At 37.9% G+C, this 68,116-nt stretch overlaps 3 protein-coding genes and 1 long non-coding RNA gene across 4 annotated transcripts; 3 read left to right on the forward strand and 1 right to left on the reverse strand.

Annotated features, from left to right (window-relative positions):
- Nucleotides 1-5,123: 5,123 nt before the first annotated feature.
- Nucleotides 5,124-12,233, forward strand: LOC133730340 (superoxide dismutase [Cu-Zn], chloroplastic). Its single transcript, XM_062157954.1, has 8 exons — nucleotides 5,124-5,500; nucleotides 6,045-6,106; nucleotides 6,184-6,223; nucleotides 6,355-6,450; nucleotides 6,540-6,571; nucleotides 6,761-6,836; nucleotides 7,029-7,082; nucleotides 12,028-12,233. The coding sequence occupies exons 1-8, from the start codon at nucleotides 5,218-5,220 to the stop codon at nucleotides 12,051-12,053; spliced, it is 669 nt and encodes a 222-aa protein (XP_062013938.1). The 5' UTR covers nucleotides 5,124-5,217; the 3' UTR covers nucleotides 12,054-12,233.
- A 14,331-nt stretch (nucleotides 12,234-26,564) lies between these two features.
- Nucleotides 26,565-29,369, forward strand: LOC133728075 (uncharacterized). The gene is made up of 2 exons (XR_009855602.1): nucleotides 26,565-26,861; nucleotides 29,088-29,369. It is a non-coding gene; the product is annotated as an uncharacterized LOC133728075 (long non-coding RNA).
- Nucleotides 29,370-52,597: 23,228 nt separating this feature from the next.
- Nucleotides 52,598-53,931, forward strand: LOC133733350 (zinc finger protein ZAT5). Its single transcript, XM_062160985.1, has one exon. The coding sequence runs from the start codon at nucleotides 52,786-52,788 to the stop codon at nucleotides 53,734-53,736; it is 951 nt and encodes a 316-aa protein (XP_062016969.1). The 5' UTR covers nucleotides 52,598-52,785; the 3' UTR covers nucleotides 53,737-53,931.
- Nucleotides 53,932-64,139: 10,208 nt separating this feature from the next.
- Nucleotides 64,140-67,427, reverse strand: LOC133734299 (large ribosomal subunit protein bL9c). Its single transcript, XM_062161919.1, has 6 exons — nucleotides 67,216-67,427; nucleotides 66,913-67,040; nucleotides 65,724-65,769; nucleotides 65,116-65,213; nucleotides 64,989-65,036; nucleotides 64,140-64,570 (listed from the first exon to the last, which is right to left on the reverse strand). Exons 1-6 carry the CDS (start codon nucleotides 67,351-67,353, stop codon nucleotides 64,450-64,452), a joined length of 579 nt encoding a protein of 192 aa, XP_062017903.1. The 5' UTR covers nucleotides 67,354-67,427; the 3' UTR covers nucleotides 64,140-64,449.
- Nucleotides 67,428-68,116: the final 689 nt, after the last annotated feature.

Below are 68,116 nucleotides of genomic sequence, written 5' to 3' on the forward strand. Positions count from 1 at the left end.
CAACGCATTAACCACAATGGAAGTTTGATCAATTTAAGCCAAGAACACAAGTTAGAACGCTAATCAAGAATGCAAGCTCATTAATTGTTAATTTACCTAAGGAATTATAGGTTTTCCACTTTAATTATTAAGACCTAGAACGCTAGTATCTTAATATGGATTCAATTACATGCTCATCAATCAAAGTATCCATCTTAATATCAATTAACAAATAAAAGATGGGATTGAAGCACGAAATTAACAGACATGCATAACATATAAGAAATCGCAATTTATCACTTTGAAAACCTAAAACATGCTTCATAGTATTCGAAAACTACATATCTAAAATCAACACTTCATCCAATCATGAAATCGCAAATCATCAAACAATAAAAAGAATCGAAATCGTTTAGGATTAGAAACCGAAATTGTTTTACAAAGCAAAACTGAAAACAAAATAAGGTGTTCATGGTTACACTTTTGAATCCTTCAAGAATGTAAGAAGCTTCAAAGGTGGTGGAATGGATGAGGATCACAACAAGGATACTTGAATAGAGATGGAGATGCTTCACGGTCTTGAACTTTGTGATGCTTCACGATCTTCAAGGAGATGAAGCTACCGAAATATTGAGATCGAGGAGAAGGGGACGAGTTTGTGTGTTTTGATTCTGAATTTTGTGGTGTGTATAACATCTTCACAAACCTCCCTATATATAATGCACGGCATAGCTTAGGTATCAAGGTCAAAATCTACTTACATGATGTCATTCAACCAATCAAAATATTCCTTGACAAATATAGAACAATCTTGAATCTTCATGAATATCTTCTTTGCCGAAATAATCTTGTATCTTCCCCCAATTTGGTCTTCATTCAACTCGTAATGAATCAAGAAACCTGAATCAATATATATTCTCTTTATTTTCTTTTCCATAATTCACACAAAGTAGATATTCTCCAAAACTCTCCCTTTTTGATGCATTGCATAAATCTTCTAGTATTCTTTTAATTCTCACGGCAAAAAGCAATAATTATGGGACATTGACTCCTCTAAGACTGAAGGATGATTCTAGAGATTCATGTGCAGGTCACATGCTTCAATCTTTGGGCCAGGCTTCATCAATTGGACATTTCGAAGTCCATCTTTAAATGTGATGCCATTCTTTAACATTCTAGAACATTCTTGAACAATCTTGAGTCATCTTGAAGCCACATGATCTCCTAGCTGTCCCAGGTATCCTAGTATCATCAGGACTCTTAATGAAAGCAGGTTTCCTAGTCCAACTGGGACTCTTTCATTTCTCATTTCTGATCATCATTTTTCTGAGCTTACTTCTAGTTGACTTAGGATTCCTACTTCAACTGAGATTCATTTTCCTAGTAGAACTGGGAAAACTTCATTTCTCCATTTCTGCGCATATCACTCCTTGCCTTCCATTTCTTGACTCAAAAGTACCTAAAAATGAAAACTAAGTTAGAAATGATACTATTAAGAGAATAACTAAGTAAAATATAGAGAGAAATGTATTAAAAACATAACAAATATTTCTCTCATCAAGGATAAATTGCATTTTCTCAGATTATTGGACTTTCTTATCTCAGTTCCAGATCCCATGGCATCTTTCCAGTACATTCTCCTGCATTTTTTCCTTCTCTCTTCACATGCCAACTTGTTGTTTATGCGCGATTCAGTAACTTTTTATAGGGACAATAGGGATGAGGTGGAGGTGTTGTTAGGATGTTCTTGGAGGGTGAGATACACCAATTTTAGTACCAGGAATTACAACATAGTTCACTCGATAAGGGGAAATTCGTACCTCGTTCAAGTATACAACTATATGATGTATGATGAAGAGGCTGGCCAACCTGTCCGACGAGTGTACGATAACACAACAATAGGTGTTCTGTTCTATATGTGCAATGTCATTAAGCACATCAACGATTGAGTTAGAGCTGGAGAGGCTCCTTACACTGATACCGAGGTTGAGTTGCTTCTTGAGCATACCTTCCCTGGCGAGATGCGCCTTTTGTTTGATTTGTTTTTTTTGGGACAAAAAGCTGGGAATCAATTTGGCTAACACCCTGAGGCCTGACTGATCGGGTAGTTTCTTTTTCATTATCCCATTTCACATATTTTAGTTACATTATCCCATTTCATTCAATTAACTATTTTCACTTAGCATTCATGCATTCACTACTCATTTTAGTTACATTATCTTGTCATACATTTAACTGTTTTCACTTAACATTCATTTACTTTAACTGTTTTCATTTAGCATTCATTCACTTGCATCATGCTTATTTTAGCAGCAAGGGTGAGAAGTATCTCACCTTGCTGCTCTTGAGGCATATTAATTCACATATTGCTCAACCATCAGCTCTCTCTCTCCCCCTCTTGCTCTCTCTCTCTTCCTCTGTCTCTCTATCCTCCCTCTCTCGCTCCTTCCCTCTTTCTCTCTCTTCCCCCTTTTGCTCTCTCTCTCTCTCTCTCTCCCTCCCTCTCTTCCTCTCTCTCTCTGAGCAAACAATATTGAGTCCAAGTGGGGTTAATTAGTCCAGGCTATCACCCTTGATTTCTCTGGCTACCATTGCTTGGAACATTTAACCCTCGTCCCCTCTCTCTCTCTCAGGTAACCTCCACCTACATGGCACCGTGATCCTTGTCGGTGAGTTGAATGTATCTAAGGATTGAAATTTGTTCTGTTTTTTGTTTACTTGTTGACAAATTGTTATATTTGCTCCCATGCCTGGGGCGGATCTAGCTAGGTATATATAGGGGTGGGAGGACTCAAGCCCTCTCCAGACTTTTGGGTTAAAAAACTATATATATGATATATATTTTTTGTTTGTATGTATGAGTTTGACGAAACCCACCCGAACTCTCGAATTATCGAAGTCAAACTCCTCTCTGGCTCTCTCATTCTCTCCGTCCATCACAAACTCTCATTCTTTGTCTTCTTCTTCTTCTTCTTCCCAAAAAGGCCTAAATTCAATAGTTGAACTCTTGAACTCTCAGGTTCTTATCTCCCCGCTCCTGCATTCCCACACTAGTGCATAATTGTACTAAAAAAAAACTTTGGGCTTCGCCCAAAGAAACACATGAATACGTAGCCCACCCCATTTTCAGATCCTAAATCAGCCACTGGTGATAACCCTGCTTAAAGGGAAGTGCCATCTCCAATGTGTAGTTTGGAAACTCCTATCCAAATGTTCCTTCGTAAAACGATTGTATCAAGTGAAATGACTTTCCATATAACCCATATCAAGAAAACCACAACGCGAGACATAGTAGTTCAGAACTTTGTCATTGCAGCGGTGGCCCTAGGCAGTCCCCCATTTTTGTCCTCTTGGCACATGATTTCATTGAAGTTTCCTGCCATCATCCACGGTCTGGGGCATTGTTGTGCAACTAGGGTTTCAATAAATTGCCACGTTCTGTCTCTACCGTCTCTAGCAACAACGCGATAAATCATGGTAAACCTCCATTGGTCGGTCCCAAGCTTCCCTATTACTGCATCAATATGATTTGCAAAATATGTATGAAGATCCACATGAGTTTCTTTACTCCAAAAGAGAGCCACTCCTCAACTTTGTCCTCATGAGGCACACAGAAGCCTCCCTTGAAACCTGACATGCCTCGCAAGGAATCAATCAGACCTTTCTTTGCTAAGGTTTTAGAGAGAAAAATAAGGCTCGGTTTCTTAGCCTGCACCATATCGATGAGAGCACGCTAGGTTTCAAAATTAACAATTCCCTTGCAGTTCCAAACAAGGACATTGCCTTGTAACATTCTAGGTGATCGATTGTTGCCGGACAGATTCACAGACTTTAGTGGTTGCAGAGAGAAGCTGCGCACATAAGGACGACGACCTTAGGCCTCGTTTGGTTCACGGAAGGGAAATCAATTCCCTTGTCTTTCCCGTTGGGAAAGGAAACTAAAGTTCCTGTCAGATTTCCTTTCCTGTGTTTGATAAAGCAGGGAAAGCATACAGGAAAGACCATTTGATTTCTCTTCCGATGTTTGGTTGATGCAGGAAAGGAATGTAAAAATATATCAATGTTTCAATAATACCCTTCTATTTTAAAATAAAAACAACCTAGAATGAATTTTCAACACTACCAAGGGTACTCAAGCAATTAATGCTGGGGTATTATTGTCCAAAATTATTGCAATTAATGGTGGGAAATGGGATGGGAAACTCAATCCCATGAAGTTTGAGTGGAATGAGTTTACCCCCAACTTTCCCCTATGTTAGGAAAGTATTTCCGGATTTTGTGGTTACCAAACAAAGGAAAGGAATAACTTTCCTTTCCCAAGTCCTCAAATCCGCGAAACAAACAAGGCCTTAGGGTTTCAACAATAACAACAAGGTTACAAATTAACCTTGTATAACATAGTATAGTATAGATAGATAGATAATAGATAATACTTTTTTTTTTTTTTTTTTTTTTTTTTTTTTTTTAAGGAAGCGGAAATAGGACTAACTCCACGTCCTACCCCGAAATTTTATTAAGAAAAATAATAAGGTTACAAATGAGCTGGCGGACCAAACCAAACCAAGCTCAAGAGAAAGAGAACAAAAGCAAAAGGAAGCGGGGGACTAGACCAAGACCGCATCCGATACAAACAAAGTAATAAATAAGACAAAAATTAACAGGCAATACAAATTGGGACTCAAACCAAGAGTCCAAACAAAGTAACTAAGAAAACCGAGAGAGCATTGAGAACAGAGATGCACACCAATTTTTTGCAGAAAATGGTCAGTTTTAAATCTACCTTGAAAAGCTTGCCATGCAACTAGACTCTTTCTGGGCTGAATAGCTTTATGCCATATGAGTTTACCCCAGTTTACAACCGCGCCAGGAGGAGCCAGAGAAGCATAAGCCTCTTTTGCATTCAATGACCCTGAAGCAGTACTAGACCAAATTGCCGTGTCTGACATTGCCTCCATAGGAAACTCAATACCAAGAATTTGATCAGCCGCATCCGGAAAAGTAGATGAAAAAAGAGGTGGTAAAACCCAGTGCTTATCAAAGATAATAGATAATACTTGCATGGTAAGAGTACAAAAGTAGTAAAATATATAAAGAAAAAAAAGAGTTAATCTTCCACAATCATTTTACACCGTTGACCCCAGATAAACCCCTGCTCAGTGGGGCAAACCCCAAAAAATACACACACAAATTCTCACACTCAGATTATCATCATCTTCATTTCCACTTCTCCACCAACCAATGCAAGCAGCACTGGCGGCCATGGCAGCCCACTCTGTGATACTCTCAGTCTACTCATCCCCCACTCTCTTCGCCTCAATTCAAACCCCTAACCCCCACCCAACTCTCCACTCCTCCTTCCATGGCGTCTCTCTCAAGCTCCCCATCAAATCCCAATCCATGTCTCTCGCCGCCGCCGCCCCCAAGACCCTCACCGTCGTCGCCGCCACCAAGAAGGCCGTCGCCGTTCTCAAGGGCACTTCAACCGTCGAAGGCGTCGCCACCTTGACCCAAGAAGATGACGGTTCTTTCGTCTTGCTCCTCATCATCAGTTGCTTCCTGAATGTTTAATTGCGTTGCGGAATTGAATTGATATTGCCACTGTGTTTTTTGTATTGGGTTTCTTACATGGGGTGTTGTTTGTTAATCTGAAGTTGGTTTTTGTTACAATAGCTTATCCCGTATGCTGGGTTTCAATTCATTCTCATAATATTGATGCCTATTATTGGACTAAGAAGATTGAAATGTGATATCGTGATGGAATTTTTGCCGGTTTAGAGCTGGTTTTTTTTTTTTTTTATTATGCATCGTTCAACTTAGATTAAGAGGTTGTATAACTTCATTTCTTGAGAATCTGAAACCGGGATGGTCAACTATTCCAAAATTGAATGTATATGATATAGTGGAATCCGTTGTTAATCCTTCTTTCAATTATAAGCAATTCCTTCCATTGTGAATCAGTGGTCCGAATTCCATGCTCAAATACTTCTTCTCTGTCTTGTGGATCCATTATTGGGATTCTTATGGGGAAATGACTGCTCAATCCTACTGTGTTGTATTGTTTGTAGGTCCTACAACTGTGAATGTTCGTATTACTGGACTTGCACCTGGGCCTCATGGGTTCCACTTGGTGAGTGTTTTGCTTTAGCTTTTCTCATCTTTGGATTAGAAAATTGGCTGTGACCAAGTGTTTTCTTTCTTGTGTAGCATGAGTTTGGTGACACGACAAATGGATGCATTTCCACAGGTCAGTCTGATATTTCATTTAAAGCGATATTGGTTATGTTAGTGTTTCAGTGGATGTAGTTTTTTATGATACGTTCTTAAAGTCATTGCATTCGATATGGTTCCTTATCATCTTCAATTTCTAAATATTAGGACCACATTTCAATCCTAAAAACTTGACTCATGGAGCTCCTGAGGATGAAGTCCGTCATGCGGGTGACCTGGGAAACATAATTGCTAATGCTGATGGTAAGTCATTTTCTTGTTTCTCTATATGAATTTCCATGACTTCCCGAAGCTGCTCACTCTATTGAGATATGTATGTTGTGGGGATGCAGGAGTGGCAGAGGCAACAATCATGGATAGCCAGGTAATATTTGAACCCAGATAATGATTTTCTTTAAGATTCGACTTATATGCTTGTACGTAGAGGGAATGTGCATCTTTCGTTTACATATAGGCTTTGGTATAGTGTAACATTTTTAATTTTCGTATTTGGTATTTAGCTTCAAACCTAGAGGTATATTATTAATCTGTTATTTGCTTTGGAAATGTGTAGATACCATTAACTGGTCCTAATGCTGTAATTGGAAGAGCCTTGGTGGTTCATGAACTTGAGGATGACCTTGGAAAGGGTGAGTATGTTTGTAAAGTCATTTGTGGAAGAAAGTTTTATGATTGGAATAGGAGGGTGTATGGTTGCAGTATATTTTCTCATTATGGATTAATCGTTTTGGTGGTTAATGTCAGTACATTTAACAAAAAGGTTTTGTTTCCCTCCTGCCCCCTTTTTCTATTTTTTGATCGCCATTGATGTGCATTCGTAGGTGGACATGAACTTAGTCTAAGCACTGGCAATGCAGGTGGACGATTGGCATGTGGTAAGCAAGCAGTTTTACTTTAGAATTATCTATTCTTTCTGTAGAAACCCATTTGCATTGTTTCCTGTTTGAAAAAGTTCTAGTGTTTGGTAACTTGGTTTGTTTCTTTATCTAATTGTGAGCTGTAACAACATTAATAAGTAGAAAGAAGTCAATGAGGAATAACTCTTTTTCTTATTTATTTTTGGGAAACATAGGGCAATTGTCAAATTAATATGACCCTGTTTGCATTATTAATTACCCATAACATATTCCTGATTATTATGTTTAATTCATTAGGTTGTTAATTGTTTACTAAACTGAAAGATTGTACTAATATAGAGCTAGAAAAGATTGTTGATACCAATGGTGGGTTAATAGGAACTGTCAGGCCCCATGTTTGCTCCCATGTAGTCTGGGGAACATGTTTAGCCTTCCCACTAGTGCTATCTATTTTAAAAGGTTGCGGGACTAGTGCCACGAAAAATTTCGTTTTGGGACTTAGGAAGTTGGCATAAGTTCAGGGACTAGTGCTACATTGTACTCTATATATCTGAGTCCTTTACAACTGATGAAGAAACTAAATTTATGGCAACTATATGTGTCCCAAATGTTTCTTGTAAAGAGTAGATCATTCTTTTAATTTTTTTTTTGTTTTCTGTTTTTGAGATGTAGATCCTGTTTCTGTCTTTGTTTCTCAGTTTTTTTTTATTGTTCAATAGAAACAATGTATGTTCACTCTATTACCCCTAGGAAAAATAGCACTAGCTTGACCAAAAAGAAAGAGTAAGAGCACTACTGTCACTTAAAGTGTGGTCTTGTATTATCTTATGCCTTTTGTACTCACATGACTTGATTGTCATCCAACGACTTAAAACGTAACTCACTTAAGCATTTGAATTATTTATTAGTGAATATTATTTATATTCATTTTGGGTCGGTGTTTTATTGAATTTGAATTTTGATATATGCATTACAAGTTCAGTGAATTTGGTCATGTTTTAAAACGTTTACCATCTTGATCACTTTTGTCAAATTGCATCAAATTGGGATCCTCATGTGGGCATAAGGGAATTTGGCAAAAGTAATCCATATTGTAAATGTTTGGAACACAGTCCCTTGATTGATAACAGTGACAAAGTGTGATACTTGTATTGTACTGTAAACATACCCTACTATTCTATTAGACACTAAACTATAGCCTGCTTGACTTGTGCACAGTACTTAAATATCTGTGCCTTTCTTTTCTTGCTAGGCTGGGTGACCTAGAAATTAATAAACAATAGTTGACAGAAAAAAGAAAAGAAAAGAAAGAAGTATTCAGATTTGCTTGAAGGTAATTTGAGTTTCCCCATTGTTCACTCAGTATTAAGTATCTTGTGTTAGAGGACATGTGGTAAATGAGGTATAGTCGTGCTTATAATGGGCAGCCCCCTCCCCTTTGCTTTAATGGGTCTGTTCACTAATTTGTGATTTAGTTGGCTTGCAATTACTCATATATATGAGGAAGAGAGAGTGAAACCTACTCTTCAATGTGTGCAGTAACATTCTTGATCTCAGTGACACTGCATCTAGGCATTGAGATCTCTGTGCCACATATTACTTTACATATATGACATTTACCAGTCACATCGTTAACCACATTTCTATCAACATTCGATTTAGAAACTCAACAGGCTTCAATCCGCGGGCATAAAGAAAGTTTGCCAGTGACAGAATAGATTCACACAAAACCCTTTTATGTACTGGAGAACAGAAGCGGACTTACGAGTGTGTTGACGACAGATGAAATGATAGAGAAATAAGATTTATGAGTCTCTAATCATTTAGATTTGCTGGCGTATGAGTTTTGAGTGTGTCGACAATGAGATGATAGAGAAATAAGATTTAGAGAAGTATATAATCATTTAGATTTGCTGGAGTCTTCTCGTTGCTGTAGAGTTTTTGTGTATTATAGATGTTTCAATTAAGGTGCATGTTCTTTGTATCGGGTCGTGTTTTAGTTTTCTACGGTATTCTCTGTCACTGATCCATATTTAGACTCTTTTAAGGGTTACATGAAGCCATTAATGAGGGTCATTTAATGTTGGGTTCTGGTTTGTTCTGTATTTCAACTTCTTGAGGGATTTCTGAGAAGTCTTGGTGTGATTTCAAGAACCCTTTTGTAATTCCAGAATTCCCTATATTCTCTTCCTTCCCCCTCCCCCAATCCCCACGGATTATGACTTTAAAATTCACCCTTTAAGACCTTAATAGGTTGTCCTACATCATATTTGGCAATTGGCATCAGAGCTTAGGTGTTACCATGTCACCTGCAATGGAGTACCTATTAGGGGTTTGATGACCAATTGACAACCAGATGAGTTGCCGTTGCAAGTCAGTGAAATGATGGAGGTTCTCATTGGCCAACATGAGCAATATGAGCATGACATGCCCAGCGTGATGTCTCGATTACAGGTGTTGTCAAGACCTGGCCTCAAGAGCAGCCTGAAGAGAGGATTAAAGAACTTTTATATGCTGAAAACCTTGAGACAGAATTGAGCAGAACCAAATGAGAGAACCCCATGTTGTAGAAGCTGTTGCTAGTAATGAGGAAGGACTGGAGGAAAGAGACAAAATGACATATGCATATACAACGAGGTCTGTTTTTGTGGCACCTAAGGAGGGTGATGAACTTCATTCCAGGTTTAAGGTGGCCAAGAGGATCTGTAGCAATGCCTATGCTTTGGACATTCCTTCAAACCTTGGAACCAGTTCAACCCTTGCATTGGACCTCACACCATATAACAATACCATGAGGAAAAGAATATGTAAAGTTATAAACCTTTGTGACTCCTCACTCTACCAGAAAACTACCAATTCCTACCATCCACCTCCTGCATTATGTGCAGATCTCCATACCCTGGCCTATCACCTTAATTGTACCTGGATAACCAAAAAAGATTCGATTTGGCCCAATCCTTTTCTTTATGAGCTGAACCTGAGCTTCAATTTGCCAGAGGCAAATTATACCAAGCGGGATAAAGTTAATTAATAACAGAAGCGAGCTTATGAGTTGTGAGCGTCTCGACAATGGATGAGATGATAGATAAATAAGATTTGGAGAGATAATCATTTAGATTTGCTGGAGTCTTCTTGTTGCTGTAGAGTTTTTATGTGTCTTCTAGATGGTTCACTTAAGGTGCATGTTCTTTGCATTGGGTCATGCTTTAGTTTTTCTAGGGCATCCTCTGTCTGTCAGTGATTAACATTTGGACTTTTATGGTTCCAAAAAGTCACGTCATTAATGAAGGTCATCTAATGATTAACATTTAGATTTTTTGGTTCCAGTATGTTATGTAGCACTATAAAAGGGTCACTTTGTATTGCTAGAAATCAAGGAATCAGATTGCTTATGTTTTCTTTGAAACAATATCCCTCGAGTCTCGGTTCTTGGTGTGATTCCAAGAAGTGATTCCAGTTCTTTGACCACCGCACCCATCCCCCGCACAGATGATAACTCTAAAGTTCACCCTCCAAGACCTTGAACACAGAATACCCCTGGGTTGTCCTACAACAATATGTAAGTAGATTCAGCCTCTACAAGTGATGTGATATGTAAAACAAAAAACATATCATAAAGTTTTGTATTCAATATGTGCAGTGTTTTTTTTTGTTTTTTGTTTTTTTTACCACCCATCCCCCGAACAGATGATAACTCTAGAATTCACCCTCCAAGACCTTGAACACAGAATACCCCTGGGTTCTTCTCAAACAAAAAAAAAAACCCTGGGTTGTCCTACATCAATATCTAAGTAGATACAACCTCTACAAGTGATGTGGTATGTAAATTGAGTAATGCTAAGCACCAAAAACAAAAAAGTTTTGTATTCAACATGTGCAGTGTTTTTTTTATCAGATAATGTATGTGGTATTTCATTTGTTTAACTTGGATTTGCATCCTACCTAATTTATTTTGGAGATTAAGTACTGTCATTCCACCTGCCATAACATTTGATGACTAAAAGTTAGGAAACTTTAGTGCCTCTTAGTACTACCCTCCAAATTTTCTACTTTTCAAATCCTACCTAATCAAAGATAAACTGTCCCATATATACCTTTAAGTTTTTTTTTTTAATTTTTTTTTTTATCATAAGAAAAGAAAATAAAATTGAATTTTGATAGTCTTAGGAGGTTGGAATGAGGAGTTATAGTTTCTGTAGGTGAAATCCTTTTCTCCAACCTATGGATGGGAATTCTGATTTGGCCCAACAAGTGGAAGGACATGAGTCAATTCAAAAGTTGAACTCATAAATGTGACATCATTTGCCAGGCACTCAAACAAGTCACAAGTAGATTTGAGTTCGAGGTTGTCTTAGATGCTCGTCTTTGCACAGAACTGCGTCCAACATTGGAAGAAACTAGAAAGGAACGTAGGAATGGTGTGGGCATATGATTTTCTGCTCCTTGTCTTAACTAGTTCCTAGTTCTGTGAGTGGCACTGAGGACAAAAGTACTTACACAGACAGGTTAAATGGGCTTACTGTTTGTCTTGCTCCAGGTTCTTTATTTTGGTAAGTTAATTAGTTCCCAGTTTAAAAGATTTTGAGCAAGATAAGTATAGTACATGGACACAAGCCCAGACATGGCACTTACAATTCAGAACATGCAACCTAGTTATCATGTGGGATATTTATCTGGCGTGGAAACTGGGATATAGTTTTTGATTCATGCTGGATATGTTTATTGTGTATCATACAACACCTTTTGATGGTATCATTCTGTAATACATACTGTTCAAGTGCAAGTATTAGTTTAACTTTATTTCCATGAATGACATAGTCATCTCATTTATTTCAAGTTTAACTTGAACATGTTCCTTAATACACTGCGAGAACTGCAGCATATATATAGAACTTCCAGGTGCGTTTACATGATTTCCTTAATTTCTTCAACTTCTAATTTCTTTGTAATTTTTTGTGTGCAGGTGTGGTTGGTCTGACTCCAGTGTAAGAACGACTTTTGAAAGCAGTTTGGCATGTTGAATTGGCTGCTGCTATTGCAAAAATTTCTCATATAGAGCTTTAATCTATTGAGGGTGTAATGTAATGTAGACATGGTAGTCATTACATTTATGGAATATTTTTATCTCAATAAAGTTCAGTTTCGTTGCACTGCCATCGAATTATGAAAGCAAGGGAGTTGGATCACTAATGTTTCAGCATGTCAAATGGTTGTAGGTGTTTGGATTGTTACTTAAAAATAGGAAAAGTCATGAGGCAGGTACAGAAAGCTACAATTGTATTAGTACTACTGAGAGAGAGTTGAGTTAGACGAAAGGGCCTAATTTTGAAGTTTGGCATTGAGTTCTTATTGTGGCTTAAGGGAAGGGATATGGCAGACTTCTTTTCCCCAGCTCTTCTTCTTAAACAACCACTGCAAACAAAAACCTTAGGTAACAAAAAGTAGTCAAATAGTATTTTCCAAGCTAACAGACTCCATTCAGGTGAAATATTTATCCAAAGAGATTCAAATTCAAAATTGAGGATGGAGGAATGAAATCAAGGAGGTAGGATCTTCTACACAATAGTGCACTGCAATGCATATCTTAGCAAATCACTATACTTCAGAAACTTGACTACCAAAAAGTTGGTTAACACTATGTAGCTTTCACTCGTGATATTGTTATTATCAAATAGTTGGCCAATAATTTTCCATCATGACATATGACCGTACATGATTCGATCGAGTTTCTATTGACTTGAATTGGTTTGTGAGAGTGGAGAACTTGGTAGACATGCACTGCTGACCCTTAAATTGCTATTCAATTGGATATAATCGGTACAATATGGTCATTGTTTTGGATTGCAGATTGCGAGTGACACAGCTAGTCAGTGTAGGGTTTTTCTTTTGGTCATTGTTTTTGGTCTAAACCAAAATAATTGGCCACCTCTCATTAATTCTCATTGTACAAGGATAGGATGATAGGACTTTGAAACTTCAAAGTTCAAAGTGGCATGGCAAGCTTAATTTTCAAGCACCGTGTAGTTGTGATGTTGAAGCAACTTGCTTCACCTGTTTTCAGCTGGTCTACGTCTGAGCCTCTGATCCAACCCTTGGTTACTTGACTGTGATTATTCTAACTTTCAATCATAGTTTCTGTGATATTTTGGGGCCTTAAACTAAACTAAGAGGCTACTAGGTTATAGCCAATGTTTTTAAGTCAACACTTTGCTGGTGGTGAAATTCATGCCATCATTCTGGTATGAATATCTAACAAACCACACCTACACCACACAAAACTAAAATCCTATTTTTCTTTTCAAATTTTTTCGCATAAGAACTGACTGACAGAATATTAAGACAGAAAATATATAGTCCACGGATCGATCTAGCTTATTATTAATCCATGGATCGATCTGGGGCTCATTATTAGGACTGCTACCTACCATCTAAGGTGTTTGTTTGTGGTTAGTAATTTTAGACTAAAAATAGACAGGTCACGAGGCAGGAATAGAAAGATCACAATGTAGTGACTAGAGTTGAGTTGGGAAGCAACAGCCTAATTTAAGGTTGGTGTTTGGCATAATGTCCTTATTGTCGTTGTGGTTGGACGAAATTAAAGCCTCTTTTCTTCTTCCTAGCTCTTACTGTTAGACAAAACATCAGAGATAAAAGCTTTAGATATCAAAGCTATATTAAGCAATATTCTTTCTCATGTACAATGTCACACAAGAAAATGTAAAAACAAAGTTTGGGGGTTCTGTAGTAGGAAAGAAACTTCAGACATAGGATCTTCTACAAACAAATACTTTGTTAGATGATCATTGTACTCTCAAAACTCAAACTATCGAAGAATCGACTAAGAAAATATGCCAAGTTCAGACTTATTGATGTTATCTTGTATGCGCATCATTACAACTTACATTTCCTCAACCAAAACATACAACTTTTCACTACCACTAAAACTGAAGTCGTCCTCAGTATATGTTACTTGCAGATTCTATATTCTAGTGCCATGCATTCATTACTTCACCAGTTAATTATTTGGCACCGTCAAAGCTTTTACCCATCTGTCTCTTTCAGCTGCATGAGGCTTTTAAGCTGGTAACGAGTTCTGATCCGTGACGTCTGTAAATGGTTTGATCAAACGAATGTGATAGCAGTTGCATGCTATACGTAACTGTACGTATCTGATCTTTCTCCTCTTCTTTGTGGCTAAGAATGAAGGTATTTTTTTCATGGTAATTTTAGGCCCGGACTTGAGATTTTGAGGCGAAAAATAAAAATTGGCCCACATTTTTTAGAAAAAAAAAAAAAAATAGCCAAAAAAATATTTACAAAAAAAAAATTGAAAAGAAAAATAACTACACAAAAGAAAGGGGATTCAAACTTAGGCTAGGAGTAACAATAAAGAAAAGAATGCAACTTGCCAAGTAATTCAATCTTATTGTATAGTAAAAGACTTACATTTTATTTGTTTAATAATTTTTTTTAAATATCCCCAAAAATAAAATTAGGTCTCAATAAGATAATGGGCCTGAGACGGCCGGCTCACGGGCCTCATATCAGGTCCGGCTCTGGGTAATTAACCATGGTATTTGCACCCGTGTTTTTAAAAAACTTCAAATCCTCGAAAACTCCAAATTATTGGCAATTTCGACGATTCTTTCCATTTGTTAATATGGTACTTTTGTACCAAATTATATGGTGTGCTTAGTCCGACGTCATTGACAATGTCCATGACAGGATGCATGGTGCACTAGCTTGACGACTGAGAAAGATATGGCAGTATAAAAATCAGAAGATCGATCGAGCATAGTAGATTCTCAGTGGAAGGGCCATAGATGTATGTATGTAAATAGGTCGAGCGTTTATACTCTAACTTTGATGTGATGTGTCTATAAAAGATATCTTAAAATAGCTATATAAAAAAAAAAATCTTTTAGTGGAAGGGCATGTATGTGTTTCCTTTCTGGAGAAAATTACAGTATGTGATCGAATTTGATTATAGAAGGAGCTATGGCGGTTCAAATATAGGTTGTTCCAACAATTCCCGAATTTATGATCTTATTTGTGCCCGAATTTGCGAGCTTTCTTGAATGCTCGAGTTTCAAGGCTTGAATATATAGTCGATAGAGTTCTAGACAGATTAAGTTTGCAGATTTAACATCAAAGGCTCATTCTTTTGAAAGTTTTAGAGGCGGCTTACGTGTTCCAACTTCAAGAAGGATTAAGTCGTTGATGTAGGATGGGTCGCCTAGCTATAAAAATAAATTTTCATAAAGTGCATTCTAATTTTTAAATTATTGATTAAGTATTTTCAAATTGCGAACACATTTACTTTGTTCACAGATCAAAAACCATAAAAATTGAAAAAATAAGAAGATTTAGCTAGCTCTGATGTTCATCTCATGCACGAGTGGCTCACAAATCATGTTCAAGATGATCGAGCTTCAATTCTCAGTCTACAACAGTTTCCTGCAGCGACATCTCAACTGATCAAACTAATTAACTATAGTGAGTATCAAGTCCATCCCCTACTTCAATACTTCAACTGCTTCATCATCAATTCAATTCACTTGGGCCACTTCCCTCCAACTCCATCGATCAAAACAAGAAGTTGCTTTCACTAAAGGTGTGTGTGTCTTATTCTATTGGTGCTCTCTTTGACCACTCAAATTTGAGCTAGCTTAGCTTCCTCTTTGTGTGCGTGGAAATTATGAAACCTTTATATGTTTCTACTAAAGGATATGGGTCATGACCACTAGTTGTGCCCAGAAAAAGGACAAAAGGGATTGATCTTTTCAGCTTCTCTTCATATATAAAAACAACCCTCGTATGGCAATGCAAGTTGGATTCCAAGTTCTGTCTTCATATACCCCAAATAAGACAAAAAAAAGAAAAAGAAAAAAAAGATCACATTGGACCAAAATATATTGGATAAACTAACTTGATTATCAAGTCAATAAGATCAGCATTTGCTTTTCTAAATGTAGTTTTATAGTTTCAACTAACTTATAAATCAAAGACCTAAACATATGCAATACCAAGAAAAAAAAAAAGACCCAAATATATGCTTCTTCATGAATCAGGCATGCACCTGCCTTTTAATATCTTTTTAGAGTGCATTTTTTATTTAAAATATAAGATGCTTAATATATGCCTGCAGTATTGAGAAGTTATGCCAAACTGCCAATAACTAACAATATGTACAGATAAATTAAATTTCATATGAACATCAATTTTGTCCACGTACTTACTCCAATATATATGGAATGATGAAAAAATCAATTTTATGTATTTGGCATGCATGTGGAGCAGATAACTAGTATAAAGACGAGTTTACAATTAACATCCATGTATACCATTATTCTCTTCAAATATGTATTCTTTTTGAATCAAGCCGACGGGGCGAAATAGTATATTCATCACAAGCCAGAATAGACTGTTACATACTCTTCCGCTGTCATTTAAGGACATAGACAGACAAGAAGGTAGTGGTAGTACCCACAATGGTATCTAGAAATAGACCCACTCATTATACATTTCAGATCGTAGAGATAGCGGATATCCTCCTTCGGTACTACTCCAGAGACGCTAAAGAGACATAGAGTGCATATCGGTGCTTAGTTTCCTAATACAAGGAATTATTGTAATTTAGATAAAACTGAAAAAAAAACATAGGGTTGGGCCTAGGCCCTAAACCCTAGCCCAAATAAACATTGGACTAGGGCAGAAACCCATCCCAACAATTTGCAGCCCAACATGGTAGTCCTCAAGGAAATTCGCCCCAGGCCCATCAAATCGGTTCGGGCCAGTCAGCCTGCTCCTCCCATCCCCCGTCTTACAACACTGTCCGGCAAGATCCGTTCGACCCACGTCGCCCGATCCACGTCGCTACGCTTTGCACCGCCACGCCATCCTCTTGGCGTTCCAAACCACAACGATCTGCATCACCACGTCGCCCAAGCCACACCGCCACGACCTGCATCACTACGAACCAAAACCATCCCCGATCCAGGCTACCCAAAACCCCACCGCCAGCGATCGAGATCCCTGACGCCTGCGATCCAGGAAACCCATCGATGGGGATCGTAATACCGGCCGGTACAGTCCGACCACCACCATCTGAACCATCCCAGCCGAACCAACTGAAAAGCCGGAGCACATTCCTCCGACGAAGTCACCATGGGTAGTAGTTCTCCCGTCCGGAAGCAACCCCATGACAGCGGGAGGCCAGAGGCCAGCCCAACATCCGGGCGCTGCCAGACGAGAACAATAATTTGAACGGCGTAGGCCTTAGGGTTTCTCGAGGTGAGAGAGAAACCTAGAGAGTTTTTTCAAATATATATTGTTTTTCGACTTCTAGTTTTTCCATTATTTTATTAATATGGTTGACTTATTATCCTCAAAGAAAAAAAAATATCTAAATTATGGTACACCGTACCTTAAATGGCTCTATCAATCACTTTATGAGTTGCAACTAGTGTGCCAATTAGAAGCATCACACACTACTCTACTCTACTATCTACTATTTACGTGCCTCACACGCCTGATTAATCACTTTGATTTGTTACGCCAAGAATATTATACCAAACTTCCTTTGCTTGATTTTAATGGAATCACTCCTTTGCTTCATATATACCTAATTGGAAATATCATCAACGACAGACTGATCAGCATGATCAAGATTACATAGCCAAACAATTGTTGGAATGCTTTTGAGCATAACTTAATTGCTAGAAAGTGACAATTAGGGGGTGTATTGTATATGGAATTAGTGGAACTTTTAAAGAAATCTATGGAATTTAAAAGTCTGGGTGTATTCAATATAGACTTTTAGCAGTCCATGAAAGTCTTGAGGTATTCAATTAGGATTTTTAAAGACTTCATGAATTCCACCAAAATCTAGGGGTATTCAATTAGGACTTTTAAAAATGAATAAAAGTACAGAGGTATTCAAAATATCATTCATACTTATGGAATTAGAAAATCATTGATAATCATAGACTTTGTAGTGTTAACTATATATACCAAATTCCAATAATTTTCCAGCCTCCAGACCAAAGATTTGAAAAAATCTATCAAAGTTTCCTCTTAAAAAAACAAAAGTTTCCTCTTAAAAAAAAAAAAAAAAAAAAAAAAAGGTCTATCAAAGTTCTTATCTCTACGCACGAAGAAGTTGGTCCTTCATCATCTCTCTTTCTTAATTTTTTGTCTTTTCTCTAATCTTTTATGATATCAACGTTTTTTGATACCCAACATGTTCATTGTAATTGTTGAATGTGATTTTTGTTTTTTTGTTTTTGTTTTTTTCAATTGTGATACTTCGAACCCTAATAGCAATAAAAATGATTTATGAAACCTTAAAACCCAAATATTGTGGTCTACCCCTAAGACCTTGAACAGTGTTGCTATGGCATACTAAATTTTATCTTATTAATTAATTATTCTCATTAATTTGAATTTATATTATGGTTAAAAGAAAGGTTGAACAATTGAATTTCAATTGATTGATTATAGATCAAGACAGTGACCAATATTGCTACAATATATGTTAATCGGCGAAAACAAAATTGATGAGAATAATTAACCATAAACATCAAGTGATCTATATTGTATATTTATGTTGTTGGGAGATTAGGAATGAGAACAAACTCGCTAGACAGACTAACAATTATTCATTTGAGTCAATTTCTATTAGAAGATACTTGAGCATTGAAGAGGCAACGAGTTATTATCTTGTTTTGTGTTTGTGCTGCATTTGTTTTGTTTTTATATTTTGTACATGCTAGGAAATCTGTAGAAGTCATTCATAATAAAGTATAAAGATTTTCATGAATCAATAAAAGTCTGTTGCTAAAATCAATGGTTTTAAGAAATCCATAACAATCTATCAACTTTTTAAAGAGTCTGTGGACTTTTCAAAAACAAATCCAAATACAATACACCCCCCTTAATATTGCAGTTTCACCATAGGTCCAGCCCAAATCAAGAAAGAGCTTCTGGGTAATTAATTTACATTAACTATAGTTTCATCTTCTTTTCCATTAAGTTCATTCAATTTTTTTTTTAAAGAAAAATATGTTGAGACCACAAGAAGAAAAACCCTAGTCCATAGTACGTGTCCGCGCCTCTACTCCATGATTCAATTCCCGGCCGGCGACACGTTTTTGAGACGTCGTAGCCGGATAGGTGGTCTTAATTGCGCAATTCGACGAGGCTTTCAGTTCTGGTCAAGGGTGTGGCTATAGTGGATATAGCCAGGTTCTTCTATTCTTTTCGAATCTCTGGTTCGTGGGGCAGTTGGCTTACTTACTAATTCACCATGTGATCATATAAATTGACCTGAGAAAGAAGCATATCCTTAAGATCCATAACGTACACTCATTTATTTATTTTTATGGTTCATTTTATTTTTGGTAGAAGCTAACAAGGGTAACTTCAAGTGCAAACTTCCTAGCGTGAAGTTGAAGTGAATTAAACCATCTTCTTTTGTCGGGTAAAGAAATTGAAAAACCTAATTAGAAATTTCAAGGTTTTTCTTTAATTTTATTTTTAGAACAGAACATTTTATTACTAAAAGTTAATTCTTAAAAAAAAAAAATGTACATCAATAAACCATGAAAGACTATTACATGCCTCAATGCGAACAAAATATAACAAGTGTCCAATAAAACTCACGGATATTATTTTTGCTAAAAGAAAACGCTCTGCTGGGGTTTTCTCCCCAGCGGCATTTTGGTAGCGCCGTCAAAGGCACGCAACGGTGCCTAGACACCGAGACCAACGTCGAGCAAGAGTGCGGGCGGTGAGGAAGCTAAGGCTGATCGGTGTTGTGTGAGGAGGTTGGTGGAATCGGATCTGGCCTGAAGGGTAGCTAATCCAGTGGTGGGTCGTCGTAGTGAGCGGTTGTTTGCTTCTGCTAGCGCCGCGACCTCTAATGGAGGCGAAGCGTCTGACAGCGGCGACGTCTTTGATGGTGGCAACGTTTCCGATGACGGCTATTTGGTCGACGTCGGAGGTGATGATGACAATAACTCATGTCTGGGTGCCTAGCGTATGGGTGTCCAGATCAAAAAACTGGGTCATATGGCTGGGCTACCTCTGGGTCTATTGTGGAGTCCATTTGGGCTTGAGTTCTCCAAGGATTTGGGACCCATGAGGTATTTTGGGTATCTGTTTGATCAATTGTGTTATCCGTATTATTTCGGGTGTACCGTGATTATGTGCAGGTGGATTGCTCATCTCTACATTCTATAAGAAATCTCAGTATAATATTGTTGTGAGTACCACAATTGCGTGCCTGGCGAACAGTGCTACTTGTGCTGGGATGAATATAGTTTTGATTGGTCTATCGATCTCTTGTATACCCGGATTGCAGATTCTGATGGTTTCGTCTCCAAATCTCAAGGTTGTGGCAATGGTCTCATTGTTGGTAATTATCTTGAGGAGGCTGGGAATTTACCCTCAGTTGTTTGCTAGTTTCTCTATAAGTGATTCAGAGCAGTATTTTATTGTACATGAACAACCTGTTGCTGTAATACACATTCTGGTTTGTTCTAGCTTAGCTCTAGCTTCAAGTCATTTGTGGCTTGTGTCTGCTCCCAAGATTTTTTGGGATGTCATTCTAAACGATTGTAATCGTTAAAGTTTCAATGAATTCACTTAAAAAAAAAAAAAAACCTCAATGTGAACTTGATTAACCATTAAATACGTTGCCTGATATCTAAGACTTTTGCAGATAAATGGTATTGCCTTCGATAATTCACCCAACTCAGAGTGGCGTAATACACATGATAATGTTATGATGAGTTTTAGACTTTAGTAGATGCATTATCTCAAACATTTGAAGTAATATACTGATCGATGATCAATTATTAGTCCAATTAATTTTAATCACAATTGTTTTACAATTTGGGTCCTAAAGTGAGAGGCTGCTACTAGGCTAATAGGCTTAATCAGTAGGGTATTAGCCAATTTCAAAAGTCCAAATGTGGGTGATGCGATTTATGCCGCCAATCTGGTAAAAAGAGAAACTTAACCAACTAATTAACAAACCCACACCAGCTGCACCAACAATATTGTAAACACAGTATCGATCAGCACCAAATATATAGAAACAAAGATGTACATTATATTTAAAAGGGACACAGTTGGTTGTGGTTGATTAGAGCTGTTAGACTAAAAGCAGACAAGTCATGAGGGAGGTCTAGATAATTAATTGTGATTGCAGAGTAGTAGTATGACTAATTAAGAGAGAGAGTTGAGTTGGTGAGTACAAGCCTGATGTAGGGTTGAAGTTTGGCATAATGTCCTTATTGCATGTTCTTGTGGCTGAAGGAGAACCCCGGCTAATGATATTTTTCAGATAAGATCAGGTACATAACTTATAACTTCCGTCAATCTCACCTATTCATGACATTACTAACTAAAGTTTTATACAGTAGTCGTGGATTGCGATATTACTTTTTTTTTTTTTTATGAAAAAGGAGGTACTGGGAAAGACCACAAGGAGACACACAATGGCCTTTTTTACCCGAAGTCCAGCACAGTGCCGCGCCAAAGACGCAGCGACACTCCCCCTTCGGGCATCGAGTACACCAAATAGGTGGGCTTGCCCTCCCCGCATAGTCTTTTCCATACACAAGGCTCGAACTTGAGACCTCTGCCTCAAGTCCCTCAACTTGCTTAAGGAGCACAGTCAACTTACCAACTGAACTGGACCGTACCATAGGACATATGTATTCAATTTTTATTAGAAATATGCCATTTTTGGCTTCGAAAAATTGAATACTCGATGTCATTGATTGGTATTGTTTTCGGTAGTGCAAGAAAACCGATAGGAGGACACCAAGTCCACCCCTATGCTACCTGTTGCAAGAATGTGGCGGTATAAAGTCAGGGAAGAAGAAAGAGTTTTTGTCCATTTACCCAATTTCTAAGGATTTTATTTCCCACTTACCCCATTAAGTTTTTTTTAATTCCCCCTTACCTAAAACACTCTAAGGAAGTCTTCCCTAATACCCCGTTAAGTTTTTTTGTTTATTTTTGAGACTATTTTACCCTTACCCTTTTGTTACTGAGAGAGAGAGAGAGAGAGAGAGAGAGAGAGAAACCATAGGAGACTTCGCCAGAGCCCCGTCACCGGCCGCGGGATTCCAGCCAACTTTGCTAGATTCCAGTCACCGGCCGCCGGAATCCGGTCACAGGTAGCCGCACGCCGGACTTTTCTGAAAACCTCGCCGGAGGTCCCCAAATAGGTCGCCGAAAAGGTTTATTGCCCCCTAATAGATGACCTCTATTGCCCCTCAATAGACGTCTATTGCTTCCAATAGAACTTTCGATCGCCGGAATGAGTACTAATATTCCTATAATTAGACAAATAAAACTTTGATTAAAGAAAAAAATATAAAGATTATATCAATTCAAAACGTCTATTGCCCTCCAATAGACCTCTAGTACCCCCCAATAGACATTCAATTTTTTTTTTCCTTTTGCCCCATTACTTAAAAAAAAAAAATCTGGTTTGGGCACCCAGAAAATGTTCTGGGCACCCACATCTTCTTCTCCTCCCATCGTCGACTTCGATGGTTGCAGACCTGCCTTCTTTGAGGCTTGAATTCGCCGGATTTCACCATCCTATACATTCACTGTTGTGAATATGAACCTACTCCACTTCCACTCCCCACGTGCCAATCCCCACCCGCCATCGTTCTCTCCACTTCTCACCAACACCACCACCAGCCATGCCTTCAAAAGGTCCAGCCAGCCTCGCTGAGCTTCTCGGCGACGAGGAGTCGGACTCCTTCAGAAGGTCCAGCTCGGCCGCGGAGAGTCCGAGCTTCTCGGCGAAGAGAACTGTCGGCTTGGAGTCGAGCTTGGCTGCGGAGAGCACGACGACGATGATGGTGGTAGAGCTAGGTGGCGATGGGGAGAGAGAGAGTCTGCGTCATGGGCGTTCTGTTGGGGAGAGAGAGAGAGAGAGAGATCGGGATGAGGGAGATAGATGTTGATGGCAGTCATTGTTTGGTTTGAGGGCAAAATTGTCATTTCTTGTTGAATTGTGTATGTGGAAACAAAAATCTGTTGTTGGCATGGGGTAAGTGAGATAATTTTTTCTTATTTTGGTGCTTTGGGTCAAGATTCCAAGAAGAAAATCTTATTAAAGCAAATTTATGAATTCAATATTGTTCTCCGTTTTTCGTGTTATATAATGACTTTTCAAAAAAAAAAAAAATTGTTGCTATGTTGTGAAAATAATCAGTTATGAATTAAAACAGTTTCGTGGTTGATAAATAATATTTTTTAAAAGTGCTGTCAGCACATAAAACAACTTCAGAATGTGTTTTGATCCATAACAGCTTCTAAAAACAACCTTTGGGCTGCTTATAAAATCTGCTGTCAGTGACCTATAATTTTCAATTAAAGCTGCTTTTTATTTATTTACCAAACACAATAAAATCTAAAATTTGAAACAAAAGTTGATTTTTTTTTTAAAAGCGAAGCAATCCCAAATGGAGCCTTAATGGTAGAAGTGATCGACTCTCAAGTCAATCATCTCTGGATCTAAATTGTATTGTTGTTAGAACTAGTGATATATAATCGGATGGTATATCTGTAATTATTTAGTATTTTTATAGTTGAAGTACCAAGTGATTAAGAGCACACTACCTACTCATCCCAACTGAACCGCACGAATCTAGGGTTTTGAGATCAAGTATGTGATACAGTCTTCCCATTTTATATTTTCTCAAGGATTTGCTCATAAATGGGGCTCCATGCCTCTCATTTTCATTTTCTTCTTGCTTCTCCCCCATGCTCTCCTGAATAAAACCTATTATTTCCAAGACCTTCCCTTGTTTCCATTTCTAATGTTCAATTTTACTCAGCTCTACATCGTCTTTCTCCTTTGTTTTCTCTTTTCTGATTTTGGTTGTAAAGCTTGTTCTTTGCTTTAATGGAAGTATCTGTTTGCCAAAAGAAAAAAACCCTTCCTTAACCCCCCCCCCCCCCCCCTCATTTGTTCCAATTATCCTTCACTTTGGTTCCTAGCCTCTAGACTTCTCCAAACAACAAATATATATATTCTTATAATTCGTGTGGGATTTCAATTGGTGTCGTCATGGCTGAGTATGGTTTATCTGTTAGTTTGTTTGCTTTTATGGTTTCTTCTTTGGATTTTGTTGGACTCAATCAAATGCTTATATAGGTGCCGTCCTATAGTAATTTAGACTTCTAATATTATCAGTAAAGACTCGTGAAATCAAGATTCATGTTGTGACAATGAACGATCATTTGTAGATTAAAACGCATTGTTAAGCCAGCTGGTAAAACTGAGCATTCATGTACGTAAGAGATAATATTAACATGTATACATTAATTTACTACATATTTGAAATATGAGAAGAAAATGAAGAATTTCACAAATAATCACTTAACTATGACTCATTTAACACTTTAGTCACTCAATTTTCAAATATATCACTTTGGTCACTCGACTATTACTCTGTCAACCACTTTAGTCATCAAATGAGCATTTTGTCTCATTTTAATCACTTTTACCAATCATTCTAATTCAGACTTTTCAATTTTTCATAATTGGTTGGATGAAAATACCCTTGATATTGTGGCAAATAAAGTTTTTTTTTTAATGAACAAAATTAATGGAGTGACTAAAATGAATAACAGAGTTAAAGTTGAGTGACCAAAGTGATATATTTACAAAGTGAGTGATTAAAATGTCGAACATGTAAAAGTCGAGTGACTGTTTGTGATAGTCACTATTTACCAAAGTTCAAACTTCAAACCATAACCATTGATCTAATAAGTTCATGACCATAGTTGGACATATGATTTTGAGGCTTCAGGCAAAATATAAAAATGCATTATTATGATAAAGAACAAATAGAAAAGATGGGAAAAGAAAAGAAAAAAAAAAAACTAATAGCTGCCAAGGGAAGCACATCCCACGTCTAATAAGGTAGCTTGCTCACTAAGTGAATTGTGCTTACATTATTTTTTAGTTAAGTATCTTTATATAATAGATGATCCAAAGAAATTTTTCATGCCTCGAAATAATCTTCAATTCAGGTCTGATCTTGTTCAAAGCTGCTCTAAAAAAGTAAAAAGGTCATGTTACGTACTCGATCATAAATTCATCTCTGGAGATTAAAACAATATAGTCACACTTGGGACTAAATTCTACTCCATGTAACATTCAAATCTAGATCTGTAGGAAGAAAGCACCCTTGGCAATTTGCTTTGATCCCCATCTTTACAAACACCATCCAATAATAACAACAAGGACCAAATTCATTAGAGGCATCGCATACACTACGTGCCTCACTCAACTATAACCACATAAATTGTTGCTGTGCCAAGAATCGTTTGCCCCACTATAAAATACTTATGCACTAAATTGATATGTCATGATCTAGTGGGGCTGAATTTGCACGTGTGCCCAAAGAAATTAGTTAAGTTAGGTCATATCAAGGACTGAAAAATCGAAACTTTTGGCGAAATTTCGTCGAAAATTTCGGTTTTTTAAGGGGTCGATATATCCGTAACATACCAAGCATATTTCGACCGAAATTTTGGAAATTTCCCGATATATTCGATATATTGCCGAAATTATGGATATTTCCGAAACATACCCAGTTTCTCAGAGAAACTTTCTCACGCCAACCCTCATTCTTGCAAGGTCAACTTTGACCTACCATTCTACCATGCACGTCCACCACTCTGTCCACCACTCTTCCATCAAAGTTCAATCAAGTGACAACTCATGGACACAATCTGAAGGACAATCTTCAAATGATTATGGTTATGGCCAAAGTCGAGCAATGCATGATCCCTACTATAACTACCAGCACCAAAACCCACAACCAATCCCCCCGGACCCATATGGTTGGCATGTAAGTCAATACATGCAAAACTACAGAGGGGAGGTATCATTTAATGACTATTCTTCACAATACACTCAAGACTCTACATATAGAGATGATGAAGATAGTGAAGATTTTGTACCTCATAGGTCTTCTACGTGGTTCTAAGTTACTCATGTAATTCAAGATGTAATGTATGATATGTATAAAGAATGTATATAAGGCGTGATGGCCTAGCCTCCCATTGGGTTTCCAGCCATCAAAAAAAAATTAGACGTTTATTTCAAAAAATTTCAGAGTTGTCGGCGATTCAGCATTTACCATTTTATGTTAAATTATAACAAATTACTATATAACAATTAATGTTTATTCAAGGTTTTATTTTCATATATAGTAGACAACTGATAAAACAAACATATCCAAAAGTTTCACTTAAAATTTCCATATTTTTCTTCAAATTTCCATCATTTTTCTTGATTTTATATCGAAATCGATATATCCTCGATATTTTCCTCGAAATTTCCGTTTCCGGGACCATCGAAATTTCCTCGAAACTCGATATTTTGGTCTTTGGGTCATATATATCTTACAAAAAATAGGTAGTCTTGTCACATAACTTCTGGAACATGTTATGTACGCTTATGAGCTACAAACATGAAGCATTTGTTTTGTTTTAATTTTTTTTTTTGACGATTGTAACCTGGAAACAAAGAAACAGAACAAAAGAAAAAACAGAAAGCTGAAACCCGTGAACAAGCCCTCATGGGGGAGCAGCAACAGCATCAGATTGGAGGATATGAAGCAAGGAAGGAGGTGGATTTTCAACCCAGTTCAAAGAGCTCTCGAACCGTGAAGCAAGGTGCGCAGCAGCATCAGCAGCTGCGTTTGCTTCTCTACCGGTACAAAGTTACAAACATGAAGCATTTAGAAGGTATCAATTGAATATGTAAATTGATAATAGTTGATAGTGTAGCATCTTCCTTGCAATTCCCATATGAAAATGGCAAGAGAACATTACCCAAATACCCAATATTATTAATTGTTTGCGTTACATTAATCTGTGCCACATATATGTACTTCATTACTTTTATTTGTTGAGTATCTATAACAAGAATTATAATCACCCATCTATGTAAGACGCCTTTCAAGTGAGTTTTATCTAACTAATTTAGGGCTAGTTTGGGATTGCTGTGACTTTTAAAAAAAAACTGCTGCTGCTGTGTTGTGAGAATAATCAGCTGTGAATTAAAACAGTTTCGTGTTTGGTAAATAATATTTTTAAAAGTGCTATCAGTACATAAAATAACTGCAAAGTGTGTTTTGATCTACAGCAGCTTCTAAAAGCAACCTCTGGGCTGCTTCTAAAATCTGCTGCCAGTGACCTATAACTTTCAATTAAAGCTGCTTTTTATTTATTTACCAAACACAATAAAATCTAAAATTTTGAACAAAAGCTGATTTTTTTTAAAAGCGAAGCAATCCCAAACGGGGCCTTAGTATCGAAGGAATGAAAATTAGCTCCGGTCAGTCTACTTTTTAGATATCTGTGTTATTGTGGTAGCAAGACTTTCCATCACTTGTCACTTTCATATTTTTTTTTCTAAGAAAATACATAATTTTATTAATTTATCCCTTTACTAGTAAATCTAGTTGTCTAGAGATCTCAATTGATGCACAACTAGAGAAACTAAGAATTAAGTCTCAAAGACCCAAGACCCTTTGCAGGAAAAAAAAGACTAGATTAGGGCGAAACCCACTAGAACCACCAGAAAATAGGTGCTAGACAAACTAGATTTAAGACCCAAACTCTAGCCCAATCAAAGATGGATCAGCAACCCACAAACAGACCAACAACCTCTGCGCTTGCATTGCCTTCGCACCATCCCTACCGGACAACCGTCGTCGTCGGAGCAAAGCGTTGCTGCAAAACTGTCGTTCCATTGATCTGACCAGATCATCCACATCTTCGAAACCCCTACATATGACCTGCCAATGAAACACGGAAGAAGCTCGTCCCGCTGCCCAACTCAAGAACCCAATCCAACCATTCTACCATCTCCAGACCAATTAGCGAAAACAAGACGCAGACTTCGTTGTCTGCTGCTATCGCATCCACCATCCTTGACCAAAGAACTTGAACCTTAAACCTCCCTGGTACAACACCAAGAATCTGTCAGTCCAGTGTCGAGTGACGCCGCCTAGATGCCCGTCCGGCGATAACATCCCAAGGAAGTGCCGCTGGACGGAGATTGGAGATCACAAAGAGTCTTTCGATGCGTGCGGCGCGTGGGGTTTCTAGACACTGTTTGGTTAACACAATAGTCCCTTGTCACTTTCATATTAGGCTTATTGTGGTCACTTATATGTACCTCAGAGCTATTCGGCTGAAACAATAAGTTGTAAATTTACCTATTAATACTCTACTCTTAGATGAAGAAAATGAGAAACTTATTTCAATATGTTAATTAGTATTTGAGAATTAATTATATACTAGCAGATTGACCCCCGCGATGCTGCTGGTTTGTTTTTTTCTTTTTCTAAGTTTCAGATGTAATAAATGAATATCGCAATCTAAAACATCAGCGCTAGAATATGATTTGTCTTGTTGTGAATAATAAATTAGCAACAAATGAGATACAACAAAAAATAATTTTTTTAATGATTTATGACAATTTACAAATAAAAAACAGAATTGTACGTTTTCCTTTAAAAAAATAAAAGGGTATGGCAGAATTGTAAAAAAAAAAAAAAAAAAACAAAGAAAGATATGACAGAATTGTAATTTCAGTCAAAAGCGGGACAAAACCGTCATTTTGCAGGTGAACAGTGATGAACAGTACTTAAAAACAGTGTAGGAGCTTTAGTATGCAAAATAAATGTGGTAGTGCATATGGTATGCTTAATCTGTAAGTGAGAGTGTCCTGGCAGAGCGTACAACACTACCCACCAGACTATGATCATGACTTTTGGAAAGTATTCTTGGATCATCTTTAACCAATTAATTTCAAATCGCAATACAGTTAGGTCACTGACAACCAATAAAAATTAAAAATTAGAAGAGGTGGCATGCATGGTTGGCCTCTTTTGTAGCTGTATTGTTCATTATTTTATGAGGACGTGCTTTAATTAATCTGTCACTAGAAATAATTGGTTGCAGTAGAAGATCGAAGAAGACTTGCTCGAGTGGCTCACAAGTGATCACAAAGCTAAGCTTCAATTCAATTCTCAGCAATTTCCTGCAGTGACATCTCAACTGTTATAACTAAGTGGAGTGAGTATCAAGTCCCCTCGACTTCACTACTACTACTTCGTCGACTTCGATTCAGTTCAATTCACTTGGGCCACTTTTCTCCAAGCAAGTGGAGTGATAGCTCGCACATGTTGCTATCATCAAATATAAATTGCGATAAATCTTTTTATGTATTCTATTGGTGCTTTCTAGTTTCTTTGACCACTCATATTTTGAGCTATCTTAGCTTGCTCTTTTCAAATTGCGTGCGTATAAATTATGGCACCGTTTCATGCTATTATACTTCAAGGATATTATGGGTCAACACCACTAGTTGATGATGCCCAAAAAAGGACAAGGAGTTTATGAGTTTTCACGATGAAAAGAAAGTTAGATCCATAATACTTTATTCCAACTTACAAGAGATCGATAAGAAATTTTCACATCTTGATCAAGTTAATTAATTAGATGAGCAACAAAATGTGGTTTTGGTTAACTTATGAACTAAGACAAATGATTTCTTCACATTTTTTCGCTCAATAAGTGTTAAATTTAACAGAATTAAAAGTAGAGGTACTAGTTTAAAAACGGTATCAATTTGAAGAAAAAAAATTATATATAGATTTCATTTTAGAAATTAACCATAAAATAGATTTTATAGTTAATTTTGAGTTAGATATTTTAACTTTTTTTTTTTTCATATAAAACTAAGCAGGACTAATTAATTAACGGAAAATTTCGGCATATTTTACTAATTAAGGTTATAAATCTTGTCGATTCTAATGTAAATGGGGATGAAGGGATGAACTGATGTTGCGTAATGGGTATGCATGTGGAGTATTATATATAAAAGATGAGATTACAAGTAACCACTATAGCATTATTCTCTTGATCTCTACACATATTCTTTGGTTTGTCATGATCTTTGATTTTTCAGTAAACTGATCAGTGCAGTAGGATAGGTCACAATAAAGAAAAAGAATATCTTAGTTTTCGTACACCACCTTCATGCTCACCTTCTTATCTATGGCTTTATAGATCCCTTTTATGAGTTGGAACAACAGCAACGGCCCAATTAGCAGTAGCGCACACACTAGCTAGCTTATATTACGTGCCTCACACGACTAATTGATCACTTACATTTGTTACGCCAAGAATATAATTCATAATATCTGCCTTCATGTGCTTCATGGCCTGCCTCCTCTTCATGCCTAATTAGAACTTTTGTTTAAAACTAACAAAATAATCAAAATTGTTGAGCCAAAATTGCTAGAATACTTTTGGCCATAATGTGACCAACGGATGAAAAATCAGATTGCAATTTCACCAATGGTCCAAACGCTTACTCACTTAATTAAATTACTTTATATTTTCTCAATCTAGCTTCTTTCCAGTTGAATCCATTCAATTTTTAAGCACACAACCCCGCACTGGGAGCACAATCAAATGGAGTTTTTAATTAGGTCTCCAACTTTTGGAGAGAGAATTTGGTTTAGCGTTGAATTGGAAAGTCCGGCTAGCAAAAACTTTTCTAGCATTTATTCAAAAAAAAAAAAAAAAAAAAACTTTTCTACCAAAAAATAGCTAATTCAATAATGTAAATACATTGAGATGTTTTTATTTAAATTCTGAATTAATGCTCATAAACATCTCAATATGAGCATTAGTTCAACTACTTTTCCACCTAATTCAACCCTAATTTTAATTCAAAATCGAGCAGGTCTTGGTAGTTTGGATTCACCTTGTTGAAAAAGAGTAACAGAGGATTTTCACATCTCCATGTCTTCGACGAAAGAAATCTGTCGTTGCTCTCACAAGTGTCTCAATGGACGTAGAGTTGAAAGAGATAGTGAGCTAGGTTTACAAGACGTTCCTCCGCCCCACATTCTTTCTCAAGAATCCTATAGGGTGCCCAAGCAGTGAACTACATTTTATTATTCTGAGTTTATGGGGGTTCATGCATGCTTTCGTTGCAGAAGAAGAAAAACATATGCCTAAATGCTCCAGTGGTGTTTGTCGGTTAGATAGATTCTAACACCACCGTTCCAACTGACAGTATATAGCAGCACACAGACACTCGTGCCTCATTCGTCACACCATTCTATATAATTATAAAATATAAATACCATGTAATGTATGCCGATAACACTCTTTTTCATATGCTTTGCGGTTCGATGATTGAAATCTTTTTCTTTGAATGTGCATCTTTGAGAATGATTCTTTCTTAAGAAATAAGAAAAAGCCGAAATTCATTTATAATCCTCATTTTTATTTCACTTTTGTCCAATATGATCTCTCTTTTCTGGAAGTTTGGTCATATTTTAAATGGTGTTAATTTTTGAACAATGGTCCTTGTGGATGGGACGCAAACGTTCCTAACAAGAGTACATTGTGAACTAACTCTATGTTCTTTGACAAAATGGCCAAAGTCTGAGAAGACTTATCTAGACGTCTTCTTTCATCAGGAGTTGGTGATATGAACCCTAGAGAGACCGCCGCCATGGGTATGCGTCTTTGCAACTTCCTCCATCTCCGATGGAGTAAAATTCCGGCACTTCCCCTGGTGTCGCAGCTATCGAGCACGGTCCAGGCCGTCTCCCCCTTTTTCTCTGCTCTTCTCCAGAAGTCGAGGTCCTCGACCCGTGTTGAAGCGAGGTCGTTCACTCCTCCTCAGATTGATTCGATCTGGGCTTTGTGGTCGCCTTCTGGTTGGCGTGATATTGCTCGTCCTCCGGCAGGTTCGAGAAGGAGAATCCTTTGCGGATCTGTGGATCCAAATCGCATTTGGGATCCAGGCTCTCTTTTTCCGGTATGCTCTCTGGCTAGTAGGGTTGATGCCGTGTGGTTTCGACGTTGGTTGGAGTCACGGCGATCAGACCATCTCCGGCGGCGGCGATTTGACCTCTGGTGGATAAAGGCACTGAGTTCAGGTTCGTTCGGCGAGAGGCATCTCGATCAGGCCATCTGGTTGTAGTGTTCTCGGGTTAGTCGCTGCCATGCTACCCTGAAGGCGCGGCGGTCTGTCTCGGCGGCCCGGCTGTGCGGCCCGGCGACGTGGAGGAGTGGCTCAGGAAGGGTGCCCAGCCGCTCGGGTGCCCAGAGTGTTTTCGTATGGGCTTGGTTTTGTGGCTGTTTCAATTGGGCCTGGATGTTGGTCATGTTTGCTTTAGCAGACTTGATTTTGTATTCAGGTCGGATTTGGATCCGCATTTGGGACCCGGGTGTTTCCCTAATTCGGATTTTGGATCCGAAACAGCTGCTCATATTGTTCTGGTATTGGTTCTGGTTCTTAAGAGTTCGTCTGCCTAAATCCGAGGTTCTGGTATTGGTACCCTTGGTCGCTTTCGATCGCTTGGTGAGCGAATCGCCTCTCTTAGGTGGTCCTATCATCCGTTACAGTTACGGTTACTCTCCTAATTACACTGCTTCAGTGACATATGCAGTGCAACAATGCCTTACGGCATTAAGTCACATGGTTACCTGGTTACCTTTTATTCTTGATGCGATTGTGCATCTAATTATGTTTTATTGTTTTTTCTTCATTACAGATGCGTTTGTGCATCTCATTATGTTTATTGCGTTCTTTCGATGTTTTGTGCATCGCTCCATGTACTCATTAGTTTTCACTTAATATAGTTTGTCGTCTTCCTTTCAAAAAAAAAAAGAGTACATTGTGAACTGACGGTGTGAAAATTTCCTTGAAAAAGAGATTATGTGCACTCCAAGTCTATTATATATATATATATATATATATGGGCGTTTAGGTGAGAGATTTTTTTTGGGGCCATTTTAAGGGATTGTTTATTACACAAACTTTTCGATTACATATCTACATCTCGACAGTTTTGTTTTTTTGGTCTATATGAGTATATCACTTCTGTAAATTTTCAGCCAAATTGATAATCGTTAAGGCATTCATAACTGTGATTTACAATATAACATGAACAGTTTATGTTGGACAGATTTGGTTCGTCCATTGATTTAATCTAGTTAGATACCCAAACGATCATCAATTTGATTGAAAATTTATAGAAGTGATATACTCATGGAGAATTGAACGGTCCAGATATCCATATGTGATAAAAAAAAAAAGTGGGTCCCACAATAAATCCCTAAAAATGGCCAAAAAGGGGACCCTTTTGTGAAAAGGGTCCTATATATATATATATATATATATATATATATATATATATACGAAAATGTTCTGAAGAGGACGTCCGCAACCCAGAAAAAGTGCGGACGTCGCTCCTCCGGCCTCGATCAAGCGGCGACGGCGCGGCGGGGCTTGCCTGAGGGACGCTGGGGGTCGTGCGGAGGGGTCTGCGGTCCGGTGGAGTCGCCGACGACGGTTCTGCTGTGCTGCACAGAACCTGCAACTGCAGGTGAGGTGGCTGCCCAGAAACCGGTAAGCCCGACCTTCTCCGACCTCGAACGCCGCCCAGAAGAGGTCTGGGACGCCTCCGGCCAGCCCCGCGCCGCGGCCGCTGCCTGGAAGCTGCCTGCTGCATCGACGTCCGCACTTTAACAAAGTGCGGACGTCCGCTTCAGAACCGGCCTATATATATATATATATATATATACAGATCTTATCCAGAGCGGAGCTTCGCTTTGAAATTAACTGTGTGAAGTTCGAGTTTTGGGTCACTTTTCGGTCGCACATCCACATCTCGACCGTTCAGTTTTTAGGTACTAGTGTATAGATCATCTCTGCAAATTTTCAGCCAAAATGATGATCGTTAAGGCATTGATATCTTCCTTAAAGCTAGTACGGTTCAGGTTGACATATTCAGTCCGTCCATTGGTTTAAGCGAGTTAGATACCTTAACGATCATCAATTTGGCTGAAAATTTGCAGAGATGATCTATACACTAGTGCCTAAAAACTGAACGGTCGAGATGTGGATATGCGACCGAAAAGTGACCCAAAACTCGAACTTCACACTTTAATTTCAAAGCGGAGCTCCGCTCTGGATAAGATATGTATATATATATATATATATATATATATATATATATATATATATATATATATAATGCAAAAGGAGTCATCGATTAATAAAGGTGGCGAGAGGCAAACAATACACAGTAACCCACCCTTAGTAGGCTCATCAAAATCGAGTTACTTCCTAGAGAACCTAAAAACCTAAAAAGTCTCCAAGTAAAGATGCCTTGGACATTTGTGTAAATTAACCAAATAACCTGACACTGATAGGACTTGAACCGAATCTGGTCAAGTTCAAACCCTAATTTATTCATAAATCTTCTAGCACCTCCCAACACAAAGGGGCTTCCCTAGAAGCACCTTCCAATTGAGCAGCCAAGTCAACCTGCATATGCAACTTCTTCTTTCTCAGCTTCATACCTTTTGCCACAACACCCTCAGAAGCATTCTTAGACCTATTTTTAATGCCATGCGGACGACCCAGTTTGGTTTTTTTTGTTGGTGAGACCACAACGGCCTAGCCTTGGAGGCAAGAGCTAAGGTAGAGTCAAAATCAATTAGTACCGGCTGAAAAGGAACCACATGCCTTGAACATTTTGCCTAGGTTATCAAGGCCGCCTCTGTCACACGCTTTGTCTCCGAAACCTGAATACCATAAGAGTGCATTGTATCCATCCTTCCACTTTCACTTGACTTTGGAGTCTTGCCTTGTATCGGGACCTAAAACCTCGCCACTTGCAATGTTAGGGATGTGCAATGGTGCCCTGAAGAGGAAAAGACATCAGCGTGGTGAAAGAGTTCAACATCGGTGATAGGAAAATGAGCTTTGGCTAGAGAGCCGAATCACTGCCAATCAAACTACCTATAGTATTCACTGTTCGAGACACCGCCACCCTCGAAACCCTAACCACAGAGCTAGGGTTTGTAGCAGAAGCAACAACATAAGTAGAATCAGAATCCTCCATGATCGAAGGACCCCACAACTGGAATTGAGTGTTTCAATAGTCCACACACCCTACAAAACCCTATGAACCGCTCATACTTGAGCATAAATTTGTTTCTCTACTTTCAGATTAAAAGCATGTTCTTCAAATTCCAGATTGACAAGAATGTGCCCATCAAAACTTTTAAATCCACCCGACACTTGGAAAATAACAAACGCCCCACCACATAGTGGTGGTTTGATAGTACAACGCCACCCCCACACAAAAAACAAACCTCCCCTTTCTCAAAAATGGCAAAGGTGGGTGTGAGCTGAGCAGAGACCTTGTCCACCATATCCGAATTATGACGGTAAGATGAAAAAAAAAAAAAACTAGAGTCAGAAATCCTAACAGAGTGTTTTTTCCGTTTTAGTCAATAAAAACTATTATAATATACTTACCTAAAATGAAAAAAAAAATGATATTGTTCAAGTAAATCCAGAATATGTGTCTGGCCCAAACTCTAGGTTACTTGACCTAGTGGTCATAGGGTTAGAATAAGAGATAATATCGGAGAATATTGGAGATATCCAATCAATTGTAATATTATGTTTCCTTGTAGAACTCTGATTCTATGTCATGTAATCCTCTATATAAAGAGACCCCTATTATCAATGAAAGTACGACTCAATTCTCTCCCAATTTCTGTTTTCCTTAAACACGAAGCCCTAACCCTGAAACCCTAATTTCGTAGCCTTCAAATCTCAGCATCCACCACCATACATATCGAAGCCCTAGCCTCAAGGAGCCCAAAACAGGCGGCAGGACCACTAGCACAGGCTGAAATCCGCCAGAACCGACCGTCAAAAAAATCAGACTTGCCCCTGCCTTATGCCTGCCCTGCACACATCTGTTGAGACTTGCGCACCTCTGTGCCTGCCCCTGTCGATATCTACCGACAGCCCCACACAGGCCCCTGCCGAGCCCTCGCGACTCCGCGACCTCGCTACCTCGATATCGTGACCCACGGCCTCGCGACTCAGTGATTCAGCGACCTCGCGACTCCACGATTCCGCGACCCCCGCGACTCAGCAACCACGCTGAAATTCTACAAGTCTGCTTGCTTGCACTAGGACTGAAGCTCGTCTCCAATCCTACGACAAGGACCAAATACGTTCTGCAATCCGAACAGGTATGTTTTACTAAAAGTTCCCGTTTTTGAGTTTTTCCTCTTTTTCTCGGGGACTTGCAAACTCCCTTCTTCTACCCCTCTTTTCTTCATCATAGGGGAGACCTAATTAAGCCGAACTGTGGGGGTTCCTGCTCACTCCAAGCTTGGAGCTCGTAGAGTCCTCCAAACTTAGAATTTGTTTAGAAGAAGACGATCGACCGCATACATCGTTGTTTCGATCTAATCCAATATCTCTTGGAATCCCTAATTTCTTGGAATCGACTACGCTCAGAAATTTTTTATGTTTTAGTGGTAGCTTTTTCCGCTCCGAAACTAACCTTTTTTCTTGTTCTCTTTCAGGATGAGTAACCTGAACAAATTGGACTTTGCTCCATTGGGAACAACTGGTTCTGGATATCACAGGTGGGTTTGTGATTTCCGCCAACATCTTAAGGCCGATGGAATCCTGGATACGATTATCAAGCCTAGCCAGGATGTTCTAACTGTTGAGCAAGCTCAAGTTTTAGAAGCAAATAGAGCAGCCTTAGAGGCAAATAAGGTGAAAGTCATCATCCTAATGACTACTCATATGGATGATTCGCTCCAGTACGAGTGTATGAATGAAGAGGACCCCAGAAGGCTGTGGGTCTCACTCGAAGAAAGATTTGGCAACGTTTGTGACTCCCTGCTTCCTGACCTAGAAGTGAGATGGCATAGCCTCCGCTTCTGTGATTTCAAGTCAGTTCTTGATTACAACTCGGAAGCATTTCGCATTAAATCCTTAATGGAATTATGTGGTAAAGAGATTACAAATGCGATGTTGATTGAGAAGACTCTCTCTACCTTCCCCGTCTCTGCATTGATGGTTACTAAGAACTATCGAATCGATGTTACTGCAGGACGGATCACAAGGTTTCATGAGCTCATTGGAGCTATGAATGTCGCTGAAAAACATGACAACATCCTTGTGAAGAACTGTAATTCGAGATCCGTGGAAACAAAGCATGTTCCGGAATCCAATTATAGTCGCGCCCCTAAGAGAGGGCGCCAAGAGCGAAACCCTAATCTTAGGGATACTTCTGGACGTTCTGGTCCATATAATCGCTCTACTTGGAAGGTAACCGCCAAAATAGGCGAACACGGAACCGAAAAGGTCAACGTGCAAAGAGAGATGGAGGCAACGCCTCTGGCCTTGTTGGTGGCGCCACCAACACTAAGAGCCATCTAAATGACGCTTTCAAAGCGCTTCAATCAATGGAGTCTGAGCAAAGAGATGTATGTTCTCGATGTGGAGTATCTGGTCATTGGGCACACATTTGTAGAGCTCGTGAAGAAATTGTCACTGCCTACAAAGCATATTGTGAAGCAAGAGAAGCTCACTATGTGGAATAAGAAGATCAAGAAGATGATTTAGAGTGAGGGGTTGAAGACTACAAATCTGACTGGGATCAGTAGATCGTCAATTCTGTTTAAGTCTTTATTTTTCCAAGAGATGTAATAGGCAATTGCCATATACTTTGTAGTAAATGTCAATGGTTTAGTCTTTCTTCAAAGTAGGCTCACCCAAAGTAAGTGTGATGTCTAGGAAGGTTATGAGATTATTGGTACTTAAGCGAGCCTTGCTCCACCGACATCTCTCTACTCACCTGGTCACATTTATTTTGGAATTACCGAAAGAAGTTAGACGACTACCATTGTTTTGCATTAGCTATCATTTTGGATTAGATTTTCTTTGATCAAAGAGACAATGATGTAACTCCATTGGCTTATCAATAAAATTTCGATTTCTTTTCATTATGACTCGAAATTTTGATTATGAGCATATGACTTTGTGACTACGATGGCTAGTCCATCAATATTAATTCAAGGACATGGAATAGCCCAAGTTCCCCTTGCCAAATGGCACCTTGATTATTGTCACAGAAACTTTCTACGCTCATAAGGCAAATCGCACCTATGAATAGCCAACGGATTCCATGCGAAAACGCATGTAGAGAACGAAAATGAGTTCCTTTGGAATACCTCTAATGATTGCGAACAAAGGCGCATCTTAGAGAAATTTATGTGTCTCTCTAGTGAACTCTATGTCACTATTCGAGCTATTAAATCCAATAAAGTTATGAGAGAAGATCTCTTGGATTTAGACACATATTGACTTTGTCACGACATGATAGGTCATCCTAGTTATGATATGATGATCCGTCTACTAAAGACTTCACATCGACATCTTTTCTTTCGAGCGAAACGAAGAATGAATCAAAAAGTTGATTCCTAGACTAAGTGTGACCATCGCCGCTGCCTCTAGCGCCACCGCAGTCCACCACCAGCCTAGGGCTGGCACAGTCCCTATCCATGACGCCATGGTGCCCATCATGATGATGGCGCCCTAGGTGATGCTGCAATCACCAACTTTGCTTCACATAGCGTTTCAGACGCTTAGGTCCAACCAAAATCCTCATTGGTTGCTTCTAAGGCCCCCCTCTCAATTTACAAAGCCTGTTCCTTAGGGAAATTAAGACTGAGACCGTCCTATGCAAAGGATATGAATTATGTTCTTACATAGAATCCGTTGGGATTCTGTGGACTAGTTTAACCAACTTGCAGACGTTTAAATATCTCATGATGTTGGTTGACATGCAAACACGATGGTCAAGTGTTGTGCCATTGTCCACTTGTAATGCTGCTTATGCTACACTCCTAGCAAATATCATATGACAACGGGCTCACTCCCCGGATCATCCTATTCCGTCAGTTGGACTTGACATTGCTAGAGAGTTTACATCGAAGACTTTCGATGTATACTGCAATGAGACTGATGTTGGACATCATATTCCCATGTACACACCCAAATGGTCTCACGGAAGCAACTACGATGGTAGTCCGGACATTGGTAATGCGCACCAATCTCCTTACATCCGCTTAGGGTGATACAATATCGCATGCAGCTATGCTAATTCGTCTACGACCCACTGCCACTCAATCTACCTCTGCGTTACAGCTAGTGACTGGGTACAAGTACTGTACTTACGCATATTTGAGTGTGTCATTTATGTGCCAATTGCGCCGCCACAACGCCCAGTGATGGGTCCTTTTAGACGAATGGGCAACTACGTTGGATTTGAGACTCCAACAATCGTCCGCCACTTAATGCCCTTGCTAGGCGATCTCCTTACTGCTAGATTTGCGAATATCACTTTGATGAGACAGTCTTCCTGTCGTTAGGGAGAGATAAGAACACAAATGTTCAGCAGGAACGATAGGAATTGTCGTGGTCTGTCCCCACTATGTCTCATCTCGATCCCTATTAAAGTGACGAGATCACACATCTGCTACAAATATGCCTGCAAGGAAGGACGTCCGTACAATAGGACGTAGCGCCACCCTACACGGAGGTAGGCATGGCGCCAACGCCAAAGAGAGTGGCACTCTGGCGTTATAGGCCATAGCCCCAGCTAGGATGCGTGGGAGGCCCATGGGTTCGAAGGATACTTTGGCACATTCCAATCCTTTGATTATCAAGCTCAAAATCCGTCTCATGAAAATCTTCCAGATTATGGTTATCGTTGGGGGACGCCTCAACATCAGAACCTATTCCTGAGAATATAGAGCTCTATGAAAATTACACTAGTGTACATGAGATGTGGGATAAAAACTCCATCATAATTGATGATGTAGTTGCGCATTTCGTTGTGCATGAGTTTGTTGAGTCCGATGATATCGAACCACGCTCCGTTGATGAATGAATGCCAACGTAGAGAGATTTGGCCTAAATGGAAAGATGTGATCCATGTTAAGTTGGATTCTCTAACGAAGAGGAAGGTTTTTGAGCCAGTGATGCCAACACCTCCTAACATAAAACCTGTTGATTAATGGGTCTTCGTTACAAAACGTGATGAGAAAAAGAGATGGCAATCTTGCCTTATGGCGCAAGGCTTCTCACAAAACACCCTGGAATCGACTACGATGACACATATTCTCTCGTAATGGATATCATTGCTGTGAGCCCCGGAAAAATGTATCGAGCTTAATGGAGATCGTACACGAAGTTATTCAACGATCTCGATAAATGTTAAATGCTTGAGAATATTTTCAGAATTGTACATAAAGTGAAATCCTCAATTTAGGAGGTGGATGGTAAAGTTGACGGCACGACGAGTTCGTGGAAATTTTCGGAGAATTTTCCGGATAACCGAGCTATTTATCGTGATTTTCCGAAGTTGTGGAATCCTAGAAAATAATTTAGAAAAATGGAAAAATAAGTGGCACGATCCTAGCCTTCCATTCCCTCCACCGCTTAATCTTAGCCATCCATGTTAATTGGACCAAGCTATTTATATAGGCCCTTGATCAGTTGGAAGGACCAGAAGGATCGAGAGACAGAGAGAGAGAACTAGAGTTCTCTAACCCGAAGCGCGACCCGTGACTGGGTTCGACCTGAAACCGCTTCTCCGGCCACCTCTACGCGGCGGGCCACCGGAAAAAGCTTCATCTTGGTGTCGCCTACGTCCCTGTGGTTCCAGATCATACATGCAGCGACTGGGAACAAAGAATAGATGATCTAAAGCTTGAAGAACCTCCGGCAAATTTTGCAGTTCCCGGCGTTCCGGCCACGGTTTGGGCCACCTGTGGTATGAAACCTCACCTCCCCGTCATACTCTACACCCCAGTATGATTAGTTTTCCAATTAGATCGAGTTTTGACATTTTGGTTTCTGGGTTGTTTCTGCCTCCATCGCGGTTCCTCGCCGCCGGCGACTTTTCCGGCCTTCTAGGCTTCGTTTCTTGTTCAATTGCAGGTCTAGGCGAGGTATTGTGAAGCCTTCTAGGCTGTAGCACGAGGAATCCTCGGTTTATCCTCTTTCAATTCCCGGCAGTGCGTTGAACTTGGTTGCAGTCGACTTCCGAAGGTATAATTCAACTCCTGGAGTGGAAGTTTGGTTCTTGTTGTGTAAGTCGGAATCTGTCGCTGGTATTGAATCCTTGGAATCGATTGTTTGTGTGTGAAAGGAACTGTGGAGTTGTGGTGGAGCTCGGGTTTGCCTGGTTTGTGTGTTTAGTTTGTTAAGTTGTTGTGAGTTACTATTCTGGTATTTTTATTATGGTTTATCAAGTAAATTGTCAAGGAAATGGATTTGAAAGGTGGAATTGGTCAAGTTATGATCTTGGGTGTCCTTAGTATTTTGGGCACACCTTAATTGAAAATGGAATAAGCTTGGTTGGGTGTCCATAGTAATTCCGATTACTATGTGACGAAATTGTTAAGGATACTCGAATTCATTTGTTCATGAAGTTGGGAATTTGTTATAACATTGGTTTGCATAAGCATTTTGGAAAAATGTTAGTGAGTAAAGAAAAGAAATGTGTATATATTGGGTGGCCTTGATAAAATTTGGGTGCACCTAATATATATGGTCGATATCATGATTTAAGTAAAATGTTCGGTAATTTGGGTTAATTATCGAACCTATTACAATTGGTCAAACGTTGGTCAAACAATGGTCAAAGTTGGTCAACTCCTGGTCAAACCAGGAAAATTTGATTGTACGATTTGTACTCGTCGAGATTTCAATTATTAGTTTAATAAGATATTAACGGTCGAAATGTCAGAATTTAGGACTCCAGTTATCCGAGGAACAGAAGGTTCGCGACTCTCGGAGTACGTGAGAGAAAGCATCGGAATCCAGGTAGGGATTCAGGACTCTCCTCGGTTAGTGATTTTCCTATATTATTATTAAATGATGCATGTTAGTTGGTATGGTTTGGTCATGTTCAAATGCAATGCATACTAACCAAACCATGTGAGAAATGTGATGGCTTGAGAGCGAAGGGTGGCTCTGACTTCCTTGGGTTCGATCCCCAAAACCTCTGGAGGGTTAGTCACACCGGTCGGACGGTGAGCGATCGCAATGATGACCTGATCCGTGTGTGTAGCTAGGTAGCGGACGCTCTCGCTACGCTTACATGGTGATAAATTAAATTGAGGTAATGTCGTGTAGTGGGTCTACGGGACCGGCCATCAGGTAAAACTTGGATTTGGCGCCGTATTTATTTAAGCATCATGCATCGGTTTTCAAGTTGAAAAACATTAAAGTTTGTCGTTCCTTTAAATATTTGGTTTAAGCATGTGTTCATACTGGAGCTCCAAACATTTATATGTTGATTTTCAAACCTAGTCGAGTTAGACTTCCTGTTGAGCAGCGAGGACGAAAGCTCACCCCTACAACAGTATGAATGCAGGTACTGTGCACTGGTGACGGGACAATAGCGGATGGAGCTGGGTGTTCAGAACAAGTTCGGTAAATTACCGTGTGAACCTTATTCTAAATTCTATTTCTCGAACATTGTGTTCTGGAACTTGTGGTTATCTAGTCTCGTGTCATCATTTAGTTGAATTCTCTTCAAGTGAAATTCAACCTTGTGTGAGCCTTTATCCAAGTTCTGGACAAACGAAATAGATTTTTAGCAATTTAAATTTTCACCTCAAAAGTACTTGTAGCTTCCGCTGTGTTTTACAAAAAGTTTCTCAAACAAAATGCCTAGCGGTTCTCTAGAATGTAAATCGAGCGTTCGGTTTATGTTTTAGAGACTTGCGGCACTGTGACGTGCTTAAGCTGGTGAGGTGCAGTTTGGGGCGTTACAATTGCACTCCACTACCTTGTCAGTTTAGTAGTTTCTGAATAACTAATATGCAGCTTACAAATGTGGTCACTACGTATCTCTATAGGGATCTAGATATGGAATATACGTGAAGATTCATGGTGAACACAGCGGAAGCTACAAGTACTTTTGAGGTTGTTACAAGTACTTTTGAGTGTTTTTGTAAACCTCTTTGTAAACACGCTCCATGGTCTAGATTCATGGTAAACACAGCGGGCATATCTCTTCCCAATCAAGTAGTCACTTTAGTGAGTGTTTACCCAAGTCAAGTGGCTCTAGACCATGGAGCGTGTTTACAAAGAGGTTGAAACACTCACTAAAGTGACTACTAGATTGGGAAGAGATATGCCCGCGCGTTTCCATAACAAGTTTCAGATCCTATCGCGGTTCATGTTGGACATGATCTTCATTGGAAGCCCTTAAAGAGTTAAGGGAAACCGCTGAACACTTGAAATCCGAGTTTGAGATGAAGGATCTTGGGAGAACACGATTATATCTCAGTTTGGAACTTGAGCATAGTGTTGATAGATGCTTAGGCGTTTTGATAGGGTCAAAGCCTCCAAGCACCCCCATGATCGTCCGTAGTCTTGATCCTGAAAAGGATCCTCTTCGTCCAAAGGATGATGATGAAGATGTGCTAGAGGCAGAAGTGACTTACTTAAGTACAATAGGCGCATTATTGTACTTAGCTCAATGCACAAGATCGGACATCTCATTTGCAATGAACTTGTTAGCTAGATATAACTCTGCGCTAACACGACGCCATTGGATTGGTGTAAAAAAAAAAAATATCTTTCGATACTTGAGATGTATGATTGATATGGGCTTGTTCTATCCCTACAGAGAGATGATGGATTCGGACCCATCACACACCAGGAACATTGCCAACACTGGCCTGCGTCCACTATCCCCGTCCCAAAAACAGTAAGCATTTTGGAAGGTTTTGCTGATATTGGGTATCTTTCTGACCCATACAAAGGTCATTCCCAAACTGGTTAAGTGTTCACCATGGGTAAAGACCGCGATATCTTAGAAGTCTACAGAATAGACCCTAGTCATTATATCATCGAACAATGCAGAGATTATTGCTCTTCATGAAGTAGTTCGTGAATGTTTATGGATTTGATTCATAATTACCCATGTTCGAACAATTGTGGTTTGAAGTCTAACACAGATGAGCCTACGAGTATTTAGGATAATGCTGCTTGTTTTTAACAAATGAAGCAAGGCTACATCAAAAGCGACAACACCAAGCATAATCAGCAACAACAGACTCTTCTCAAGATCAAAGTGAACTAGCTTCGATCTGAGGACAGTATGGCAGACTTTCTCACTAAGTCATTACCTAAATTCCACTTTCGAGAAACATGTTGGTAGCATCGTTTGCAGAAGTTATCCGAACTCCAATGACTGTAGTCGTCAGGGGGAGATGCAGACATCAGGGGGAGGTGTCTACATGTATGGTCTCGAAACGTGAAGGGTGTGTTGTGCTCTTTTTCCCCTTCGACTGAGGTTATTTTTGTCCCACTGGGTTTTTGTTACTCGGCAATGTTTTTAATGAGGCAACGAGAGGAGCACCACGTTTGGGCGACACAAGGGGGAGTGTTCAAGTAAATCCAGAATATGTGTCTGGCTCAAACTCTAGATTACTTGACCTAGTGGTAATAAGGTTAGAATTAGAGATAATATCAGAGAATCTTGGAGATATCCAATCAATTGTAATATTATGTTTCCTTGTAGAACTCTGATTCTATGCCATGTAATCCTCTATATAAAGAGGCCCCTATTATCAATGAAAGTACGACTCAATTCTCTCCCAATTTCTGTTTTTCTTAAACATATATTTCTTTTAGTAAATCATAAAATTTATTAATTAAGTTGACAATATTACAAAGAAAACTACTATGTGTATTAATATGAGAAAATATGTTCCCAGAGAATATCTGGGCAAAACTAGAGCCTGGTAAGATTCTCCCATGAATTATTCAAGTGGTATGGTGCAGCTAGACACGTACGTGATGCAGGTTTAGTGTTTCAATCCTGGACATGGTGCCAGAGGTCTGTCTTTAGCAACCCAGAAGTGGTGTCCAGATCTTGTTGGATGGATATGCTATTTCTGGGCATTTATAGCTAACGACGGCGTCAGTGACTATGGTAGTAGTGGCAGATCTATAACTGCTGCTACGGTGGCCTTAAAGAAGTTCGTCGATCTGGTACCATTTGGGTTTGGAGGAAAGCGGCTCAATAGCAATAAGGACTCTAGGTGTTTTATCGGAGAGTGGACGACGGTGTAGATGACGTCGGAGATGATGGGGGCCTGTCGTTGTATTGAAGTGCCTTGGTCGTTAGGCCTTGCGGCAAATGGAGGTGCTGCACTACTACTGGTATGCGGCGGCGCTGCTGACGCTCACCCTGTAACATGGCTGAGAAAGAGGGCGGTGAAAAAACGGTGAAGCACATCCCTTTGATTTCTGGGTGTCTAAGGATTGGGCGCCCGTAGAACTTGGGGTCCCTAATGTTGATAGGGTTTGGACCTTGTGTGCAAAGACATTTTGGGCCACTAGGGTGTGGTCTCTAGGTTTGGACCTTCCTGAGCCGCTAGATGGGATGCGAGCTGTGTAGGTTTCATTTGGGATTGATTTTTCTTGGTCCACAAGGGACTATTGGGTTTTTGTACCCACTTTCTAATTAGTTTATGTTTAAACTTAGCCTATTACTATGCATTACTGGTTCATAGTTGAATAGGCTTACTTAGAATAAGTGAGCAAGACACGTCAAATGAATGGACCTATCCTACGTATCACCATGGTGTTACACCACAACTTCTTGTCTATTTGTATGTAGCTAGTAGGGGGAAGAATATGTAATGGTCATTCTGGGCTCTCCTTTATATCAATGAAAATTCCTAGATGATTTTTACAAAAAAAAAAAAATCTAAACCAGCATTGTAGATAAACAAGAAAAAATCCAAAACTAGCTAATTGGTATTAAAATGGATTAACTCATGTATTTTATCGATTGGATCTAAAAAGAGAATGCAGCCCGGTGATTGGGAAAAAAACATATGGGAAGAATACATATAAACAAACAAAATAATGAATAGCACATAGAAAGAAAAGGAGTAAATAAGGGAGTCAACTACATTTACCACTTGATGAAGTCATGAAAAATGCACCTGATATTTTTGTATTGTTTGACTAGACTTTTTTTTTCTTTCATTTTTTATGAACCTAGTTTAGCAGGTTGATGTTAAATATATGAGAGTTTCTATTGGGACCTCCAAATCTGCTCACTTGACCTCACTCTGTTATGAATTATTAAATGACATATATAACCTACTATAAAATGACTATTAAGGACAATAATTATACAAAAAAAAATATTATATTTATTTTATGTAGACTTTCCAATTCAATAATATTAGATTGTATTCCTTATTATTTTCCTTATCTATTTTCATTTTCCAATTTCACTACATACTCATTAAAGCATTCATATATTTAATTATGATTAAGATCATGTGACATAAAAATATATGATATATATATACTGAACGCATATTGGTGAGGGAAAATAAAATAAATCCTCTTATGATTTATGACTTAAATATAAGTCAATCCATTATATTTGAAATAATAATAATAATAATAATACAAAATAATAAAAATAAAACTATTTAAATAATTAATCATGTGGTACAAAAAATACAGAAAAAAAAAACATTAAAAAATGAATGATTTTTTTTTGAGAGAATAAAAACAAATGATTTCTTCATTTTTTTTTGCACAGCTAAAATAGAAAAAAAAATTTAAAAAAAAACATAATAGTTCATGGCATTTTCTTATTGATTAGACATTAATTTTTGGGAAAAATGCACGAACAGTGTCTGGAGACTCTGAGGACTGTTAAAATGATACCTGAACTTTCAAACGTATCAATGTGATACCTGGACTTATATTTTCTTGTCAACGTAGTACCTACATCAACTTTCCGTCACGGCACCGTTAAATTTACCACGTGTGAGGCACGTGACATACAAAATAAAGGTAAAAAGACTGATTTGCCCTATAACTGACATTTAAAATGCACGAACAGTGTCTGGAGACTCTTAGGACTGTCAAAATGATACCTGAACTTTCAAATGTATCAATGTGATACCTGGACTTATATTTTATTGTCAACGTAGTACCTACATCAACTTTCCGTCACGGCACTATTAAATTTACCACGTGTGACTGTGTGAGGCACGTGAGGTACAAAATGAAGGTAAAAAGACTGATTTGCCCTATAACTGAAATTTTAAATATATTTTTTTTTTGGTAAAAAGACTGATTTACCTTTAATTTTTTTAATTAATTTTTTTCACCCCTCCACCTCTCGTCTTCTTCCTCTCCCCTCGATCAACCACTCTCTAAAAAGACTGGTTGTCCTCGTCAATTCCTCCCGCAACAACACCTCAGTACTCCTTTATTTCAGGCACACAGCGCTGACGCTGTTGACCTCGACGAAAGGATCGGCGGCGCACTTCATCACCGATTTCAGATCTTTGACAAGCGAGGCTTCAAGAAGACTATGTCCTTCATTTTGGAGGACGAAATTGAAATTGAAATTGGGATTGAGATTGGGATTGGGATTGGGATTTGGATTTGGATTGGGTTCTCTGGAAACTTCGACGGTACTCAAAGCGGGACTTGAGATCGAGGAAGGAGGAGGGCGGAGAGATCATCTATATCATTACTTGCTGGTGTTTTTGTTGTAGTTAATAACTTGATATTAATGGATTTTGATTTTGAGTTCGAGTTTTGGTGGAGGTGTGGGTGTGGGTGGTGACGAAAAATGAAATTCAGGGTTTCTGCAACGTCTTCTTGGTTCTTCTTCTTCATTGCCCATTTCACAACAGGTCTGCATTGATGTTGTTGAGGCAATTTCAAAGGAGGAATGAAATTTTGTGTTAATTCGATCTGATACATCTGTGATTGTTTTGGTTGTTTTGCAATCCAAGTCTTCGTGCTAATTTCTCTGTTGGACTTGGAGGTGTTGAAGAGGCCATCGACCTCGCAGCGGAAGCTGATAAAGCAACGGGTCTTCTCCTAGATCCAATGCTCGACCCGCTTCTTCGGGGCGCGGACCTCGTGGTCCTCGCCGCAGCTGCTGGTGTTGTCACCAATTAAGGCAGACTTGGGAGTTGAATAGGGTTGAATGATTTTGCAGAAACAAGTTGGACTTGGTTTTGTGTTTTAGAAGTGAATCGAACAAGGGAGAAGCTTTGCTAAAAAAAATTATTTCTCATTCTTTTTTGTTCTTGGAGTTCCCGGATCTTTCATTTCTCTTTCAAAATGGGTTTGTCGAGTTTAAGAAGATGAACAAGAATGGGTTCAAGAACATGAACAATTGAGATTTCTTTTTTTTTTTTTTTTTTTTTTGCCTTTTTGCTGGGTTTGAGAAGATGAACATGAAGAAATGTTAGGTTCATACTTATCGGATTGGGATTTTTTCTTTTCTTTTTGAGAATATATTGGATTGATCTTGGTTAATAGAAAAAGCAAAAAAAATTAATCATCTTTTATTTTCAATATAATAAATTATTATGTTTTTATTTTAAATTTTAAATTTATTCATTTAGGATTTGATGGAGTGGAAAAGTCTATTTTGCCCTCATTTTCGGCCTCACATGCGTCAGACGTGACTCGAACTGACGGAGCCGTGACGGAAAGTTGATGTAGGTACTATGTTGACAAGAAAATATAAGTCTAGGTATCACATTGATACGTTTGAAAGTTCAGGTATCATTTTGACAGTCCTCAGAGTCTCCAGACACTGTTCGTGCATTTTTCCCTTTAGGATTTGATGGACTGGAAAAGTCTTTTTTGCCCTCATTTTCATCCTCACATGCGTCACACCTGACTCGAACTGACGGAGTTGTAACAGAAAGTTGATGTAGGTACTACGTTGACAAGAAAATATAAGTCCAGGTATCACATTGATACGTTTGAAAGTTCAGGTATCATTTTGACAGTCCTCAGAGTCTCCAGACACTGTTCGTGCATTTTTCCCTTAATTTTTGAAACTCAAGTTTGATTAAGAAATGTATATGTAGTTAAGATTTATAGAATGATTAAATCATTGAAATGACTAAATTTTTTATTTTAAAGATAATAATTTGTTTGCAAATTATATGAGAGGTTATTTGAGGAAGTTTAGTGAGGTTTAGTGAGTAAATTTAGTAATTGAAAATTTGATAAGAGGTGTAAAAAGCATAGAGGTCAAGTGAGTAAATTTGGAGGTCCCAATAGAAAAACTCTAAATATATTTATAAGAGTTGGATACAGTTCAAATTTAAGATTCTTTTATGCAGTTGGCAACAAAATTGAACCATTTAAATGTCAACTTAAAATATAGAAAATGTAACATTGTAACGAACTTTGCATTATTTTGAGTTCTTGTAAGTTACAAAGCAACTGAATATTTGTGCCAGCTATATATATGTTTATGCATCGGTTCCATCACGTCTAATATAGTTCATGTTGTAATGGATGGTAAGTTCATAATTTATATACGGTTCTGTTGAAAGGCAAACAATGCTCATAAATCTGGGTAGATTATTGTTTTGGAACTCAGAGCTACCTACTGTGGTGAGTTTTTACTGCAAATTGGCAACTCCTCGATCTCAACTATGAAAGTTGTTGGTATATCTTCAAGAAAGATGGAATATGGCACAATATATATATATATATATATATATATATATATATATATATATATATATATATATATATTAATCCCAATTTTCGTTGATAGAACCGAGGGGATGGATAGCTTAATTCCAAAAAGGTTGACATAAAAAGTTAAGTCTGTTTTCTTTTCTAATGTCACCATTGACTTTAAAACTAAAGTCATCAATTGATCGGCTTCACCAACAAATAGCACAGTTTCTTAATGACGTAAATCAAGAATCAATGGCCGAGTTATCCAAAAATTAATAAACTAGAGCGAATTACTCACTACCATTTAGTTTAGTGATATAAGTCTCATATTTATAAGTGTGAGGTCGTGATCGAGTTCGACTCACAATAGACTAATTGTTGCATATGAGTTGTTAATTTGCTAAAAAATATAAAATAAAAAAACAAACAAACTAGAGCCAATTAACAATAAATTTTTTTTCTTTGGAAGAGATTATTATATGGGCTAAATACTAGTTAGTACCCTGTGGTTTAGGTCCAAAATCAATTCAGTCCCTGGACTTCTAATTTCATCAAAAACACCCTTGCACTTTCAATTTTGATCTAATAGGTCCAATTCGTTAATATTCTGTTATGGGTTCAGGTTATAGTTGGATTATTTGTTGAAAAACTATTAATTTTTAATAGTAGGACTCACTCCTAAATTGAGTATGCAGACCACCTCGACACCACATCATAAAATATAGGCCATATATGAGCCACATTAACAAGTTAAATAACTCAATTATCGGAAAACTAACAAATTGGACCTATTAGATCAAAATTGAAAGTGCAGGGGTGTTTTTGATGAAATTAGAAGTTCAGGGACTGAATTGATTTTGGACCTAAACCACAGGGTAGTAATTTGTATTTAGCCCTTATTATATAGTCCAGAACTAAAGGATTTGGTTATGGTTTTCGTCGTTTTTTAAATTTTGATTATAACTTTTTTTAGTTTTTTAGTGAAACTACAAATTTCATTGATAATAAAAGCAAAAATTAGATATAATAAAATCGTATCACCCTTGATTAAATTTGTAACAAATGAAGAAAGCGAAATTTTCCTATATCACAAAATGCAGGTGTGAGATACTTGTAGTGCAGGGCAAACATACCCTACTTATCACTTGGCCAAAGCCCTATTACTTGATTTGTGCACACTACTTAAATATGTATGTATGTACGTGCTTCTTTTCTTTCGAGGCTGGCGGGCACATTACATCTGCTAGACTAGATCGAGCTACCTAGCCTATTGGGCACAATCTTTAGATGATGGATGAAATATATACCAAGTCACATAGAATTTAAGAAATTAAGACCAGTTGACAAAGAAAAAAGCACTTCGAATCTCCCCATATTACTCAATATATGTATTTGTTGTGCTACTTTTCTTTAAGAAGACATGAAGTGAATGAGGTGTAGCCATGCTTATAACGTGCAATCCCTCCCCTTTGCTTAAATGGGTGTGTTTGTTAATCGTGATGACTTGTTGACTTACTTACTATGTGCTCGATCTTTTATAAATCTGAGAAAGAAAGAGAGTGAGTGTATGATGAAACCGACTCTAAAACGTTTATGCCAACCATTCTTGATCTGTCTCATCAATTCCAATCTTAATTTGTTCCTAATTTTCTCACTTTTGAATAGAATATATAAGAAAACTAACTGATTGAGTTAGCAAACTAACACACTCCTAGCACCACTATTTTGTGCACAAATAATGGAAGAAAGAACTTTTTTCCATGCACTCCAACGAGTCATCTGTTTTAGTTAAGCTACTAAACAACAAACACTGCACCTAATCAGAGATTGTGTAACTTTTAATATTTTACATATATACCACACTCAGTCACATTTTCACCGCACTTATCTTCACGTTTTTTTTTGCCACATTTCATACATACAGAAAATAAACTCACACAAGATGCATAGGTGAAGTGTGTTTTACCTCAATTGTATAACTGGTCTGACAATGTTTCATTCATTTTGTCAAAATTTATTCTGAAAGTTGCATATGGCCGGTAGAACTAAAATAATGTCATCTCACATGCTATGTTATTTGATGACTAAAAGTTAAAACTCTTTTTACGTACTAACGGTAGTAGTAATGAGATTCTTGTTTAGTACTTCGAATTAATACTGGACAAACTCTGTAAAATGATAAACATGCAGAGAGTTGATTCACAGCGGTACACAATTGGTCTACCATTGCATATTGATATACTAATATATACCTTAATTAGCATTCACGCTGGGTGTGAAGGATGAAAATGTTCCCGGATTTAGTTTGACTTGGAGGGTACAAAGTTAATTTTTTTTTTCTCTCCAACGATTGTCGTTTGGGACGGGCGGTATTCTGGTTTCATTGCTAGTCAAGGTTGTATTCTGGGAAACTTTGGAAAACCCTAGTTGGTGGATAGTTTGTGCTTGTTTCGCAAACCTGGTCACTTAGGCTTACTTGGTTGATATGTATCCAACATTAGCGGTGTACGTGTCTCCTTCTAAAATTTGTAGTTTATTTTGTTTTAGAAAAACGTTGCACTTGGACTAGCTAGAGTCATATTAGACCCTAAATTGAGTAAATTCTCTTCTTTATTAAGTGTTTAATTAAAAAATCTTGACTAATTTATATATAGTCTTTCTTAATTATTATTTTTAATATGACTAGAAAATAAGTAGAAGTTTGGCAATGTGAAAAGGAAATGGCATAGAGCACTTTCCCTAGCTCTCACTCTATGCCAAGGGTAATAGGAGAGAACACATGAGTACTGGTCCTTTATAGTTGAAATAAATGTTAACGTACAATTGATTCGCGTGAAAGTGGAACAAACTTTTCTTGGTACCAACACTTCGAAGGTTGGAAACGCAAGGAGGATTTTGGTGGCAGAGAGCCTCAGACACCTAATAATAACTTATATGCTTAACTGTACCACTCTCCATGAAAATCAACTTGGGGCGGCTTTTGACCCCACTTTCGACTTTCTTACCCTTCACTATATAAAACCACCCATCACTCACACACTTCCCCTCATTCCTACTCTCGCTCTCCTCTTCTTCACTCTCTCCTTCCTCCTCTCTCTCTCTCTCTCTCTTTCTTTCAGCCCCTTATATATCAAGATCAATCCCATCAGATTTCTCAGTGTTTCTTTCAATCAAGATCTTCAAAAAAAAAACCCTATATATACTGGTTCTGGATTTTTGAGTGTTTTGAGTATGGAAGGGCAAGAAGAGCTGGTTGCTGTGAGTGATCATCAGCAAACCCAGATGGTCATCAAGGGCAAGAGGACCAAGCGCCAGAGGCCCATGTCTCCTTTCGGTCTGGCAGTGACTTCGAGCTCGTCGAGCGCTTGTGGCGGCGCTCATGGTGGAGAAGAGTATGGGAACTCCTTCACTTCAGCCAGTTATGACAGCACTGAGGAGGAAGAGGACATGGCCAACTGCCTGATTCTGTTGGCTCAGGGTTGCCATGTGGTTCCCAAGCAACAGACTAGCACTACTCTTCATGATGAAGCTACCGCTGTTTCTAGTCATGTGGGCAAAGCTGGGTTTTATGTCTATGAGTGCAAGACCTGCAACCGGACCTTCCCTTCTTTTCAAGCACTCGGTGGCCACCGAGCCAGTCACAAAAAGCCAAAGTCCTCCACCGCGGCGATGGCCGATCAGGAGAAGAAACCGGCAGCGACCCATTTCACCTCTGCATCCATGGATCAAGAAGTTGAAGATTCTAAGCAATTTATCAAGAAGAGTAGTCCTCCTCCAACCCATCCTACAGTTCCTATTCAGATAAAGGGGTTTCAGAGCAACAACAACAAGGCTAAGATTCATGAGTGTTCGATATGCGGGTCGGAGTTCACATCGGGTCAAGCTCTTGGTGGGCATATGAGACGGCACAGAGCAGCAGTAGCCAACAACAACACTACTACTAGTACTACTCAGGTGGTGGGTATTGGTGTAGCCATTGATAACAGTATGAGGAGCAAGCAGGAGAAAAGTATTCTAGCACTGGATCTAAATCTTCCAGCACCAGAAGACCATGATCATCATCACCACCATCACCAACAGCATCAGATTCATCACCAGCGTGACTCCAAGTTCCAATTTGTGCCGACCCAACAGACTAGTCTTGTCTTCAACGCTCCTGCTTTGGTGGATTGTCATTATTAAAGAGAGAAGACAGAGAGTAGGGAAAAAGAAAACAAGAAGAGAAGAAGAAAATTATCATTATTTTTAGTTATTTTTCGGATACCGATCCATGTGAATTATAAAGCATTGTCATATCTTGCAATTTTTACTGCTGTGATAATTGGATTATTGGGGGATTTCTTATTATGGATTAATTCATTGAAATATTCTTGCTTCTGATCATCTAAGTTTGGTTGATGGACGGTGAGAATACTTTGAGTAAGTAAGTGGTTAGTGTTGTTGTTGTTCATAGATGGTTGCCTTTGATTCACGAAAAGTGAGTGATGTGAGGCATCTTTTCCTTCTTTTCTTTACAATTTTTCTACCTCTTCCTTTTTCTATGTTCTTTCTCAAGTGGGGAAAGCAATGCATATAACACTATGGAGAGAGAAGCGGGGTAGAGAGAGAGAGAGAGCTAGGCATACATGTCAAGGTGGGCATGGGATTGATGATGGGTACATGGTTTAGGGTTGGGCATGAAGCTAGCTCCACCACCACAACCACAACCAAAAGTCATGGATTAGGTTCCTCCTCCTTGCTGGTGTAGTAGAGTTTTGTTTTTCTTTTATTATTGTAATGGAGCTAAAACAAAGAAAAGGCCTAGCTATAAAGCTCTCACTCCTCTCATCACTAGCAAGATAGCTAGCTCACACAGTCTGTTTCAATAAATGACAAGAACAATTGGATAGCAAAGCACAGAGTTGGCAACTGCCTTTGCCACATGTATCCACCTGTATCTCTCTCTCTCACACTCAACTCACTCACTCTCGTTTCTTTAGCTTAGTATATATCCAATGTATATATATATAAATTGTTATTGTCATGGTCCATCAGCTGAGAAAGTATAGTGTTAGGCAGTCAGACCATTTGATTGATCTAACTAGCCAATGAAAAGATTACATGGTGAAAATAAGAAGAAATAAGCGTGTAATTCTTAATTTTGGATTTAAAGAAAATGTATTTAAATTATAAATTATTATTTTGTCACTTGTCAAGCTGTGATTTATAGATTAGACCTCTGAAATATTCAAACAGCCTCGTTTAAGAATTTCTCCCCATTCATTTGCTCTTATCTCTTTAGCTTAATATATACTAAGTACTTAATTAATTATCATGGTCTATCCACCACCTCAAGTTTTAGTTCTTGTTTTAGTTGTGAGCCTAACACACTAGTCTCTCAACAGTTGCACCTAATTTACCCAACTTCATATGAAGTCCATCCCTTACTTTGCAAGCTAGTCAGTCACTATAACTGTATTTGAGATCATCAATATCATCTCCCTCTCATGGGGTCCAGCCTCCTGCTTAACATTCATTGATATTCCCAAGAAAGATACTCTTTCACTCATACCACAAACACTCGGGTTTGGCTAACTACATCTTATATCCAACTTCCCAAACTCTAGCTAGTGTGTACTACTCTCTCATTTGGACCCACATTCCAAGTTTGTTGTATATATCAGATCAAGTTGCCCATCATCTTCTTCATCTATTACATCTGATCATTGAAATTTGTTTCTACTTTCTAGTATTATTTCCCTACCGTGTCAAGGGAGCTTGGTTTTCTAACTGGGTATGTCAAATTTTAAATATGGATATTGAGAAAGTGGATAAAGTACAATTGAGAATCAATGTGATTAATGGTTAAATTAAAAAGATTAAATACTTGTTATTTCCTATATTTTGCCTCAGAAAACAGTTCAGTCCCTCACATTTTAAACTAAACAATTTAGTCATTATTCTCTCTAATTCTCACACACCAGAATTCAAACGTGGCTAGTGAGGATTCAAAGGTAGGATGACTGATGTTTTGCTGGGTCGAGTGATAGTGGTAACGTGGCGAGGCGGTGGCTGGAAGTTGAAGAAAATTGGAGAGCAAAGGCGTCGAAGTTTTGAGGCGAGCCTGTGGAGGCTAGGATCAATGCCATGCATCGATCTTGCCTGGGCTTGAGTGGCGGTCGGACGCTGCACTTTCCAGCGTAGACCCTTTTTCTTTTCTTTTTTCTTTTTTTTCCCGATCTTCAATCCCGGGTTACCAGTCGAGTTGGGGAGGTTGGGGGGGAGTTGACTTCAGGAGTAGCTTGTCGAGATTGGAGAGAGAGAGAGAATAAATAAAAAAGGGATTAAAAATAATAATATAAAAAAAGGAAGTGAGGGGTATAATAGTCATTTTAGACTTGTTATTCTAACATTAGAGAGAATAAGGACTATTCAGTTTAATTTAAAAGGCACGGGACCAAACTGTTTTTCAGGAAAAAGTTTGAGGAGTAATAAGTATTTAATCCAATTTATATTTTTTATCATTTCAAACGGTGATGGATTAGTTAAGATATTTTTGTGGGACCTTCTATTCATACCTCCAATATTGATATTTGGACCTCTCTCTTTTTCCAAATAATAGTTGACAAAATTACCAATAAAGACATAAAATAAGGAAAAAAAAAAATCTCTTCTTATCTCTATGAACAGTAATACTCTTCAACTTGGGGAAAACTTTCTCCTCCAATGTAAACGCTAAAATATATATCGCCAAACGTTATTTAACGTTGTAGTCAAAATTTTCAGAATTTGACTTTGTCCTCGTAAAGTGATAGACTTCCTTTGCTCACACAGCTAATAATTTACAAGATCTATCACTGCGCTATAAAAAAATAAAAAATAAAAGGAGAGAAAATGGGAAATACAAAGACATGCACCTCAGTTGATGAAGCCCTACTCATTCTGAATGCAAACAAACATGTGAACGAGCGGCGACAAAAAGCAGTACTCCAAAACATTTATATGATAAACGCAGCAATGGGTAGTTGTCCACAAAATCTTCCCGCACAGCATCAGTCAAATCAATTTATGTGGAACTGTTCTATAGACATGATGAAAAATTCAACCCTATGATATAAATCTATAGAGAATGCACTAGACTCATGGTTGATTATTGTAATTTGCTCCACTATCCCATACATATCTAAAACAAAAGAACCATGTTAATTTCAAGTTGCTATTGAATCAGTTTAGGGACAATGACACCTGAATGCAATGAAAATAATACTTGGAAAACATATTTGTACGAGATGATGAGCAAATATGGTATTGTTGCATATGCTAACCAAGAGTCGACAATTCATTGAAAAAATGCTAGCACCTCTGTAACTCGTATATGGACGATGAACTTCCAAAAAAAAAAAAAATTGCTGCAATTCCAAATCTTCAAAAACTAAAGGAGGTCTAACTAATGATTTTTGAAAGTATGCATGAATAGAATCTAAAAAAAAAAGGGCTTTTATTGATTTTATTGGACGATGGGCATTATAGGAAGATTAGAGAGGTATAAATAGTAAAATGGTTATTTGTAAAAGTAAGTTTGAGGTCTATTAAGTATGGAGGTCCAAATGTCAAATTTAGAGGTATGAATAGAAACTCCCTATTTTTTTTCCTCTTAAGACAGATTCGCACAACTTATTTCACTTGTTAGTTGTTACATAAAAATTTATTAGACATTCTAACAAACACGTACTCTCAAATAACCAAATTCAAACACATAGAGTGAGCAATGATGGGTGAGATATAAATTGGAGGGCAATTAATTGGCTTCGTCAAGAGCTTCTATATAAACATCTAGGGAATATAAACATCTTATATTGCTAGAATATCTGATGCATTTTACGTAGGACTGATAATTGTCCACGCACGACAACGCCGGTAGCATATGCCTATGCTTCGTACGTAACTACGTACGATACGAGCATGCCAGTGTGTGTTACTTTCACACAACAAAGTTGTATAGAGTTCGCTATGTGCACGATTTTGGTGAATGTGGGAAGATAAAGCATGTGAACAGATTGCGTGAGAATGGAGATGTCCAAATGCATTATAGAGATCGAGAAATGAGATCGATAATCATTGACATTGGCACATGTAGTGGGGAGGTTACCTTGTCATATATCCTCTCCTATTATTCTTCCATCTCTTACCTTATATTATATATATCATTCACTATATATAATATGCTCTAAACCAGAGCTAACTAACTAACTTAATTAATACCGTGTGACTTTGCTTCTTTTATTAAAAGATTCTCCTTATTGGCTACTCTACTCAATCATCTAGACTAGGGTATAATTTATGAAGGAAATAACAAGGTCAATTAGGCTTTGCTTAGTTTATATCAAATTCTCCATAAAAAATAAGTTTGATGTCAAATATCATTTTAATATACCGCCGTATACTGAATAAATTAAGGCCAGTTTCTTGCTTCATAATTTGATCAAAGATTATGGCTAGCTAACCCAATTACTTAGAATTCTCTTTACACTCTGTGACATCACTTAAAAACAAGTTGGTAAAATACGTATAAGTATGTAGCTTATACGACAATACTTGCACATGCTTTTACAACGTACATAAACATTTCGTACATCTACTCGGACGAAACTTATAGTACTTTTCCACCTCTATATGTATGTATTTTCTTTTTAAGGGTAAAAATGAATTCATTCAAAATCAACTGAAAATCATACATCTATTCAAATCAACTGAAAATCATACAAAACACCAAAATCTCAAGAGAATTACGGTTATAGATATCATGTCCTGGAGTACACAACTTTTGTGCTTTTTTTTTTGGGCTATCTGTATGTATTTTATAAATATGTATTGCTTTAACTGCGTCAATATCTCATTCCAAATTTCATCCAATGTATTAAACATGCACTTTATATATATATATATATATATATATATATATACATATATATATATATATATATATATATATATATAGTTTAAGGTCACATTTCGGTCGCATATCCACATCTCGACAGTTCAGTTTTTAGGTACTAATGTATAGATATCTCTGCAAATTTTCAGCTAAATTGATGATCGTTAAGGCATTGATAACTGCCTTAAAGCTAGTACGATTCATGTTGGACAGATTCAGTTCGTTCATTGGTTTAAGCGAGTTCGATACCTTAACAATCATCAATTTGGCTGAAAATTTGCAGAGATGATCTATACATTAGTACCTAAAATCTGAACAGTCGAAATGTGGATATGCGACCGCAAAATTATCCTAAACTCTAAATGCGCACTTTAATTTCAAAGCGAAGCTTTGCCCCGGATAAAATCTATATATATATATATATATATATATATGTGTGTGTGTGTGTGTGTGTGTGTGTGTGTGTGTGTGCGCGCGCGCGCGCACGTGTATCTTATACATTTTTTTTTTTAACCAATGTTAACCAATAGTCCAATATTCAATCTTTTGTAGAAGTACGTACTTGGTTTCAACGTACCACAATTGCGTGCTCGGCGTTTGGAGTCAGGTAGAATAGATTGCCTACAAGGCGAGGTGTTTTTGCTAGCATAGACTGCTCTGCGCTATCAATGTGCATACAGAGTAGTCTTTTGTACTATTCTAACCCATGATTCAGGGTCATATTAATGCTATGAACTCTTTATATCCAAAAAAAAAAAAAAAAAATCTTTGCAATACATCCTTTTCTTGTATACGGAAGTGAAAGGAATTGACGGCTCTCCCAATTTGTAGTAGTAGTATCAAAATAACATCATCAATCTCCAATCACAATGAGACAGCAGAATGGTATATCCCATTAATTCATTCATGTTCTAATATGATTGAAAACGAAGGCTCTTGATTTTGATTTGTGGCTAAGAATTGTGGCTGGCTATATATACTTCACAGTGAACTGGCGTGCTCTCCAACTTAGTTCACAGCTGGATGGCTAAGAAAGAAAACCTCAGCATTGCAAAAAAGGTACTTTAATTTGGTTGCATATATATATGGCCTTTGTTTGCTTAGAGACAAATTAGATAATTAATCCATTTGATTAGTTAACGAATAAAGGTGTTAATTTGCAAACTGTGAATTGTCCTTTTTTTGGCTAAGCTGGCCATTGTCCAGAAATTGGGTATTTGCCGGCTATTCTTGTTGCAATTTCAATCAAATCCCTTAATCTGTTGCTGCCTTCGCTAGTGATCACTTTGGAGTTAACTAAATCTTCAAGAAAAATGAGTTAATTTTGGTTTTGCATTAGCATGACAACCAGACATGATCTGTTTAGTTATTGTTTTTGTGGTTGTCTTTATTTGGTTTGGTGAGATATTGAGTACCTAATCTGGTTTGCAGATATAATTTGGTGGGTTAGGTTTCTTAATTCTTTGGTCATAAGAGTGAAAATGGGGAAGTTAGTTTGAATCCAAAGCCTTAACAACGCTTTGAAAACCATGCCCTAAAATAATAAAACGTTGGAAAATATATCAATAATGTACATCAAGTTAACAAATTTTAGTATTCGTGATGCTTGTGATTTGCATAAAGTTGTAAAAGTTTATACTTTATAAGTAGCGTGCTTTAGTGATACAAATGTTTTTTCTTTGAATGAAGGACGACAAGGTATATTAAGTGAAACTGAGAAGTACATGGAGCGATGTATAAAACATCGAAAGAAAGCAACAAAACATAACGAGATGCACAAACGAATCTATAATGAAGAAAAAACAATCAAACATAACAAGATGCAAAATCGCATTGAGGATAAAAGTAACCAGGATGTGACTTGATGCCGGATGGCATCGCTGCACTGCATATGTCACTAGAGCACTGTAAATTTAATAATAACCGTAACTGTAACCAGTGATATATACGAACACGTAGGGGAGTTGATTCACTCCCCAGGAGTTCGAAAGTAACCGATGGTATCAGAAACTCGAAAATTAGCAAACGAACTCCCAAGAACCAGGACCAATAACATATCAAAATGAGCAGTTGTCTCAGATCCAAGATCCGGAATTGAGAACGACCTGGGTCCAAAATGCAGATCCAAATCTGACCCGAATTCAAAATCAAGTCTGCCAAAGCAAACACGACCAAGGTCCAACCCCAATTGAAAAAAAAAAAAAAAAAAAAACAATTGACCAAGGTCCAGCCCATTTGAAAATACTTTGGGCCACACCGTCAAGCCGCTGAGCCGCACTACAGCGCCGCTGAACCATAACAGACCCTAATCTTCAGCATGTTTAGGATACCTAAATTAATCTGGAATCCAGTAATCCATTCACCACTATGACTTCTAAGCACACCACCAACTCCAACGTTACCTGGTGCCATTGATATTTAGTTTAAAAACCTGAGCAGGAGGTTTCATCCAAGATAGCAAATAGTACTGTAGATTTTACTACTAGAAGATTTAGCTTGTGCAGTCATCCACTCATCAACAGTCCTTAGAATAAATCCAAAAGGATTAGCAGGCATATATAAGTTCTGCTAAAAAATCTGCTTGTTTCACCACTTCCATATGAACCAACATATGAATACAAACAAATCACATCATGTAATCACCATGAACAACGTTATGACAGTGAAGATGTGCATAAATCCAACATTCCAATCAAGAGTGAAAGAATCTGGTTGCACCAGGTTTAGTAATGGAATTCAAGATAGACAGTCTAAGAAAATGCAATAAAGTTTCATCACAATTATGACAGTTTTCCCATCACCAATACACCATAAAAGACCACTTCTAAGAAGAGAGGCACCATGTGCATTACTCCTCCCGGTACTTGAACAATCAGAGAGATGTTTATAATGCAATCTGTAATTCCGCAGTCATGGAAGTATTTCACCTTGAAAATTGCAGTCCAAAGACCAAAATCATTTTGCATTAATCTCCAGCCAGCTTTTGCTAACATGGCTTGGTTGATCTCAAAAGTCTTCTTAATTCCCTAACCCCCAAGCAATTTAGGCATACATACAGAGTCCCAGTTGACCAAACGAATCATTTTTCATTTTTCGCTTAGTAGTGTCTCCCAATAGGAAGTTTCTATTCCCTTGATCCAAATTTTTACATAACTCCATGGAAGCCTGGCAGTTTGCATTGCATACATGGAAACGGTGGAAGTCACAGACTGAACCAAAGTTAACCTCTGGCCTTTCCACCATACTGAGAGTTTTTCTTTTCCAACTGGAAAACCTATTTTGCATCAAATAGCTCAGCATAAATATGCTTGCGGATTTTGGAATGAATTAGTTGCATCCCCAGGTATTTTCCAAGTTATTTGTGGTAGGTGAACTGCAAATACTACTAATGGCAAAATTGATATGCTTATCAGTGTTAGGAGAGCAAAACAATAAAGATTTCTCATAACTCACAGCTTGATGAGAAAGAAAGCAGAACAAATCCAGACAATATTTAAGGGTTTGGCATGAGAAACAGCTTATGCAAATAACATTAAATCATCAGCAAAAAATAAATGTGAAACTTGGGGGCCAGACTGAGATACTCTAACTGGTTTCCATTGAATAACTGAAACAGCTGAATGGAATAGGTGGGTAAGCTTCTCCATACAAAGCACAAAGATGCATGGTGACAAAGGGGCACCTTGCTTGATACCTTACTTATCTTTGAGAAAATCAGTGAGTTCACCACTGAAGAAAATTTGAAAGCTTGTAGATGTCACACAATGCATAATGAGCTTCACTAAGGTATGAGGAAACTGAGGTTCTTATAAGACCATTTTAATAAAACTCCATCTTGATCTATCATAAGCTTTAGATAGATCAATTTCCAGGCAAAGAACCCTTTTTTCCAAAACGATTTTCAGAATTTAATAAAATTTCTTGGGCAATCATGATGTTGTCAGAAATATTTCTACCAGGCACATAGCTAACTTGATTATGGCATATCATGTGCTGCATAATTGGTCTAATTTTAGCAACAATAACTTTAGATATTACCTTGCATAAGCTGATGGGTCTAAATTGAGACATGTTCTGGAGACCTTCCACCATGGGGATTAGAGTGATGATGGTGTGGTTTATTCCTTCTGGAATAATGCAATTCTGAAAAGCATGTAAAACCACATTATAAACCTCAGTAGCATAGATGTTCCAAAAGCTCTGATAGAACAAGGCAGGGAACCCATAATGGCCTGGGGCTTTGTATCCGCCAAGGAGCCAATGCTAAAGATAGCACTTTTTACTTCAAGAAGGGTTACAGGATTGCATAGTTGCTCAGAATGAATTTCTTTCATAGGAGGGAAAAGCCTAGGGATTGTGGACCTGGTATCATCACAACAATGCATAGAGAAAAGATCAGTTAAGAAAGTTACTGCAATGTTATTCATATTTATACTATCAGTACACCAATTGCGATCAACATCAATAAGACCCTCAATTTTATTTTTTCTTCTTCTGACTAATGTGGTGAGACGAAAAAATCTAGTATTTTTATCCCCTCCCTGTAACAATTTATCTCTAAATTTTTGTTTCCAGAATAAGTTCTCTTGCTCACGGATCATATTATAGTCTTGGATTAGCTCAGCCTCCAGTCTGATAATTTTCATTCTTGTCTCTGCACTTTTGGATCCCACCAATCCTACCAAGCAGCTTTTTTTTTCTTCTGAAAAATGTGACCAAAAACATCCTTATTACGCACCTTTGCAAAGTACTTGATAAAGACTGTTTCGCACAGAATCACCAGAAGTAGAATTCCAAGTCTGAGCAACATAATCAGAAAAATCAACACGATCATCCACATTGCCTGAAATCTAAACGGACAGCTAGTTTATTTACAACATTATTGGAGAAAAGCTGATGAAGAATACGACAATGATCAAACCTAGTTTTAAGCGTCCGAAAAAAGCATCTGGGAAAGAGGCTCTCCAACTACAGTTAGCAAAACCAATCTTTCCTTTATTCTATTGTTTGACCAGGTTTAAGCAGATCCTGAAAATCCAGATCAATCATAGCATTCCCATTTATCCAACATCCCATTTATCCAATGTTTCTATCAGAACTCGAAACTGATTCATTGAAGTCCACCATGATCATCCATGGTAAGTGATGGGTAAGAGTTGAGTATCAAGATAAATTCCATAACATGGATCTGACAGTTGGAGTAGCACTAGCGTAGATGGCTGTGAACATCCAAGAAGGTTTACCAGGCAAGGAGACATTAACAGTGATGGATTGTAAGTCAGCATCTACACAATCAATAATTGTTTTTTGATTATTCCACAGAAGCCAAATACCACCAGAGAAGCCATTGGCCTCCATTATTTTTGAATCAGGTTAACCAAGTCTATTGAGAGTAGCACAAAAACAAGCTTTAAAAAACTGAGCCATACGTTCACATATGACAAAAACATCAACAGAATGTAATTTAATCAAATCAGCAACACCTGTTCTGAAGTCATCATTACCAGCACCCCTAGCATTCCAAAATAATACCTTAAACATTTAAAATGCATGTAAGGGGAAGGGTGGAAAACCCAGATCAAGCATCAATCACTTACTCCCTATTGGAGGAAAGATTGGAAATATCAACAATTTCGCATGAAAATGTTAGAATGACTTGAAGAGAAAAAAGTTGAACTGATAAGAAACAAATAATAGTGCCCCAGAAAATAAACTTATATGAAAGGCTCTTTAAAGATGGGTTCTCAAAAGGCCGATACCAACTTTCATGTATTGAAGAATAAACTTACATTGGCACAAACCAGGTAAATCAGATCTCTACATTTCTACTTGCATTACATTACAGCCATCCTAGATTGGTACCCATTCAAATATGTGATGCTGATAGTACCTTGACCATGTACATCTTGCAAAAATACATCAGAACTTCATCTTGGCCATCCAAGTCAGCTTCCAAATATGACTCTGGAAGGTGCTAAACCTTAATTAGCAGAAACAATCACCCGTACTTTAGCACTCACTTCTGGATGAAGCTTTAGTTCAGCAATATATTCTCCAATCTCACGAATCTCTGGAAGAGATACTATTCGCTTGTCTACATCCCTAGATATGAATGAAAGAGCAGAGTGGAGCAATTAGAATGGGTATGAAAGAACCCAAAAAGCAAATCCATATGACAAACATTCACCTCTGCTTCCAAAGTAATCTTAATATTTAGACAGTTAAATTCTTACAAGCTAGGGCAATGAGCCATACAATATCAAAGCTGTGAACTTTGGAGCAGTTGTTTCTAGGAATGTATTTGGAAGGTGTTATTTGAAACTGTTCTTAATTTTAAAGTTATTGAACTTGTGTTGAGATATAGTTCCTGGACTCTAGTGAGAAATTCAATTCATAGATCCTATGAAAATTTTGACTGAAATTAACAAAAATTGTCTTTATATTTTAATGAAAAACTTAAAGATAAAAAGAAACTACCATTGTTTGAAATAGAAAAAGACCAACGAAAAAAAGAAACTACCTTTGAAGTTGTGCCTTGATTATGTCAACAAGATCTTGAGGCGTGACACTGCATAAGAATGTCTGGGTCAATAACTGATAAACACAATGCATTAAAGTGTAACAATGGCACACTGTACACAATTCACCTTCCAAAAATCAGCTTTCCTTTTCCACCTTTGCGCTTCACCTTGAATCCTCCAACAGTTTCAAATATAAGAGCAAGTTGCTGCGCCTCTTCTTTTACCTGCACCAAAATGAAATAATGCAATAAGGTATAATAAGAAAAGTTCAGATAACAGAGATTTTACTGTCATGAGAAGAAAGAAAATGAAACTGAAACTTGGCGAGTATTCAACACCACATGAAAATGAAATCACTAGAATAAATAGCAAAAATGTTACCACTTAAGAGCAATATCAGAAGGAAAGAAACAGCAGTGCTCTTAGCTCTACTGTATATGACATAACAATGAGTGGGAGTAAAAGACAGATAGAAGTAAAATCCTTTTATAATCTGTTAATCAAAGCATCCATGATAAACTGTCCAACAATAAAAATTGTGCTTTTCAACCCAATTTTGGATGACCTAATAAGTTCAAGTCAAAAAACCTCAGCCTTAGATGAATGATATGTGTATAGGGGATTACATGATGCACGCAACACAGATAAAGAGTATATACTATTACATATTACAATTTGAAGTACATATATGAGGGGTATGAAAGGTGGAAATGGAAAATGTGCTATATAAGTACCCGCTTTTTCTCAGCCTCAATCCTTTCCTCTTCCATTTTCATTTCCCTGGAAAGAACAATACGAAGTGTGGAGTGATAATATGTTCTTAGGATAGAGCGCAGATATAACCAAATATCACTGGGATTTAATTCATATCTTACCGAAGCATATAATCATTCCATTCACTTTTGTACTTTTAATTCTTATTCTCTACTCAGATTCAACGGCGAGTGACCACGAATGCCTTGGCCAAAAGGTGACCAAGAAAACAGCACTGATGAAATGCTAGACGCTCTCATTTTCAGGTCTAGAATTATACTTTACATTCAAAAGAGAGACCGAACAGTTGCACATCAAGGATTACATTTCCACACTCGAGAGAAGAGGCATAAGAAAACATAAAATGCTCACCCTCTTTATACATCTCAGCTAATATATAAGGGGACCTAAGGATTGTGTCAACTAAAAATTATTGAATATATGTGTACGACAAAAAGGTAAATAAAGATTCTAATAATCAGATGGATGCATTGGATAAGTATTATACTGTAGGAGACTTAACTAGTTTTCAGTGTCTCATATAGTCATATTGATACAATCATAATGGGTCTACTGTAGAAGTATCTATGCAGCCTAGTTATAGTTTGTACTTTGGGGCTTCAGGAAGGAAGAAAAGGAAAGGAAAGGAAAGGAAGGAAGGAAACACTTTTCTCAAAGATTCTATATAAGTTTACATACAAAACTGAGATAGTCAACTCTCAGGATACACTGGTGCTACAAAGTATCTTCCAAAGTCGAATGTTGTGAAAGAGTTTCGGAGGTACAGTTACACACTGAAGAGGCTATTTACATTTGACAGTTTTTATGTAATGACAATCAAGTAAAACCCCAAACACCGCCCCTCCATATCAAATAAGCCATTCATACATTACTCTCACAATTTGAATATGCTTCCTCCCTTCTCCAATGTTGTTGGTGGTAACTCAACTATTATGGTAGCGTTTCCTCATCATTTTGCAGTACTCCCATCTTAACTATAACTTCTTCTCATCAAACTAGTTTGACTCCATAAACACCATACTACACATTCCCAGGTTTCTGCTCTATTGCTATACTTCATAAATGTTAAAAGGTAATGAAAAGTAAAAATTTAACAAAACAAAGAACTGGACTAATTCAAATAGGATAGTTGAGTTATGCATTACTTACTTGAGCAGCACAGGAGTAACAATCTGGGCCTTTCCTGTTGGTAGCAGAAAATTCCTGTAATAACCAGCTTTCACACTAACAAGCTGCCCTTGCTTTCCCAGGTCAGCTACATCCTCCTTCAGAATTATCTGCCCCAACAGCAATAACCAACATAAAGTAGTTGAATATTTGAAATGCATGGGGCTCAAATTGATATGGGTTTTTCCATTTATGAACTCTCAGAGCAGAGACCATTTTCAGTTTTCTGGGTCACCAAACAAATGGTAGAAATGAAACACCAAGTAACAAACGAGAACCCATTACCGTTCGAGCTTTCTTGGCTTTCTTTTGAGCGATAACGACAAAGGCTGTTCCTCTGTCTGCTATTTTAGTCGCTTGGTTTATGTTTCCTGTAAAGCTTTGAAGCAATGAGGTAGAACTCCATGATAGAGTCGAAGCCATTACCACACTTTCTCACTCGAACCAGTCTCTCTCTGTCACTCACTCTCTTGGGATTTATGATCTTATCTCTTGGGCAAAGCCAATGTTATGTTAACAGAGACAAACTGACCAGCACAGTTTTGGGTTTTGCCAGTTCGGCCTCGCTACAAACTGTAAACTGCAAATGTTACCCACAACTTTCTGAAAATTTGCAAACCTAAGGGGGGTGTATTCATTTAAGAGTCTACAAGATTTTTTTGTATTTTGAAAATCTATGGATATTCAATTGAGATTTTAAACAATCCTTTAAAATCTTGATGTATTCAATTAAGATTTAAAATTATTCATTCAAATCTGCAGATATTCAAAAATATACGGATTTTTAAGGATTTCATTAAATGTTGGATTTTGAAGGATTTTATAGTGCTTTTTATACTTATCAAAACTCAAAAACAATCTAACCATTTTCCAAGAGATTTTGATTGATTCTTTCTCACTCAAAAAATGAAGAAGCTCTTCACCAAAAAAAAAAAAGAAAAAAAAAAAAAAAAAAAAAAAGAAGAACAAGAACAAGAAGCAGCTCTCAATAGGTGACACTCATCTATTTTGTCTTAAACCTATCTTCCCACTATCCTCCTCTGCCTGTGCCTCTGCTCTCATCTAATAATTTATTTTTATTTTTATCACTATAGCTCTGGAAGCCTTAATCCTTCTAACTAATTAAGCTCACTTTCAATGGTATTGTTAAGATGATACATACACACATGTTTCTTTTTTTTTTAAT

This window comes from Rosa rugosa, chromosome 2 (assembly GCF_958449725.1).
Source record: "Rosa rugosa chromosome 2, drRosRugo1.1, whole genome shotgun sequence".
Taxonomy (NCBI): Eukaryota; Viridiplantae; Streptophyta; class Magnoliopsida; order Rosales; family Rosaceae; genus Rosa; species Rosa rugosa.

Bases quoted from the DNA above. Each gene is read 5' to 3' on its own strand.
- LOC133730340 (XM_062157954.1), top strand. From the start codon at position 5,218: ATGCAAGCAGCACTGGCGGCCATGGCAGCCCACTCTGTGATACTCTCA. The intron at 6,224-6,354 runs GTCAGTCTGATA...TCTAAATATTAG, and splicing joins AAATGGATGCATTTCCACAG to GACCACATTTCAATCCTAAA. The intron at 6,451-6,539 runs GTAAGTCATTTT...GTGGGGATGCAG, and splicing joins CATAATTGCTAATGCTGATG to GAGTGGCAGAGGCAACAATC.
- LOC133733350 (XM_062160985.1), top strand. From the start codon at position 52,786: ATGGAAGGGCAAGAAGAGCTGGTTGCTGTGAGTGATCATCAGCAAACC.
- LOC133734299 (XM_062161919.1), bottom strand. From the start codon at position 67,353: ATGGCTTCGACTCTATCATGGAGTTCTACCTCATTGCTTCAAAGCTTT. The intron at 67,041-67,215 runs GTAATGGGTTCT...CTGTTGGGGCAG, and splicing joins AAGCCAAGAAAGCTCGAACG to ATAATTCTGAAGGAGGATGT. The intron at 65,037-65,115 runs GTGAATTGTGTA...ATTCTTATGCAG, and splicing joins GGAAAGCTGATTTTTGGAAG to TGTCACGCCTCAAGATCTTG.